The 59,559-nt window shown below is 43.7% G+C and overlaps 3 protein-coding genes across 3 annotated transcripts; all 3 read right to left on the bottom strand.

Moving 5' to 3' along the window:
• Positions 1-4,683: 4,683 nt before the first annotated feature.
• Positions 4,684-10,130, bottom strand: LOC100761350 (keratin, type I cytoskeletal 24-like). Its single transcript, XM_027427745.2, has 9 exons — positions 9,803-10,130; positions 9,447-9,748; positions 8,459-8,541; positions 7,231-7,387; positions 6,820-6,981; positions 6,598-6,723; positions 5,656-5,873; positions 5,375-5,457; positions 4,684-4,787 (listed from the first exon to the last, which is right to left on the bottom strand). Exons 1-9 carry the CDS (start codon positions 10,128-10,130, stop codon positions 4,684-4,686), a joined length of 1,563 nt encoding a protein of 520 aa, XP_027283546.1.
• An 18,228-nt stretch (positions 10,131-28,358) lies between these two features.
• LOC113836892 (keratin, type I cytoskeletal 25) lies at positions 28,359-34,706 on the bottom strand. Its single transcript, XM_027427744.2, has 8 exons — positions 34,290-34,706; positions 33,759-33,841; positions 32,922-33,078; positions 30,258-30,419; positions 30,052-30,177; positions 29,523-29,740; positions 28,797-28,864; positions 28,359-28,468 (listed from the first exon to the last, which is right to left on the bottom strand). The coding sequence occupies exons 1-8, from the start codon at positions 34,704-34,706 to the stop codon at positions 28,359-28,361; spliced, it is 1,341 nt and encodes a 446-aa protein (XP_027283545.1).
• Positions 34,707-46,142: 11,436 nt separating this feature from the next.
• Positions 46,143-54,208, bottom strand: LOC100766284 (keratin, type I cytoskeletal 26). Its single transcript, XM_027427743.1, has 8 exons — positions 53,771-54,208; positions 52,817-52,899; positions 51,735-51,891; positions 51,457-51,618; positions 51,255-51,380; positions 49,888-50,105; positions 47,558-47,616; positions 46,143-46,588 (listed from the first exon to the last, which is right to left on the bottom strand). Exons 1-8 carry the CDS (start codon positions 54,206-54,208, stop codon positions 46,437-46,439), a joined length of 1,395 nt encoding a protein of 464 aa, XP_027283544.1. The 3' UTR covers positions 46,143-46,436.
• Between the last annotated feature and the right edge of the window lie 5,351 nt (positions 54,209-59,559).

Raw genomic sequence — 59,559 nt, 5'->3', positions numbered from 1 at the left:
ATTAGAATAATCTTCCAGGAGAAACTTCTGTTCTGAATGGGAGATGAGAATAAGAGTCACCACCCAACTCATTAAAATTCCTTGATTTTTATATTGTCAAGATTGTGAGAGAAATGAAGAGCATCGATATCAGAACTTCGTGGAAAGTTCTGGGTGTGAAGTACCCGCTGGGGAAAGAAAAAATTACCTCATCTTGACAAGATGCAGCAAAACCCTCATTTGCATTAAAACCAACAGAAAGACTAAAACAAAACAAAACAAAGCAAAAATCTCAATCTTTCTCACATCTTCCCTCCTCCCATCTTTCTTCCCTTTCTTTCTTTTTCTCTCTCTCTCTCTCTCTCTCTCTCTCTCTCTCTCTCTCTCTCTCTCTCTCTCGCTTTCTTCCTATCTTCTTTTCTTTCTACCAGAGGGTTGTGAATCCAAGGCTGGCCGATGGGCCATCATGCCCAGTTCTATAGGATGGAGCCCAGTATTGTGCATGTGCTCTGCCAAGCCATACCCCCAACTCCCAGTTTTTTAAAATTATTATTATTTTATATTTTTATTCTTAGGCCAAGTAACAAAAAAATCATTTGGAGCAATTTATTTACAGATAGCTACAAGCAATGAAGCTTGCGGCACATGAGCTTTGGTAGTACGCTTAAGCCTTAGCACAGCCCAGCTGGAGCTGAGTGACATACATCCTGTGGCAGTTTTGCTATGAGCTTTCCATGCCTCCACACTGGAAAAATAACATTAGATCATACCCTCTGTCTACTACTTCCCCAACCTTGGAACATCCTCTAGGATGCCTTCTCCTATGCTATTAACTGCTATTTTTTTTTTTAAAACTAAGGTGATTGGGTCTGGAGATGGCTCAGCATTTGGGAGTGCTTGCGGCTCCTGAGGAGGACACAAGTTTGATTCCCAGCACCTACCTGGTGGCTCCAGGGGACCGAGTGCCTCTGACTACTTTAGCGCCTTCACTCAGTTGCACGAACCTGCCATGGACACCAACACATGTATGATAGAGAAAAACATTGAAACAACTTAAAAGGGTAGTCGGAGCACCCTTTTAGCATTTTCTTTAGTCTCCACCATTTCAGGTAAGGCTTGATGTTACAGATGAGTAAATTCCATTTTAGAAGGTTTTGACCTTTTGCTTTTTTTCTGTTCTTCAATGTCACATTGGACTTAGAGATAGTAATTCAAAGCGATTTCTTATTTGTGGCCTTTTGCTACTCTGGGAGGTGGCTTGGGCAACATTGCTTCAGCCACATTTCGGGTGGTTTATGTTCTTCCCTTTGTCTCCTCTTGTTTAAACTACCTGCTGATTCCATGAAGTCACCAGGCAGGTTTGGCCTTGTTCCTTAGTGCCTGGAGTGGTTTAGCACCCTTTCCAGCTGGCTGCCATGCACCTTGCCTGTAATCTCTGCGTCGACAGATGACACGTCCAAAAGTCTCGTCCTTTCTGCCCATCGCCTCTTAAGATCACAAAGATGTCAACAGCTCTGTGAATCTCTGCATCAGAAGTTGGCATTGGGCAGAAATCCATTTGCTGCTTGCTAGCCGAGGCTCTTCCTCCTGGGCAAATCCACCCAGAGGAAGCTCTACTCCTCTAAAAGCCATTGGAGAGCTGAACTGCCGAGTTCCCAGACAAACCCTTTCCTGCTGGGTAGCACTGGCATTTGGACAGGGAATAACGTGCAAATACTAAGTTCTTTTTTGTTTTTTTGAGACAGTGCAGTGCTAGCTATCCTGGACCTATCTCTGTAGAACAGCCCGGCCTTGAACTCACAGAGATCAGCCTCCCTCTGCCTCTGCCTCTGCCTATGCTGGGATTAAAGGCGTGCGCCACCACCGCCCGGCTCAAATATTAAGTTCTTAATGTTTTATTCAGCCCTCTAAATAAATTTCATGATCCAATAGGATTCAGTAGTTTATTACTAAGAACACCTCACACTCTAAAGCGACAGGTTCTATTGCAGCGCCGTCACTTGGTGCACACAGCTGGGCTTTTCCTTGTGTAACTAACCTTTTCATACTAATGCATTGTGCTAACACTGGCCAGGGCAGCAGGGCTCTCAGCTCCAGGGAATTTTCGGAGTAGGTTTATAGTTTGCTTTGATACAAGGGTTGAAGGGTGCTGGAGACCATACCTGGGCCACATCAGCCATGAACATAGGTCCAGATAGTCAGGGCCCACAGCTAGAAAAGCAGCTTTGGGAAGACTCCTGGCCAATGGCTGACTTGGGGTGGCTGGATGCTGCTGCACAGAACACACTCCCACTTCTGGAAATGTCAAGGCTTCATCATTTGGGTCATGCTTTTACTTTGGTCATTCTGAATCTTTAAGTAGAACTCTTCTGGTTTTTCATTACTGTATGGAGGTGATAAGAAACGCCTTTGCCTCTTACAACGCTGCTCTTCCTTCTCACGCCATGATCTTATGCTTAAGCTGTCTCACTGTGTTCTGGGGTGGGTGACGACTGGACAAGTTACAGGTACCCAGGTGTATTTATTTCTAAGCACAGAAAAATAGATTTATTAAAGAAAAGTGAAAAAGAAAAACTCACAAGAGTAGGAGGGACTCCAAAGGAGGAATCCACTGACATTCATTTTTAAGAAGATTAATTTTTTTTGTATTCTGATTATGTACATATGTGTGTGGGTGTCTGTATAGGAGTGTAAGGTACCTGTGGAGGGTGAAGGCATCAGATCCCATGGAGTTGGAGTTACAGCTGGTTGTGAGCCACCCGATATGGGTGCTAGAAAATGAACTCAGGTTTTCTGTGAGAATAGTACATGCTCTTAACATCTGAGCCACCTCTCCAGCCATGATGTTCGTTTTTTAATGCTTTCTTCAGTACGCTTACATTATGAAATCCTACAATTTCAGTTAGTTTGATGATTAAGGTTGATATTATCTAATCCTTATTGGTTTTATACTTGAAGTTATAGGTTTTGTGAATTAAGTTCCAGTTCTTTGGTGTGTGTGGGTGCAGGGTCTCTTCATTGGCTTGGAGATTGTTGGTAGTCCAAATTGGCTAGTCAGGGAGGGTCAAAGATCCATCTGCCTGTCTCAGCCTCCCTAGGGCTGGAATTACAAGTGCACACACCATGACTGGCTTTTAAAAATGTGAAACTCAGGTCACTTTGCCAGCTGACCTGTGGCTCCACCCCAGGATCATTGCTTTATAATTTTAAATTTGACTCACTGTATCACATTTTGTGATTTTTCCCCCCCTCGAAGACTGGCTTATGGAGTCAGTTCTCCAACTTGTGATGTGGTCAATAGGAAACTCTTTGTGTGAAGCACTGTTTCCTAGTCTGGCTAGATCTTCAGCCTGGTTCTTCCTGGGGCCTTAACCATCTAACCAGAACTCTTTGGCTTTTACAACCAAGACAGAGTTCTGCGCCTTTGGAGATATCTTGCAAATGAAGGAACAGGGCCTCGACTACCTGTGGGGCAACAGGTCTCCAGTGTGGACACTGAGGAAAAGCAATACCAGCCCTGCCAACTGGTAATTTTTGGTTAGAGTTCTGAATAAAATTGGCAAAGGAACAAGTTCCAAGCATTTCTTCTCTTTGGGACTTTTCAAGGGTTAACAAATGAGATCCCACATCTCATGTGTAGCCATCTTTCTCTATGGTCCTTATTTGGTCATTTCTTAATGTCTCCAAACACACAATGCCTCATTTCTCTGATGTGTTTGGCAAATACTGTGTAATCAAGTCCGACACTGATTCTTTTTCTTTTTTCTATTTTTCTTTCTTGAGACAGGGTCTCATGTAGCTCAGGCTAGCCTCAAACTTGCTGTGTAGCTGAGGATGACACTGAGTTCCTGATCTTCCTGTCTCTGCTTCCCAAGTGCTAGAATTTATAGGTGTATGCCACCACATTGGGCTGAAGTCCTTTACAAAGAGCAGTCCCTGCTATCTTCATGTTTAGTTTTCCTCCTCACTGACAATGTAAACTTTGTACTGTTGTTCAGACAGGGTCTCATTCTGTAGCCTTGGCTAGTCCGGAATTCAATGTGTAACCAAGGTTCACCTGGAGCTTCATTTTCTCCACTTCAGACTCCCAAGTGCTGAGATTACAGGTGTGAACAGGCACAGCCCACTGTCAGCCTGCTTAAGTACACGGCATAGCTTGTGTGTCTTTCTCTAAATGTATGAAATACTTGTTCAGTGACTGACATAAAGAAATAGGCATTGATGAATTAGACGTTGATCATTCTAATAATTTAACCCTTGTCTGATGAGCTAGACTGTTGGCTACAGTGTTAGGGACACTGAGGTCTGCTTTCAGCTATGGCACCATTTTTGTCTTGTGCGATGTTCATACCCACATGCTAAATGGCTGATAGCTTCACTTAATAAGGAAGTCATCACATAAACAATGTACTAAAGTTAATGACACAACAATGATCCACCAATCACAACTCCATCCCTGAGTAAAATATTACATTTCTTAGGAAAATAAATATCCAGGAATGACTTTGTTAGCTTGTAGAAGTAAGTTTATTGAAGCACAGGAACAGTCAGGGCCAATTTCTCCTTTCTACTTTTTAAAGAAAACAAGGGGATGCAGGAAATGGGCTGGTGAGCTAATTTTGGACGGCAGGTTGGTGCAGCTCTTCACTGGCTCACCTCTCGGTGGTTTCCTTTGACAGACGCCCCTGCTGATCTGGAAACTGCTTATTTTATTATCACTTCGGAAATGTTGCTGACTTGAGAGGAGACAACTTTGCCATCTACCACCTCCTCTATGATGGTCTTTGTCACTCTTGTCTTGCTGGGATCTGAAAATCATGGGACCAAGAGGTCAGTCTGAAAATGGTCACTGAGGTTCAGAGCAGGAGCAACTCAGTACTTGCTGGCTGTGCTCTCTCTGCACAGATGTTGTCAGCAGCTGTTACATTTTAACATTTATTTATTGTGTATGGATAGGTGGATGTATGTGTGCACATGAAAGTCAGAGGACAACCTCAGCTATGGTTTCTCAGGCAACGTCCACCTTGATTTTTTTTTTTTTTTTTTGAGTCAGGGTCTCTCACTAGCCTGGAACTTGCCAAATAAGCTGGCCAGTCCAAAAGCTCCAGCAATCTACCTGTCTTTACCTTCCCCAGCCTTGGGTTTACAGGTCCATAAGTCTGTGGCACCATGTTTGGCTGTCGTCCCCTCCCATCTCCCCAGGGGTTCTGAGGTTGAACTCAGGTCCTTTAATTTGTAAGGCAAGTTCTTCTGACTGAACCATTTCCCCGGCCCAACAGTAAGAAGATACGACATCTAAAGCCTGCTTTTCATTGTAAAATACTCTTCAACAACAGTCCACTATGAAAACACTTTTAGTTGGCAGCATTGTCATCAATATTAAGAACATGTCTACCTTTTCCTTGGCCAGAACAGCTCCCGGGTCTTGAGTCATTCAGTGCCACATGTCTGGATGCTAAGTTTCTATAATCACATTCACTGGAGGCAAGGAGAAAAAAACGGTATTTTCCTTTGCAGCTAAGGTGGGAGAAATCCTCCAGCGCCCCCCCAGGTCTGGGTGTGTTCTGATTGGGCTGTGTCTATTACCTTACTACTTTATAAGTCCATGTCTGACCCTGCCCACTCCATCTTTGATTTCAGAAGCCCACCTCATGCATCTCAGTGGCTTTTACTCACCCTCCCTCCCCATTGAGCAGGCGACGGTAGGTCTCGATCTCCTCCTCCAGGCGCGTCTTGATGTTCAGCAGGCATTCATACTCTGCATTCTGGCATTGGGTCTCACCGCGAATCTGGCTGAGCTGCTCCTCCAGGCTGCTGATCTGTGTCTGGATTCCAGACAGCTGAGCCATGTAGCTAGCTTCCGTGTCAGCCAGGGTCCCTTCCAGAGAACATTTCTAAGACAAAGAGAAAATAAACATTCATGTTGCAAATAAGTCAGGGGATGGTTTAGAAAAATTTTGTATGAGTTGGAGTATGTTTTCATCTGCTATGGGTACAATCTATACTGTCTTGTTTTTGCTTCTTTAACTTTGCTTGGCACGACTCAAATTCAATCTTTAATGGAACTAGAGAGAGTTGTGTGGTGCGTGTGTGCACGTGTGTGTGTGTGCACGTGTGTGTGTGTGTGTGTGTGTGCACGTGTGTGTGTGTGTGTGTGTGTGCACGTGTGTGTGTGTGTGTGTGTGTGTGTGTGTGTGTGTGTGTGTGTGTATGTGAACAAGTATATGTGGAGCCGGAAGTTGACATGCATATCTTCCTCTGTAGCCTTAGACATTTCAAGACAGGGTCTCTCACTGAAACTGGAACTCACCGATTTGGCTAGGTTAGTCAGGGATCCATCTGTTTCCAAGCACACCCCCCACCTCCAAGTTTTTACATGGGTGCTGGGGATCTGAACTCTGGTCCTCACACTTGCACAGCAAGTACTTTCCACATGGAGCGTCTCCCCAGCCCCAGGGAGCAGCATGCTTGACTCTTTATGCTCTGCAGCAAACTAAACAGTTTTCCTTTATCTGTGTTTATGGGCTGACTGGGCATCTTGGTGAAGAAGGACAACTCATTTGCTTAACACTTTGTTGGGGGGTTAAAACAAACTAACAACTGTCAGTACGTACATACCAGGGCCAGCTGGGATTGAAGCTCAATTTCCAGGGCTTGCACGGAGCGCCTCAGTTCCATTACCTCATTCTTGGCAGAGTTGGCTGCCCCTGCATCTGTAGAGATTTGGGCTTGCAGGGAAGCACTCTAAATGGAAATGAAGCACAGTTGTCATAGGCTGCAGCCGCAGAGGTGGTGGCTTAAGCAGGGCCACAGGTTGGGGTGCTTGGTGCAACACCGTACCCGCTCGTTGAACTGTCTCTCGGCTTCCTGGCGGTTCTGCTCAGCCAGCGCCTCATACTGTGCCCTCATGTCATTCAGTAGTTTGGTCAGGTCGGTTCCTGGGGCAGCGTTCATTTCCACTGTCACATCTCCTCCAGAGCTTCCCTGCATGCACGTCATTTCCTACATAAAGGGATTTAAAAAAGAAACAGGCACCACAGTGATGCCAACGGTAAACTGCCACTTTCTAAGGCATGTGTCATTGTACACATTTGAAACCATGGCACCCCGAGGGACTTCAAGATGCAGCATGCTCTCTGGCAATAGATGTGTAGGGAGTTCGTTTAGGAAAACTGAGTTTACTTTTGTAGACTAGATATCATGGAAAATACGGACGGCAGAGCTCTTCATGCGTTCAGAGCCCGTTCCTACCTCCTCGTGGTTCTTCCTCAGGAGGACCAGCTCCTCGGTGTAACACTCAATCTGCATCTCCAGGTCAGAGCGCGTCATGGTAAGGTCATCCAGCACCTTCCTCAGGCCGTTGATATCGGCCTCTATACACTCCCGGAGGCACAGTTCATGCTCATACCTGGAAGGGGTGGCAGGAAGGCAGGTGAGGGGACTCATCTCTAAGTTTATTTTATGTGCATTGGTGTTTTTGCCTGCACATGTGAGGGTGTCAGGAGCCCTGGCACTGCAGTTACAGACCGATGCGAGCTGCCATGTAGGTGTTGGGAACTGAACACAGTCCTCTAGAGGAGCAGCCAGGGCTCTTAACTGTTGAGCCATCTCTCCAGCCCCAGAGTAACCCTCTTTCACACCCCTGGAAACAGTTTTGACCCTGGAGCACTGTTTTTCATTTTTCCTTCTGTGTGGAGCCTTGGCCTTTGCAGGGAAATTCTCTGACTGTTGAACTACACACCCCCAGTCACCCCCTGACTATTTTTTTTTCAAGAAGGGTTTCTCTGTGTTACAGTTCTGGCTGTCCTGGAACTCACTCTGTAGACCAGGCTGGCCTCGAACTCACGGAGATCCGCCTGCCTCTGCCTCCCAAGTGCTGGGATTAAAGGTATGTGCCACCATTGCCTGGCTCACCCCCCCATTATGTTGATAAATAAAATCGGCTGAGGTTTCTTTGATGATTTTTTAATCTCATAAATAAAAATAATTTCTAATATTAATTCTAGTTATGTGCAATATTTTTCTAATGGTTTTCAACTTTAATTTCCTCTCTCCCTCTCCCCATTTCCTTCTTCCCTCCCACTCTATCTCCCCTCCCCTCCCCTCCCCTCCCCTGCCCTCTTCCAACAATGTCCTCCAAAGTTTATTCCTGTGAGCTATGGATGGGGGTGCATTCGTGTAACATAGCAGTCTGGAGCTGAGGCAGGAAGATAAAGAGTTCAAGGCCAGCCTCCATTCCACAGTGAATTTGACTCCATCCTGGGCTACACCAGTCTCTGTCTAAAAACAAAACAAAAGAAAACAAATACAACGAAGCCCCCTCCAAACCAAATAGTAAAACAGCAAAAAACAAAACAAAAACAAAAACAAAAAAACCAAAACCCCAAAACATTCAAGGTTTTTTTTTTTTTTTTCCCCTCAGCAGTTGTGCTGTTTTATTCCCTATGACACTTGTTTTCAAGTACTTCATGTTTCTTACTTCACCCTGAAGTCATCAGCAGCCAGTCTAGCATTGTCGAACTGCAGAGCCATCCTGGCATTTTCAATGGTGGCTGAAATGACCTAGGAAAGAGGGAAGACGGAATCCTAGCTGATATTTCTCTTACTTTTGACACCCACCTGTGAGGGTTGACATCTTTTATGTCATTGAAGTCAGGTTGGCCCGCAGACTTCCTTCACAGTGGCACACGCATGCTTAGCATCACATGCCTCTGTGACAGGAAACAGCTTGCATAGTTATTGGGGTAGACACAGGACACTGTTCTATAGAAAACTGTCCTTTGCCTATTTCTCCTGTTGGCGAGATCAATCAGCCATTTCCCCACCGACTGAAGAAACTAGTGTTAAACACATAATTTCACTTAAAAATACAAGACTCATACATCACCAGATTCTAAAGGAATAATAGTCCTAAAGATGAATCCGGAAAGACAAAAATGTACTAACCCGTCAGAATGAGTCATGAAGTAATTAGGTCACCCTAATTAACCATTTGGTACCATCACTCTTATATGCCTGTCAGGTGGGCTATCCATAATTGTAGGAATTCCATACTCAAATCTGAGATTCAGACAGAATACGATTGGTGTTTGTCATATGCAAGATTGCTATAATCAAGATACAGGACGACCCATTTTGCACACACAAATAATTCATTGACTTAGCATTTCATCATGGGCTCTTGAGATGGCTCAGTAGGTGAAGGCTCTTGCTGCCATGTCTGATGAGCTGAGTTTGATCCCCAGGACTCACATGGTAGAAGGAGAAAGCAACTCTTATAAGTTGTCCTCTGACTTCCACACTTGTGCAAAGATATACATGCCCCTTCTGTACATACAAGAACACACACACACACACACACACACACACACACACACACACACAAACACACAAATGTAAAAAGAAATTCATATTAGTATATGATCTGAGTGAAAGACGTGCTTAGGAACATAGCCATGGGGTCCCACCTGGTTCTTCAGATCTTCTATGATCGGCCAGTATTTGCTGTAGTCTCTTCCAGATTCACCTTTTCCAGACCCATGCTTGCCATACCATTCCTTGATTTTAGTCTCCAGGTCCGTGTTGGCTTCCTCCAGGGCTCGCACCTTGTCTAGGTAGGTGGCCAGACGGTCATTGAGGTTCTGCATGGTTTGCTTTTCACTTCCAGAGAGAAGGCCCCCCTCACTGCCACTGACACCACCAAGGCCACCTCCCATACCACCTCCATAGCTAGAGAAGCCTCCACTAGAGCTCCCACCAAATCCAGAACCTCCACCAAAGCCAAAGCCCCCACCAAAGCCAGAGCCCCCACCAAAGCCAGAGCCCCCACCAAAGCCAGAGCCTCCACCAAAGCCAGAACCTCCACCAAAGCCAGAGCCCCCACCAAAGCCAGAGGTTGCTCCAAATCCACCCTTTACTGAGCAGCCACCAAAGCCCCCTCCAATGCCACTTCCAAAGCCACCCTTAGACCACCCACTAGGGCCACAGCTGCTGCTACTTCCCTGGAAGCCCCAGGAAGACCCTCCCCCGAGCCCACAGCCGCTTCCACTGCTGAAGGTGCTTCCAGCAGAGCACACCCTGCTGCCCATGGCTCCAGAGGAAGAGGAGGAGACTCGGGAGGAGCAGGACCCTCTCTGAGCTGAGCAAAACATGTTGCTCCTGCCAGTGCTGAGCCGTCTCCAGAGACTGGGAAAGGTGGAGTGAATAGCCTGTTCTAGTCTGCCTTTTGGCCCTTATATCCACATCAGCAGGGTGTTCCTTTTCTCTGTCATTTCCTAATCCCTGTTACAGTTTTCTTAATCCCTAATTGGATAATTTCTTTTCCATGAACCTACTCTACTGGCTCTTTTTATGAGGCTGGGTCAGACAGAAAAAATAAGGTGGAGCCATTTTTTTTTTTTCTTTTCAGAATTACTGTCTCCTAAGCTTTGAGAGGTTTTGATGACTGGTAATTCCTTCAGAAAATATAATTCCATTCAATTTGCTCCATGATTTCCCAATGTCAGAGTGTATCCCAGACTAACAAATGTAATTAAAACCCTCGGAGAGATGAGAGGGAACATTTCTCAACATGTAGCTTTTTGTTTGTATTGTTATCAAAGTCAAAATTAGCGTTAGCGTCAGAATTGATTTTGCATTTAATGAGGCTCTCTCCTCTTTGATTTGGTTATTTCTCGGGTATTGAAGATGAACTGATGCTTTTTTTTTTTTTTCAGTTGATAAGAAGAGCTAATCATATACTTCCCCTAGAGGTTTGTAGGCTCTCAGAGACATGCTCATTCAGGCAGATATTGACCCAACAAGGTTTCAGATTCTTCTAGTATGGGACCAGGGTGAGGAGGCTACAAATACTTCATCCATGCCTTTCTGGTTGAACTCTGGTCCTCTTTGCCCCACTTCCCGCCTTGAGATAAGGTCTTGTATAGTCTAGGTTGACTGAGGAAGGACTTGTGTTTCTGACCCTCCTGCCTCTATCTCCGGAGGTCTGCAATTATAGGCATGTGTCACCATACTTAATTTCAAAATGGGCTGGGGACTGAACCGAGGGCTTTGTGGTCTCTAGGCAAGCATGCTACCAACTGAGAGATACCTCTAGCCCTCTGCTCTGATCTTACAGGGATGGCAAGATATCAAGTCTTCAGAAGCGGAGAGGAAGCGATGCTTACTGCTCCTGTCTCTGCTTTGAAGGACACTGGAAAAGAGGAATCTGAGACCACCGTTAAAGTACAAAGGAGCTACTTACACATGGGAAATCTGGAATTGTTCCAATCTGTCCAGTCTTTGCTTAGGCAAAGACTAAGGGGTATTTGTCTAAGGGATATTTAGAAAAGAGGACCTTAATTTCTGATAACTCATGCTCTGGTTAAGATCATCATGTCTTAGGAGCTTTAGTTCTGGGACCTTCCCCGTTCATGTTTTGCTTTGTGTTGTTCCATCATTTTGTGGTATAGATATTTCCGTTTATGTTGGCTACTAGTTCCTCTGGTTTAAAAGTGTCACTTTAAAAGACTAGCAACTCTGGGCAGTGGTGGCACAAGCCTTTAAGGATAGCCCTTGGGAGGCAGGTGGATCTCTGTGAATTTGAGGCCAGCTTGGTCTTCAGATCAAGTTCCAGGACAGTTGGGGCTATGCAGAGAAACCCTACCTAGAAAAACCCCAAAGACAAAAAACCAAAGACTAGCAATGGGGCTGGTGAGATGGCTCAGCAGATAAGGGTGCTTGCTGCCAAGTCTGATACCTCAAATTTTTTCCTTGGACCCAAGTGGAAGGAAAGAGTTGATTGCTGCAAGTTGTCATCTGACCTTCAGAATTCACTGTAGGATGTGAGCACTGGAGGGCACACACACACACACAAAATCAACATGTGTAAATTGAAAAATGTAAAAGATCACAAATGTTTGACTCCACTTAAATTCCTAGAGGAGTTAAACTCATAGACATAGACAGCAGAGTGGTGGTGCCAGGGGCCGGGGGTGTGGTGGGGGAGTGCCACAGCAGCTGTTGAGTTGGTAGAGAGTGTGAGCCTTGCAATGTGGCAGGGCTTCAGTAGGTTAGTTGCACAGACAATGGGAGTGTGCTCAACACTGTTGAACTGTGTATGTCAAGTGATTATGATGGTAAGTTTGATGTGCGTATGTTATCACAATTTGAAAAAGGTGTTGTCAGGTGGTGCATGCCTTCAATCCCAGAACTCAGGAGGCAGAGGCAGGCAGATCTCTGTGAGTTCGAGGCCAGCCTGGTCTACAGCATAAGTTTCAGGACAACCTCCAAAGCCACAGAGAAACTGTCTCAACCCTCCCCCCCCAACAAAAAGGTGTCGTTTGTAAAGGTATAAATGCTTATGAATCTTCCTTAGCTTTATATGCAAATGACTGAGTTTTCATATTTGAAATGTTCTCCCTTAGCAGTGTTTTAAATCTTGGGTATGCTTTGATCATTATCCAACCTTCTTCCTTCATTAACTTTTCCTTAAGTTGATTTTATTGTATGTTCATTATTAAATTAGGTGATAATTACCTTTATTATTTGTGTGTGTGTGTGTGTGTGTGTGTGTGTGTGTGTGTGTGTGTGTCTCGCATGCGTGCGTGCATGGGCAAGACTGGCTGGTTAAAAAGCCTCAGGGATCTGCCTGCCTCTATCTCCCCGTGCATACCGTTTTTTACAGTTTCTGGGAATCACATGCAGGGCCTGGCAAGTGAGCGAGGTTTTCTTCCTTTGTAGACTATGAAGTGGAGTCTTTCCACTCTGGTAAATTGGACTAAGGAGGTTTTATTACGAAAGGAACAAAGTGAACTGCAAGAAATCTGATGGAACTTAGAAACCGAAGAGCCTGGGGCAGAGAAAGAACAGGGAGAGACAGCGCTGAAAGGCGTTGAATTTCTCTGTGTTCATGGCGGTTTCTGTAGCTGTCATCTATGCAAGAGGTTTATGATGGTTTCATTTATGATGTGTTTTGTGATACCTGAACTTTCAGTTCTTAACGGAGGAAGTATGGGATGGTGGAGGTGTTCTTTTTAATTTGTGTTAGTTTTTCTCTTGATATGATTTTATAATGCTGGTAACTTTTCTCCCCCTCTGCCCCTCCCTCCCCTTCCCTTCCTCCATCTCTCCTTCTCTCCCTCCCTCATTTCTTACTTTCATTTTTGCTTTGCTTTTTTGCAATGCCGGGGCTCCGACCCAGGGACCCAGGGACCCAGGGAGACCCAGGGACCCAGGGAGACCCAGAGACCCAGGGACCCAGGGACCCAGGGACCCAGGGACCCAGGGACCCAGGGAGGGACCCAGGGACCCAGGACCCAGGGACCCAGGGACCAGGGACCCAGGGACCCAGGGACCCAGGGACCCACACATGCTGGCAGTGTTCCACCAATGATCAACATCCCTAATTCTTTTTGCCTTTTAAATTGACATTCAAAATTAAGTCGCGTGTGTGTGTGTGTGTGTGTGTGTGTGTGTGTGTGTGTGTGTGTGTGTGTGCAATCAGCTGTGCAGAAGAGTGTAGAGGTTAGAGGTTACCTCAGAAAGTGTTTTTCATTCATTTCTCTACATCATCATCATCAAGACAGAGACTCTAACTGAACCAGGAATTCACCATTTCATTGGCACCAGCTGCTCTATGAGCCCCTGGACTCCACCTGTCTCTGTCCCTTCAGTGCTAGGTCACAAGCCTGCACAGGTATGCCTGGCTTTTATGTGGGTTTAGGGGATCTGAACTAAAGTCCTCATGTGTGTAGCAAGCTCTTTATCCATGGAGCCATATCCTCATCTCTGAAATTAAGTTCGTAGGAGACACTTCCCTGGATCTTTTCAGAATGGACCATAGGGGCAGGCGTTTACAGATTAGAAAGAACAGCCATGGCTACTTCCAGTGCTTTGGATAATGAGTCAGTGTAGAAATGAACACACAGACAATCTGCAGGATTTCCCTCTCTTTGTTAGTCTCCCTTAATGCATTTCACACTTTCTTTCAGTTGTATCTGTGTGGCTTTCTTCTACCTATAGAATCTATTCAGGAGACTAACCTAGACTGATTTGTAAACTGTCTAGTGTATTTAGTGGATTAAAGGCTTTTAAATCACACATTTAAATACAACTCTGTTCTGGACTGAGGTGTTAGGATTTGTTAGTAAACATTACTCCCCATTGTTTCCAGACACCCTCACTTGGAACACTCACTGTATTTGCAATAAGGACCTGCCAAAGATAACAAATTAGTTCTTGGCATTTCCTTCGTCTCTAATCAGGAGCATCAGGAACCTAGTGAGTTTTCAGTGGACTAGAACATTCAGAAGTGACAGTCTGGGTGTCTAGCAGCTAGCCAGGGGTTGTCTGATCCCTAAGAGCTCAAAATAAAGAACCAAACTGCAAATGCTGGGGCTGTCAACCCAGTGCTCTACCTACCTCATGTGCTATTTAACCAGTAAAGACTTGTATAAACGACACTTCTATTGGGTATGCTCTTCACAGAATGACTTGCAAGTAGTAATTTTTTTGTAGTTGTTGGCAAATAGATGCTGAGTAATTTTTTAAAAAGATTTTATTTATTTATTATTTATTTATTATGTATACAACATTCTGCTTCCATGTATATCTGCAAACCAGAAGAGAGCACCAGATCTCATAAGGGATGGTTGTGAGCCACCATGTCGTTGCTGGGAGTTGAACTCAGAACCTCTAGAAGAACAGCCGGTGCTCTTAACCTCTGAGCCATCTCTCCAGCCCCCATGCTGAGTATTTTTAGTTTTTAATTTCAGAAGTCTATGTTGCACAGTTTTTGAGTCAATGAGAGTCTCACCTTCGGATGGGCATAGCTTATTGCTCCTGATGAATCTTTGCATAGTTGAGAATGGAGCTCAACTTATATGTCCTGCCTATCCCAGAGAATATTTGAGTGTGTGTTTCTTATACAAGGCATATGGCCAAGGTAGATAAGGGGAGTACCTAAGTTCAGAGCATTTATTGACTGTTGCTAGAGCTTTTGGTGGCACATGGTACAGGGTGGGAAGGTACAAATGGGACAGGAGGGGATGAGCACGGTCATTGGACCACACCTATGCAGTCACTGTTTAAAATAGCTTTTTTGGTGGTGTCTCCAGGTTCAACTAATGTTTTGCCACAATATATGTGCTTAGAAGTCACTCAGTGGACCTAGCAGTGTCCACCAGTTGGTTTCAGTCCAGTGCTACTGTGGGACACCAGAGAAGTTACAAACTACCAATAGAAGGAAAGCAAATTGGAGTCAGTGAGAGGGCTCAGTAGTTAAAGAGCACTGACTGCTCTTCCAGAGCTCCCAGGTTCAACTCCCGGCCTCTACAGGATGGCTCACTTCATCTGTAACTCCAGTACCAAGGGATCTGGTGCCCTCTTCTGGCCTGTGTGGGCAGTGCATGCCTGTGGTGTACAGATGTGCATGGAGACAAAACACTAATACACACAAAATAAAAATGTATAAACCTTGTGACTGTTTCTCCTCCTTCACTTCTTTGCTTTCTTACATTCTTTATTCCGTCTTTCTCTTTACTTGTATCTTCTTTAACTTTTCTTAGTTTAGCTATATATTTGTGATTTTATCCTTCAAGAAATGGACTGTTACTTTACAGCTAATATTCGCTTATAAGTGAGTACACACCATTTTTGTCTTGCTGGGTCTGGGTTACCTCACTCAGGATGATTTTTTTCAAGTTTATCCATTTACTTGCAAATTTCCTGATGTCATTGTTTTAACAGCTGAATAATGCTCTATTGGGTAAATATCCATTTTTAGATTGAGGGGCATCTAGGTGGTTTCCAGTTTTCTGGCCATTATGAATAAAGCTGCTATGCATATAGTTGTGTAAGTATTCTTGTGGTAGACTAGAGTGTCCTTTGCTGTAGGGGATAGTTGGGTCCTGAGGTAGATCAATTCCTAATTTTCTGAGAAACCACCATATAGATATCCGAAGTGGCTGTACAAGTTTGCACTCCCAGATAGCTGATCCTGGCTGCAGAGTGTTCTGGGACCAGAACCCAGAAGAATCCTCATCAAAGAGACCAGAGAGACTTCATCCAACAACTGATGGTAACAACTGCAGAGTAAAAAAAGTCAAACATTAGGCAGAGATTGGGGAGTCCTGGGGAGGAGGGAGAGGAAGGACAGGAGAAGCCAAAAGGGGACAGGCACACCACCACAACACAGCCCACAGAGTCAATTGACCGGGACTCATGGGGTTTGCAGAGATCAGGGAGCCCGTAGGGATCTGACCTAGGTCCTCTGCATAGATGCAATGGCTGAATAGCTTGGGGTTCTTGTGGGCTTCCTAACAGTGGGAGCAGGGGAAGTTGCTGACTCTTTTGCCAATTTATGGGATGCTTTCCTCCTACTGGTTTGCTTTGTCCAGCCTTGGTATGAGGGTATGTGTCTGGTCTTATAGCAGCATATTATGCCATGTTTAGGCAATGTCCCTGGGAGGCCTGCTCTTTTGTTTGGAGAGACAGAGGGAAGGTGGATCTGAGGGAGATGGGAGGTGGGGAGAAAGACTGGAGGGAGGGAAAACTGCCTTTGAAATGTAATATATGAGAGAAGAATAAAAAAGAAATGGAGTTGTTAATTTCATTCATCTTTTAAAAATTTAGTCGATTAACTTTTTTTAAAAATAAGGTCTCATGTAGCCTAGGTTGACCTTGAATTTTTGTTTGTTTGTTTGTTTTTCGAGACAGGGTTTCTCTGTGGCTTTGGAGGCTGTCCTGGAACTGGCTTTTGTAGACCACGCTGGTCTCAAACTCACAGAGATCCATCTGCCTCTGCCTCCTGAGTGCTGGGATTAAAGGTGTGACCACCACTGCCCGGCGGCCTTGAATTTATAATATAGCCACAGATGACCTTGGACTTCTGATTCTCCTGCTTATACCTCCCAAGTGTTGGGATTACCGGGACAGTCCCGGTTTGCTGCAGCTCTGAGGCTCTAAGCCAGGGCTTTGTACAAACTTGACCAACACTGTGCTAATGGAGCCCCATCCAGCTCTTGTTAATCGTGTCTACGGTTTTCTAGTCTCTACTTTATCTTTGTTATTTATGTCTTCTGCTAACTTTGAACATAGTTTGTTCTTATTTTACTAGTATCTTAATCTGTGATTGATCTTAGGTTCCATATTTGAGATATTTTTTCCAATTTTTAAATCAATTGATGACTGAGTACATGCAGGTTTGTGTATGCTTGAACATCCCTTTGTCACAGTGTGTGTGTGTGTGTGTGTGTGTAGGTCAGAGGACAACTTGTAGGAGTTTGGGCCACGGAGCTCATGCCATCAGGCTTGGTGGCCCTTACCTACTGATCCTCTTTTGAGACAAATTCTCATAGGATAGCTCAGGTTGGCCTGGGACTTATTATGTAGCACAGGCTGGCCTCAAAATTGGCATGCCAACCAGACCTCTGCTTATGTAGTTGCGCGTGTCATTGTAAACTTTGCTGTATTTATACCTTTGCTGTATCTCTAAGATTTTTGTTTGTTCTAAGAAATGTTTAATTTCCCTTCCTAAATTTGTTGCCAATCCATTGGTTTAGGAACATAGTTTATTTTCATATATTTGTAATATTTTTTCTTTTTTGGCAAGACAGGGGTTTTCTGTGTAGCTTTGGCTGCCCTGGAACTAACTCACTCTGTAGAACACACTGGCCTCAAGCTCAGAGATCCCCTTGCCTCTGCCTCTAAGTGTTGGAATTAACTTCGTGTACAACCACCGGCTGGCTATATAGCTGTACATTTTCTAAAGTTCCTCTTGTTGGTTTTTAGTTTTACACCATTGCGATTAGAAAAGTGTTTGATACAGTTTCAGTCTTCCTGAATTTGTTGATCCAATGACTGACTCTCCTGTGACCGGAAGCAGTTGGTATTCACCCCTCTGTGCTGCTGTGATGGTGAATACTGTCAACTTGCTAGGGTCTGTGATCTCCAGGGACCAGCCCCTGGGCATACCTGGGAGGGATCATCTTGACTAGGTTAATGGTGGTGCCAAGACTCACCCTAACTGGGTGGTGCCCATTCTTTGAGTTGGGGTCCTGGACTGAGGAAAATGGAGAAGTCTAGCTGAGTGGCAGTGTCCGCTGCTCTCTGCTCTGGACTGTAGATTTGATACCAGCAGACACCTTAAGCCCTTACCACAGTGACTTCCCCGTCATGATGGACTGAACCCTCAAGTGTGAGCCATGATAAACGCTTCTGCTCTTAGGTTTTTTTTTTTTTTTTTTTTTTTTTTTTTTTTTTTATCACAGTGACAGGAAAAGCAGTGAACATAGCTGCATTGTCTGCGTTTGGGGAAAGATGACTCAGGTTACATTAAACTGTCCTCTTTACTCATTTCAATTCATCTTTTGCAATTAGTAATATAATGAGGTGGTTCTCACATAGTATTTGTGTGGATAGTTCTTCAAATTGACGGGGGCTGGAGAGATGGCTCAGCAGTTAGCACCGGCTGCTCTTTCAGAAGTTCCAGTTCAATTCCTAGCACCCACGTAGCAGCTCATAACTATCTGTAAGTCCAGTTACAGGGGATCCGATACCTTCTTCTGGCTTCCATGGGCACAAGGCATGACACACAGATGGAGAGGTAGGAAAAGCACCTTCTCCCCCCACTCTGAGGATGATTTCTAGAGGGGCCCAGTCCATTTATCTGCCTTCTCCTTCTCTTCTTTTTCTCTTCTCCTCCTCCTCTTCTTAATAGTGTGTGTGTGTGTGTGTGTGTGTGTGTGTGTGTGTGTGTGTGTGTGCACGTGTGTGCACGTGTGTGCGTAAATGCATGTGGAGGTCAGAGGACATCTCAGTGTAATTGGTTCTCGCCTACCATCTTTACATGCTGTGTTAGCTAGTTTATGTCAACTTGACATGAAGCAAAGTCATCTGAGAGGAGAGAGCCTCAATTGAGAAAATACCTCCATACAGGCAAGCCTGTAGAGCATTTTCTTAATTAGTGATTGATGGGGGAGGGACTAGGTTACTGTGAGTGGTACTGTAGTGGCATCTTGTTTTGCTAGTGGACTTGCAGTGGTGGCTGAATCCTAGGGGCGTGGTTTCTGGAGTTCCGACTACCACCCAAGACGGAAAGCCAACCTTCCTCTTCCTTATAAGGGGTCATGTCTGCACACCTGAAGCCATGCCCCTAGGATGTGGCCACCACCACAAGTCCACTGTCGAAACAAGATGCTACTACATCTGGACTGGTGGTCCTGGGTTATATAAGACAGCAGGCTGCGAAAGCCATAGGGAGCGAATCAGTAAGCAGCACTCCTCCATGGCTTTTGAATCAGCTTCTGCCTCCAGGTTTCTTCCCTGTTTGAATACCTGACTTTCTTCAATGATGAACATTGATGTGTAGGTATAAGCCAAATATAGCATTTCCTCCCAAAGTTGCTTTGGTCAGTCATGGCATTTCATCATAGCAGTAAGAAACCCTAACTAAGACAAGTTGACAGGCCTGACCATGATTTTGAGAGGATTGTGGAAGGACTTTGGAACTTGGGGCTAGAAAAGCCATAGAGTGTTGAGAGCTTAGTGAGCTGCTCTGTAGGAGCTTGGAAGACAAGAATATTGGGAGCAGTGTGCAGAGGATGGAGGCCTGCCTTGTGAAGTTTCAGAGGAAAGTTTAAAGACTCTATCAGGGCTGGGCAGTGGTGGCGGCACATGCCTTTATTCCTAGCACTTGGGAGGCAGAGGCAGGAGAATCTCTGTGAGTTCCAGGCCCGCCTGGTCTACAGAGTGAGTTCCAGGACAGCCAAGGCTACACTGAGAAACCTTGTCTGGAACTTCCCCTCCCCCCCAAAAAAAGACTCTATCAGGGCCACTTGCTATTTTGAATTAAGAGTCTGTCATTCTGGTCAGCTGGGGCCGAAGAATCAGCTATGAATGAACTTGGCATCCTCAGTGGCTGCACAATGGTCCTGAGATCGCGTTTGACTGTTGTGCTTACTCTTGGCCGACAGATATTATATCGTGGCTCAGGTCTCAGTATGATCAAGGAGCTGGGAAGAATAGACAACAATTAATAATTGATTGTGTAAGGACAGATTCCTAGAAGGGGAATTGTTGGCGCTAAGGAACCAGGTGGAGCCTGTCGCTGTGTTGTTTTATGATGATGCTGCCAGCTCACCCTCCACCAGGCACGGTGTTGGTGTCTTTTCCATACTTTCTTGATAAAATGGGTTGTAGTGGCTTCTTGCTTTGCCAGTGGATTTGTGGCGGTAGCCACATCCTAGGGGCATGGGTTCAGGTGCAAGGATGTGACCCCTTATAAGATAGAGGAGGGGCTGGCTCACTCTCTTGGGTTCTGATGAGAACATTGGAAGGGCAGAGACTGCGTCTTCTGGAGCAAGAAGACCGCTTTGGTTATTTACTATTATTTGTGTAAGTGCTTCCCTAATAAATACTTAATTATCATTTATCTTGGGTCTGGTGGACTCATTTAAACTCTGCCTTTGATGGGTGTTTACTGTTATTAAACAAATAGGGATTGTTTGATATTGAAAATGACATCTCTTATTTTAATTTGCCTTGCTTTGGCTCCTGCCCATGCTGGGTGTGGCACGAAATGCAATGTTGCATGACCAGTCCTAGCCCATGAATTGTTCGTGCACATTGTGGGTTCATGTCTTACCGATCCTGTTACCGCTTGCATATAGATCTGTTCTCAAGTTCACATATTGGGAGTTCAGCCTGTCTATTGGCCACATATGACAAGAATAATGAGAAGCCTTCATGTCTTGTAGTGAATTTGGACCCAAGGCAGTAGTTTCTTGGCTTCCATTCTGCACTCAGCCTTGGAGATGACCGGTTAATATAATTATATATTTTTTTCAGACAGCAGGTGGGGCCAAATGGTAGCTAAGACAAACTTTTTAAAAATTAATGTCTACTAATCACTCAAAAAAGTGAATTTCATGATGGTATTTCCATGCATATATATGTATATAAACTAATATATATTAGTTTACCACCGCCCGGCCATCCACCTTATTTTTTAAGACAGAGTCTCACATGGAACCTGGTGCTCGCTTGGTGGTCAGCAAGGCCCAGGGCCTCCTGTCTCTGTCGCCCCAGCACTGGGATTGCAACCATGCTGCCATGCCCAGTCTTTTATGTGGGCCCAGCAGATCTGAATCCAGTCTTTGTACATGTGGTTCAAACACTTTACTGACAGAGCCATCTTCCCAGTCCCTGTACAAACATTCTCTTTTTTAAAAAATTGAGGTATTCGAACGTTTGCTTTCTCACTTTTCTGTAGTCTCTGTGTGACTTATTTTGGTTTGTGAGTGACAGGAAATGGCATTCAATTCCCTCTTCAGCCCGCCTCCTTTTTAGTCCCTGTTAGGTAACCTTCCTGGAGTGATCTTTCTCACAAGTGGCATGAAGGGAAACTATCTAAATATGATTGTTGCTAGGGCTGGGTACAGGAGTGTGTGCAGCCTCGAGCAGGTGGGAGTCAGGCTTTCGTGGGTACCAGACACATTGTTTGGTGATCGGGCAGATGAAGGAACCAGGCTGCCTAACCCTAAACCAAGCAAGTGCTCAGAGCACTAAGCTGTCTTCATGCTTGCCCGCCTCAGAGCTTCCCCCCCCCAACAGGTGCGTGTGTGTTTTTTGTAGTGTTTTAAACAGTCACAGGCAGACTTCTTATTTGTATTTGCACAATATTGAGAAAGTGTCAGAAAAGTAATCCACTCCCTCCCCCACATAAGGAAAGGTGACTCACAGAGCGTTGACCTAGATGTTGTCTCTTGGCTGCAGATGGCCAATTTGCTGTCTCCTCTTGCTGACTGACCACCAGCTGCCCTAGTTAGAGACCCAGTTTCCTCAGGGCTGGCCCCAGAGGCTCCCCTTGCCACTGCACTTTCTAACTCCACACCTGCTGTCACACACATCCCCTGACCTAGCAGTAAGTCACAGATCCCCACTGCCAAGCTTCCTGCTAGTCTCCTGCTCCTAAGACCCCCTTTGTCACTTGCTGTGAATGACTGTTGTCCCCCCTTCAACCACTGAAATTCCATTCACTACCAACTGCTGAGACCAGCATGGGGAATGACGAGGAGGAGGAGGAGGATGTGTAGGTTTGCATCCTTGTCTCTGCGTGCTCCAAACTGGTCTAGAGAGCTAAGGCCTAAGTGGGGAGTCTGTTCTGTGGTAAACTCAACAAACATCACCCAAAAGCACTTCTGAGATAGGTACTGAGTTGGGGGCATGAACAGCATTTCCATGGCTCTATAGAATTTCAGTTCAGCACCATGTGGTTTGAGTAGACTGATATGGAACTTTATAACTTTATATAACTGTGTCCATGGGTAATATCTTCAGCTTCCAAAAGGTGAGCATGGTTCATGACCCCTGAAAATCCTGGAGTTGTATTTTTGCTTTTCTATTTCCTAACTTATTCAGCTTTTGACTAGCTTTGTGACCTCGAGAAAGTGTCTTAATGTCTCTGGACTTTCGCACCCCATCTGTAAAACAAAGACACCAGTCCCAGCTTTGGAGGGCTACCACAAGGCATCCATACATTTTATTTGTAAGGACAGGAGCAATGGCTGACATACAGTAAGTGTGAAGTGTGGAAAATAAAAACATTTACAGGTTAAGGTACGGTGCTGTATGCCTTTTATCCCAACTCTCAGGAGGCAAAGGAATTAGAGGCTAGCCTTGTCTACATAAAGAGTTCCAGGCCAGCCAGAGCTACATAGCGAGATCCCACCTCAAAAAATTATTACTATTATTTTACAAATTACTCTTGGAGTATGACTCTCATTTAAAACTGAGGACTGTTTTAAAACCTGTGTGTGTGTGTGTGTGTGTGTGTGTGTGTGTGTGTGTGTGTGTGCAGGTGTGCATCCCATATAGCTCGTGTGGAAGTTAGAGGACAACTTTGCAGAGTGGTTTCTGGGATTAAACTTGGGTCACCAGGCTTAGCAGCAAGCACCCTCACAAGCTGAGCCATCTTGCCCTGCCTGTGCCTTTGTTTTAATGATGTGCTGAAGATATAAAAACTGTTCTGTCCTTTCCCACTTAACAATAACTAGGAGTTTAACCACCAGTGGTATTTACCTTTAAAATAAAATAAGAAGGGTTGTAGTTTTTAACTCTATGAAAGTCATCGTCTCTGGACTTCCCTGGACAGTCACAGAAGGAGGGACTCAAGTTGAGTGAGAGCCGCTGAAGTCAGCACTGTGTGAGAATGAGGGAAACTGCTTCCAGTCTTTCCAACATCTCAGTGTTAATCTTAAAGCATGAATAAAGCTGTAGATCCTTTTGTAGACTGTTGGTCCCATATGATACTTTTGATAGTTAAGCTCTATTTTCTAATACTTAACAAGTATATGTATTGCGTGCTTGAAGATGATCCGTAGTCCATAAGGCGAAGATTTCTTTATTCAGATAAACACCAGCCAAAAGCAAGCCAGAGTGTGCCCAGAGGCAGCAAGCTAGCGAGGCCAGAGAGAAGGGGCTCTCCACGTGTAGGCCCCTTAAGAATTGCTCCCGAGTCATCCTCGACCTCCCCTGACTATGCCCTCATGGGCGTGGCCAGGCACACCTGTAGGGGCTCCTAGGAGGCGGGGCTACAGTTTCTCCCTACAATTCCCCTTTTAGTCTAAAAGAGGATTAAAACTTAATAGTGTAAAACATCCAAAATTAACAATCATAAAGGTGAAATACAAGAAGATATAATAATCTGCTATTGTACATCCTAACTATGTCTATTCTGGCTAAGCCCTAAAGTCATGTGGAAAGGGTGTCTAACTTGAACACCTCCTTCCAATCCCAACTCTAAACAATAAGAAAGTTATTCCTAACTAGGCTTACAGTACCCTAATAAACAATAATGGGGAACGGGGGCGTAGCATCTTCTAAGATACTTCCTGCTGAAACGGGACGTGGCCAGACACACCTGTAGGGCTCCTAGGAGGCGGGGCTACAGTGTCTCCCTACATATATGCAGTTATATCTTTATGAAAAATAATTAAGCATGACAGTGTGCATGCCTGGGTCATGCTCTCACTGTTCTATGTGGCGCTGGCTGCCTGCACACTGTGTTCTGGAACACCACACTCTTCAGCAACACAGTGAGTTCTGAAATTTGTGAACAGTTTTTACTGCCTTGTTAAGTTTTTGGCCTCGACCGTTGTTTCTCTTCAATGGTTTAGCCCCCAAATACTACTAATAAAAAGTTTAATACATTTTCAGACACCTTTTGCCTTTGATCACAAACTTACATTTGGAAATTGCAAACATCACACAGCCCTAATGCTGCTCTTCTGTAACAACACAGCATGACCTCCCCATTCACCACTGCCTCCTGATTGGTTGGTTCGTGGGTTGGTTTTACTAAGATCCTTTTGGAGACAGGGTCTCTCTGTGTAACCCAAATCAGCCTTGAAGTCTTGGTCCTCCCGCCTCAGCCTTGGGAACACTGGACCTCCAGTCCTGAGTCTCCACATCCAGCTGCCACCGTCATTTCTTACTGATGATAGCAGGCTCTCCAGCTCTCTGAGCTGAATCTTGCTCCCTGACTGTTCTCAGCCACATTTGCTACTTGTCCCTGTCCCCTCTCTGTGCCTTGCTTTCATCTCCTCAGGTAGTTTTGAGGCATCCGAGCGTCTCCCCGTTACTTAGGGCCCTTGATGGCTTTGAAGACCACAGTATACTCTGTGGCCACACATTTGCATTTGACACACATGTGGCTGTCTCTCTAAAACAGCTGGATGTCTAAAAACTTCAGTCCCCGGAGTGATGTCCCTGGGCTTTGACAAGGAGAAGTTTTGCCAAAACAATTAGCGTTACACACACACACACACACACACACACACACACACACACACACACACACACACAACTATTTTTTAGTTCTAGTCCTCATAGACTTTGTGGTGGAATAATGTCCACTTTATCTGGCATTCATTTATCTGTTCATTCATAATGGCAACTTGGGTTGTTTTCAACTCTCAGTTATTGTGAATTGTCCTGACCTCCATAGCGATCAAAAGCAGCTTGCTGCCTTCCAGGGCTGAGGTGTGCGTTAGGGACTAGAGTGTGAACTGATGGATGGTAGAGGTTTTCCCTCATGGTGAAGAAAATAGTTTGAAACTAGGTTGCAAAGTTGGTCACAAAATGCTGTGATTGTATTCAGTGACAGTGAAGTGTGCATTTAAATGAAGTTTCATGTTGTTTTTGAAATATTTATCATTTTATGTGTTTGGGTGTTTTGACTGCATGGAGGTGCCCTCGGAGGCAGAAGTGGGAGTTGGGATTCCTTGGACTGGAGTTACAGGCAGTTAGGCGTCACAAAGTAGGTGTGGAGGATTGAACCCCAGTCCTGGAAGAACAACCAGTGTCCCTAACCACTGAGAAATCTCTCTAGTCCAAGGAAACAGCCAATAAACATTAAGTCATGATGTGCCACACAGCATACACGATCCACTAAGAGATTGCAAGCACAGAAAAAAAATGCTACTCTAAATTATTTTAAATTATATTTTTCATTTTTACTTTGTGTGCATGCACAAGCATATGTGTGTGTGTGTGTGTGTGTGTGTGTGTGTGTGTGTGTGTGTGTGTGTGTATGCGTGCATGTATGTGTGTGCCTTCATGTGCTACAGCCCGCATGTGGAGGTTTAACTTGGTTCTCTCCTTCCATGTAGGTCTCAGGGATTGAACTCAGGTCATTAGGCTTGGTTGCAAGCACCTTTATTCACTGAACCATCTTGCTGACCCTGTAGCAAGCATGCCTTTTTATAAAGCCAACCAGATAAAACCCATCCTACGGTGTTCTCAAGATAAGCAATCACTAATTGTCAAAAAAGAAGACCTAAAAGATGTTTAAGGTTTGTGTCATGCGCAGTAGAAACCTACTGGAGGGTGTAAGAAGGCTGAGATTTGTGTACACATGTGTGTTCAAAGGAGACAGAAGTCCTATTTTGTAGTGTTTGCCAATTTCTTTGGTGTAAATACTTTGCAAGGGCTGATATTAAGCTGGAGATCAGTGGCACAAAGGAGTTGGGAAGAGATATTCTGAAATCTCTCAGGAGATGTTAAGCATTTTCAGCATTTCTCCCTTTAGGTACATAGGTTTGTGACAATACATTTATAGTTGTATACAGATTTACATCTGGGAGCATCAGTGTAGCTAAAGATGGAGGATTGGATGGAGGACAGAGAAGAGGGACATGGTTTGCTTTCAGCATTTTCTGACAATTACGAGGTAGTTTTTGAAGTGAAATTTTCTCTGAGATCATAATGTTCTCTTTTTCATCTAACCTGGTATTCCAGCTTTAGACCTATGGCTAAGATTGTATCAGATGACCACAAAAGCAATTTAGGGGTAATTACAGTGTGCTTAAGTGATGTCATCATCTTTTCTGTTTGATGTTTTCACATAGAGCTCCAAGCTAAAATTTCCCAAATGGATTACTATGTAGATAATTCATCCACAGAGATACAAGGCTCATCTAAGTATAAGAGACTGCATTTGACACAAGGAAATTTATGTTTACAGTTCATCTAACAGGCATGTCCAACCTGTGGCCCATGGGCCATGTGTTATGAATACAGCCCAAAACATTGGTAGATGACAACATTGTGTTGCAATGTCAAAACAGTCAACACCCCTGACTAATATATTTCTCTTTATTGGGGGTAAAGAGTTTTAAGCATTTGCTATATGGCCTTAAGAGACAAATGGATGAGAGGCCCCATCTATCTCTGAGGAGTTTAAGCAGTTAATGGTTGCTGGGTGATGGGGAGGCATTTTCTTCAGTTTTGTATCCATTGATATGATACCTACTTACCTATAAGCAACCTTAATGATGAAACTCATTGGGACACACACACACACACACACACACACACAAATAGAAGGAGGATTCAATGGAAAGAGGAAGGGATCAGCAGGAGTGGAGGAGACAAGAGAGTATACTGGGGAGTGAATATGATCAAAATACACTATATACAAGTATATATACAATACACAAGATGCACTATATGAAAATGTCATAGTTCAACACATGATTATGTAATATTGATTTAAGCTAATAAAGAAGAACAACAAAACCACAAATGGATGGCTCTATTAGTATGCTTTGGATTCTAAGCCAACCTTTGCTGTAATCTTTCTTATATTTGGAATATTGTTTTAATATAATACATAAGAACAGTGATTTTGAAAATTTAAAAAAATTATTTATTTTTTTATTTTAGAGGCACTCATATTTACATATCCACCCCCCCAATTCCCTTGCCCTCCCATCCTCCCATGCTCCCTACCAACCCTCCCGACCCATCCCCCAACTCCTCCCCAGGGATAGTGAGGCCCCCCACGGGGGACCTTCAAAGTCCTTCATATCATTTGGGGGAGATCCTAGGTCCTCCTTGCTGTATCTGGGCTGCAATAGTATCCCTTCATAGGGAATGGGCTCCCAGAGTCTATTTGTGCTCTAGGGATAAAGACTGGCTCCACTGTTAGAGGTCCTATAGGCTGTCTTGGCCTCCCAGCTGGCACCCACATTCTGAGGGCTTGGTTCGGTCCAATGCTGTTTCCCCAGCTTTGTGACTAGGGTCTCCATGCTCTCACTAGGTCAGGCCCACTGTTTCTGCATGTTTCTCCAGCACCGTCTTGGCTTCTTTGCTCATCCCTCCTCCCTCTCTGCAACTGGTTCAGTGCTTAGCTGTGGCTACCTGTTTCTGCTTTGAGCAGCTACTGGATGAAGGCTCTCAGGCAGTAGGCAGAGGGCCGATTTTGAAAATTTATTTACTATAAGTATTGAAATTGAACTGAAGTTAGCACTTATTGAAAGTCTATCTCACTCTAAAGTACACTTCACAGAGATTTGTTTCATCTTTACAATAATTTGAAACAAATGCTTTCTTCATTCCTAGTTACAGACGAAGAATGCGCCATGTATACCTTTACCTATTATGTCAGGAAATAGGCTTCCTGTGTCCAAGTGTGGCTGATTCATGTGTCAGAGGAAGTACTTTTATTCTCTCTGACTTTGTCAAGAAAGCCTTGTGAGAACCTAGGGGGAAGACCTCTTAATTCATTTATAAACTTTCCACATAAATCCAAAGCTGCTGTGCCAAGAACCTTTCAAAGATGAGACAATGCCAGCCACCAGAGATCAGTTGCTCAAGGAAGGTTTATTGACAGTAAAGAGCCGCTAGCAGACGGCTGTGGGGTAATCGGGTGAGCCCTCACGTTTGCACGTGACGTCTCTCCAGATGGATGGGGAGTTCTGCTGCTGACGGCTCAGAAAGAGAAAGGAACAGAAGGCAACAGGACAGACATTCTTCGTAGGCTTCATCATTTCCCAGACGCATTTCATGCCTTGTCTTCTCTGAGGTTTTGAATTTTTTTCTTTTGCTTATGATCTTTGTTAATTGCTTTGAGATTTCTCTTCCAGGGAGTGGAGCCTAGTGGTAAGTATTTTGCTGCGCTGGTCCACCTCCTCTAGAACTTTCTTAACCACTATGGCTTTGGCTGAATCTGCAAATTCCAAGTTAAAAGAAGATTTTAGAGAGCTAGGAGGAAACGAATAAGAAATTACATAAAGGAATAATAAGATTTTTTCCCCCAAATGTAGTTTGGAGTAGGTAGAAAGCACAATCATGACTCATTTTTGGTGAATTTTGATTACTTGGTTAGGCCAAATCATGCTGACGTTTGACTTTATTTAAAATAAGCACACAGGTCTAAAGTTAGACACTTAGTATGCAGAGATATCTACTCTAAGTCCTACTGTAGCAGGAGAACAACGATCTGTGTACTGGCCGTGAGGTAGGCTGGCATAACAATGGGATTTTATTTTCATTACCTTTGATTTGATTTCCGGCACTTCCAGATCCATAATCTTTAGACTTGTAACTCGAAGACTTACAAGCCCTGCGAAAACACCACAGAAGAGTGACATGAAGGGATCTGTTCTGTTCCAGACCCAGTATTAGAATTTATTTTGCTATTTGGAGAACATACTCAGTGGGTTACAGTGGAAAACGCTCTCCTTTAACATGAAGAAGTGATATTTTAATCTTCATTCCTTGTGTTTGATTTCTTGCCAAATGCTGCTGAGTCATTTTTGGCAATGGAGTGTGATGTTTAACCCTGGCACCCATGGCAACAGATACAGCCACATTTGTTCATGGTTACAGTCTCATCACAGATCTAATTGTGAAGTGCATTTCTGGATAGTCATCCCTCAGCATCAGGGAGATAGGTTCTATGGCTGCAATGGATTCAGAGTCAAAGGATGTTCATACATCGTCACAAGGATGGCATAGTCCTTACATAGAACTTGCACACATTCTCCTCTACCTTGCCTGTCTGGGTCACTTACTCGTAGACTCTAGTGCAAATGCTGTGCAAGTAGCTGCTGTTGAGGTTTAGGGCATGATCAAGAGGGAGCCTGTGCATGTCCAGCACCAATGTAATGTTTTCTTTGTGGTATTTTCCTGCGGTGGGTGTTGGAATCCACTGCCTTGGAAGAAATGGACACGGAGGGTGGGATGCATATGGCATTTTGCATGTAAATCCCTTCACCTACCCTTCATCTCCCCCTATGAGGAGGCAGTAGGTCTCGATCTCCTTCTCCAGGTGGGCCTTGACGTTCAGCAGCTGCTCATACTCCAGCTTCTGGCCCTCCGTCTCAGTCCTGACCTGGTGCAGCTGCTCCTCCAGGGCGCTGATCTGAGCCTGGATCTGAGCCAGCTGTGTGCAGTAGTTGCCCTCGGTCTCAGTCAGGGAGCACTCCAGCGAGTGTTTCTGTCAGGAAGAATACAGAGCAGATGAAAAGGATGTACAGACGTGTCTGTCATTCAGGTGTGGTGGTGCACACCTTTAACGCCAACAGGCAGGCAGCAGAGGCAGGTGGATCTCTTGAGTTCCAGGCTAACCTGGTCTAAATACTGAGTTTCAGACCAGCCAGAGCCACATACGAAATTCAGTCTCAAAAAAAAAAAAAAAAAACAAAAGTATATGTGGATATCTTTTTGGCAACAAGTGGGGCTTTTAAACCAGCCGGTGGAAATTTAAAACAAACTTAGGGAGCAATAATATACTCCTTTCATGCATACCGTGGCTAAGAGAGACTGAAGTTCAATTTCCAAGGTTTGCAGTGTGCGCTTCATTTCGGTCAGCTCGTTCCTGGCTGAGGTGGTGGCACCCACATCCTCGGTGATCTGCTGCTGCAGCGAAGCGCTCTGAAATGGCAAATGACAACCGAGATCTTAGCTTGGGAACAGCACTGAAACACACAGGGACGGTGTCAGGGGAGAGTTACCTTTTCCTGGAACCAGGCCTCGGCGTCCCTGCGGTTCTGCTCAGCCAGAGCCTCGTACTCGGCTCGCATGTTGTTCAGCAGGACTGTGAGGTCCACGCCAGGGGCTGCGTTCATCTCCACGTTCACGTTGCCTCCAGCGGCGCACTGCAGAGCCTGCATTTCCTGGAGGCACAGAGGTGTTGAGCTGAAGTCCAGTGGGGCTTTCAGGGAGTCGGGAAGCTTAACTTTGGTGGCGTTCTCATCCTGGTTTCCCCACCTTGGCTTTGCAGTGACCATCTTTCCACCTTTTATTGCTCCCATCCATTTGGCTTATCTCTCAAGGCCGAGGAAGACACTATATCATCAATAGCCTGCTTCATTTGGGAGGAAATCTTACAGGCTCCAGAGTGCTTTATTATGGTCCCTGTAACCCTGCTTCTGGGTCAGTTTTGCTCTGCTATCCAGAATAAGTCTTGATTCCTTCACAAATACAAGTCCTTAAACCACTTAAAAGAACTGTCCTCTGACACTTATTTGGGTTGTTTAAATATGCACCCTTTTCGGGTCTGTCGTCTTCAAGCAGGTGGAGACTATCTTGAATGTTCTCTCCACCCAGCTACTTCCTGAATACAGCCTGATCATAGTCAAAAGGTTGAGTTCTGATAATTAATGATAAATAGATAAATAAGTGTGTGTGTGTGTGTGTGTGTGTGTGTGTGTGTGTGTGTGTGTGCATGTTTATGCAGAGAAGGAAGGATCCAGCTGTTAAGTTTACACAATGGTTACAGTGCCCTTTTGGATTTTGGAGTCACACAGATCTCTGTATGATTTCTGGTTCTGGTCAGTTGTAGCTGTGTTCATTTGGGAAAGTTATGACTAATCTGAAAATTGAAGCTAATTTAAAAAAAATCCTTCTCTGGGTGGTGTTAAAGGCAGTGGAAGGGTTAGTAATAACACAGAGGCTTTGCGATACAGTGTGCCCTGTGGATGCTGGTTATGATGGTTCCTGTCTTTGTGGTAGCAGGAATCTGTGCTGCTGCCAAAGACGACCCAGTATTCTGACCGAGTTGCCTGGGTCTGTTCTAAGTATGTGGACAGCAGGTGTCCCTGCCAAGCCTGTGCAACCTGATGCAGCACAGGTCGATTGTCTGCTGCCAAGACCTTCCTCCCCACTCCTGAATCAGGGCAGCTTTCTTTCCTCCATCATATCAGTCCTCAGGAGCTCCTTACAGCAGTTCCTTCCTGGTACACACTATATCATCTGTCTCTGCATGTGGCTTTAAAGACCACAGGGTTGAATGAAAACTTGCCCAGTTGAAGCAAGAAAAAAAAAGAAAAAGATAAAACAATAACAACAACAACAACAAAACCCCATATATCAGTGGGTCCATTCATAAGCAAAGTATTTTAAAAACCAATTGCTCCTAATTAATCAACAGTTTATTGAGTAACTGTCACGGATTATAACCACACATGAACTCGCAGCACCAAATGGATGCTGTAATTCAAGCAGTTTAATTTACAAGCTAGCCTCATGACTAACCAAGTAGACCAACAGTTAGCTTTTGCTCCAGATTTAAGCATCCATCTTAACTGTGGATATCTGTGACCATTTAAAGAAATACCAAAGACATTTGAAAGACATCACCCCCTCCCCTTTTTAGGACAGAAAATAGGGACTGAAAACAATGGCTTCGTGATCAAGTGAGCACTTGAGAAGGATACTATGTGCTAGGAAGTATAAATTCTAGTGTAAGAGTTTAGTTGTAGTTTCTCGTCTTTCACTGTGTCTATTAAGAATATATTCTAGGGGGCTGGAGAGATGGTTCATCGGTTAAGAACACTGACTGCTCTTCCAGAGGACCCTGGTTCAATTCCCAGCACCCACATGGCAGCTAACAACAGTCTGTAACTTCAAAATCTGACACCCTCACACAGACATACATGCAGGCCAAACACCAGCGCAAAACAAAACAAAACAATCCAAGCATGGAGCAGGAGAATTGGGCACAAAATCCCACCCCCAGTGGAGGCGCTATTGGCCTTTGATAACTTCTGGGAGGGGGAGGGTCAATTTTATCTAATGATGTGACCCCTGGAAGTGACCACATTCCAGAGTGGGCGCCATTCCCAAGAGTAGTTAAGCAACACAAACTTGGTGTGGGTAGGGCTGGGTAGGGAGGTGAGGGGTGGAGAAGATGGCTGTGGGAGGCCTTGGGGGAGAAAGGGTGAATGTGATCAACATCTGTTGCTTGAAATTCTCAAAGAGTTAATACAATATTATTAGAAAAAGAATGGCTTAATATTAAGACTATCTACTGAATGTCTGAAGGTAACGTGCACTGCTGTTGTGAAGAAATTAAGATCCAGTTTTCTTAGAATGGCTTTTAAAGCACATTCATTTTGTCTAATTAGGCATGATTGTCTAAGTAGACCACTTAACAGCTATAATGAGAACCAGCGACTGATCTTAGAAGTGGCCTGGAAAGTAGGGTTCTTTCCCCCCAGCCATGGGAAAATGAGCACAAGAATAAGAGTGACTATAGACAATTCAACTCCGCAAAGCCAAGCTGGCCTCTTGTGTGTCTGACAATGGGTGTTCAGACCAATTATGAGTTGGGGTGTTATCTGCAGAGAGGTGGACAGTGTGTAGAAACAGAGCAGAGCCAGTCTGCCGGCCCTTACCTCTTTGTGGTTCTTCTTGAGGTAAGTCAGCTCCTCACTCAGGGTTTCATACTGAATCTCCAGGTCAGTCCTGCACAGGGTTATCTCATCCAGAACTCTTCGAAGCCCGTTGACGTCAGCTTCTACGCTCTGGTGGAGAGCCAGCTCATTTTCGTACCTTTAAAAGTAGCAGTGATTTTTCCAGTTTGTTACATGGTTGGAGAGTCACCCATCGTGGATATACTCCAAACTCAGGACTTCTGAAGTGGCAAATTTGGCCACTTTGGTGTTTTCTTCCAAGTTTATTATACACTTACCATTTAAAAAAATGTGAGAGGTATTTGACAAAAAAAGAAGTGGGTTATTGGGAGCTAGTTTTATAAATAATCACTGAAGCAAGCCAATGTATAGAAAAACAATAGCATTCTGTTTCTTTTCTTTTCTAAAAGAATTTAAGACGTGTCTTGATCACACCCATCCCTAGCTTCCGAACTCCCTACTCCCATCCCCCCTGGGACGCCCCCAACATGGCCACGCCATTTTTCAGGTCCTTTTTTTTATAACCTAGAGTTTAATCAGTGCTGCCTGCTGGGATGCTGTCTGATCTCATTGGCTTGACTTTACGTAACCTTAGCTTCAAGGAGGATGTGAATGCAACGTCTCTGCCACGCCCAGAGCATTTCACAGTCCCCCTCCCATCTCTCCCCACTCCCTCTGTGTTCATCCTGCTTGTTTGAAATCCAAGTGCTTTCTAATGTTGAGGTGAGAGTAACTAGCATCTGATGGAGAGATGAAAAAAGGAGTTTGAATTAATGCTGCATGAATCATCTCGGATCCCCTCACTCTGTGAGGACTTACTTGAGTCTGAAGTCATCAGCTGTCAACCTGGCATTGTCAATCTGCAGAACAGCATTGGCGTTGCTGGTGGTCGAAGTGATGATCTGGAAACCAGGAGTGTGACTTTTTAAAAGGCCACATTTCACAATTAAAAAGGCAAAGTTTTTTTTTTTATGCTAGAAAATGCCAATGATAAAAATTAAGGAGGGAGCACATGCCTTTAATCCCAGCACTGGGGAGGCAGAGGCAGGTGGATCTCTGTGAGTTTGAGACCAGCCTAGTCTACAGAGAGAGTTCCAGGACAACTAGAGCTGTTACACAGAGAAACCCTGTCTTGAAAACCAAAAACAGAAACAAAAACAAAACAAACAAAAAATCTAGGCTATCATCAAAGGCAATTTAAACATGATGTTAAACATTTGAATCTACTTCATGATTATTTCTAATGTTAAAGTGACATGCCATTAAAATTGCCACAAATAAAGATGTAGCATGTCTTTTTCAGTAAAGAGAAATTTTGATACATGTGACAGCAAAAATATTATTTCTTACCTGGTTTTTAAGATCATCGATGATTGGGAAATACCTGCTGTAGTCATGATCGAGACCCCGGCAGGAGCCTGGTCCAAACTTTTCATACCAGCCCTTGATCTTCTGCTCCAGGTCAGCATTGGCCTCTTGTAGCGCTTGTACATTATCCAGGTAGGAGGCCAGGCGGTCATTGAGGTTCTGCATGGTCACCTTCTCGTTGCCGGAGAGAAGGCCCCCCTCATTCACAGTGAAGCCAGCACAGGAGTTGGCCACCCCTGTGTTTCCTCCTGTTGAGCTGCTCCCAAAGGCGCAGGAGAAGCCACTTCCAATGCCTGGTATGCCACAGGCATTCCCAGTGCCGAAGCTGGCTCCCCTGAGTGATCCTGTGCTGGGACGTGCATAGGACCTCCTGGACCCACTGGAAAAGCGAAGAGACATGATCCTGGGGCAAGTGTGTCGCAGAGCTGTGTTCTTCAAAGTCAGAACGGGGTGCCTTCTGACCCTGATGGTTTTGTTGACCTTTTTATAGACAATTCTCAAGGGTGTTCTGTGAAATTCTGCCTACATAGAGTAAAGCCAGGCTTGCCAGCCTCAGCAAGTTAGCATAATTGGGTGATTTTTTCTAATTAGTAACTAACTTTGTTGGGTTCCTTTCTGTAGAAGGGCAGTTGCCCCTAGGTTGGTGTTTATCTGAGAAATGGATCCGGGTGGAGCAATGTCAGGCTCATTATTACAATTTAAAATTACCGGTGAGTCATAGTTCACTTCTAGCCTAAGCAGATAATGCTTGGGGCTCCGTCACAGAACAGGAATTTGGCATAGGGGGTGGGTTGGGTTATCACGCCAAGGTGGGTTTTGAAGTTTCTGAGATTCAACTTTGTTGTTGCAGTTCTTCCCACGTTGCTTGAGAAGAGCAGTGGCCATGATTCCCCTCCCTGCGCATTCAGCCCCTAGGTTGTGGTTCATCCATTTGTTCTGAATTCCTCTTGTCATGGTTTCTGATGGGAAATTAGCTTCCATTCTGCTGACATATGCAACATACTTTGTTGACACTTAGGACTGAGCACAGTTGTCTTCTCCACTCATCCATTTTGGTAATTAGGAACACACCTCTAATTGCTGTTATTTTTTGTGGGAGTTTGGAAGGACATCAATTTATTTCCTGACCCCACAAAATTTGAAGCCAACTTGGAAGTAACAGGTTTGTCTTTATATGGTTTATGTAGCTCAGACAAAAGTCATGGGATGGTAACTGTTCATTGGGTGTGGGTTCATATATATTAACTGAAAACCCTAAATATGAGAAGCCCACATTTAAATGGCAATTTGAATTACATGTATCTAGGCACATATATGTATGGGATATGACGTTTTGTTACACACACACACACACACACACACACACACACACACACACACTGGAATGACTAAGTCCAGCTAATTAACATATTCACCCTCTCACATATTTTGGCAGTGAGAACATTTAGAACACACTCAGCAATTTTCAAGCAAAACATGTGTTGTACAATGCGTCTCCTGAACTTAAATTCTCCTAACTGAAATTTTCTGCCCCCTGACCACCATTTCTCCCTGGTACTACCATGTGGTTAGTGAGGTTGAATATCTTTTCAAAGACCCACTGGCAGTGTCTCTAAAGGAACGGGTTCTAAATCATGTTGCTTTCGTGTTATTGAGTCAAGTTCTTTATCTACTTTGGATACTAACAATCTTACTAGATACCAGGTTCACAGTATTTCCCACAGTGTGACAGTCAGTTCTTCACTCCGTTCCTTTGCTCGGAGGAAGCTTTCTAGTGTTTTGTGGTTCCATCATGTTTATAATTTTGCATTTGTTGACTGTATTTTTAATTTTTTTCCTTTTTTTGGAGCATTTGCCATATTTCCAGAGCACTTAAATTTGGTTCCCAGTACCCATGTCAGGCAGCTCACAACTTCTTGCAACCCCAGCTTCAGAGGATCTGATGCCTCTTCTGGCCTCCATAGGCACTCACGCACACATTTGTGGCACACACGAATACAGATACACACACACACACACACACACACACACACACACACACACACACACACACTGAAAGATAAAATAAATCTTAAAAAAGTTTATCCAGGCCAGGCGGTGGTGATGCACGCCTTTAATCCCAGCACTTGGGAGGCAGAGGCAGGTGGATCTCTGTGAGTTCTAGACCAGCTTGGTCTACAAGAGCTAGTTCCAGGACAGCCTCCAAAGCCACAGAGAAACCCTGTCTGGAAAAAAAAAAACCAACTCCCCCCCCCAAAAAAAAAAGAAAAGAAAAAGAAAGAAAGAAAAGAAAAGTTTATCCTGACATGTCAGGAAGTGTTTTTCTTAGGTTTTCTCCAGTAGTCTTCATTTTCAGGCAGTATTGAATCCATTTCAAGTTGATTTTTGTGTGTAGGATAAGGTAAGGACCTAAAGTCTTCATTTTCTCTCCAGTTTCCCCCGAATTATCAGTTGATGAGACTGCCCATTGTGGGATCTTGGAATCATAAAAAAATTGATTGTAAATGTGTGGGTTTATTTCTGGGCTCTTTAGTTCCTCTGCCTCGTTATTGCTGGGCTTTTATATTAGTGCATGCTATTTTAAATGACTGGCTTTACTAGTAAGTTTTGAGGTCAAGTGACGTGCTCTCTGCAACCTCATTCTTTCTTCTAACTGTTGAAGGCTGTCTGTGGTTCCACTTGAACTTTAAGGTTGTTTTTCTGTCTCTGTGAATAGGTGTACTGTGGTTTCTAGTAGAGGTTTCATTGAACCTGTATATGAACATTTTAATAATTTCAGTTCTTCTTATCCATGAACATGAGATACATTTCTATTTATTAATGTCTTATTCAATTTATTCAGTAATGTTTAAAATATTTTTATTTATTATTTTGGGAATTTCAAATAATGTATTTTGATATTTATCCCTGAAACTCCTCCAAGATTGACCCCACACCCTACCTTCCCAATTTTGTATCCTCTATAGAAAATAACCCTTTGGCTATGATTTGTGCTGCCTATATACTCCTGGATGTGGAGCCAGGAGCATGTCTATGAAGAGACTGCCCATCTTATAACCTGCCAGGAGCCACACCCTTAAAAGAAAATGAATTCCTCCTCCAAGGGTCTGCAGTCACTCCCCTTATTAAAGTAAAGATCCTTTGGCTCCTGAGTTGCACTGTTTCCTTAGTTGCTTCTGTTCTATGGTGGGGCGATTGATTGCTTTGCTCTGTGATGATTTGTGATTACTGAGTAAAGATGCCGCTGATTGCCACATGTGGATATTGTTTCTGCAACTTTAATGAATTCATTTATTGGTTCCAACAATTTTGATAAGGCATTATAGGACTGTGTTTGTGTGTGTGTGTGTGTGTGTGTGTGTGTGTGTGTGTGTGTGTGTGTACATGCCAGAGGTCAACTTCTTCTATTGTTCTCTACTTGTGTCTTTACAAAATGTTATTATTATTGTCTGTACATGTGCATTTATTATATTTATGATGCGTGTGCATTCCACAGTATGTATGCGAGTCAGGGGACAACTTTGTAGAGTTGCTTCTCTCCTTCTACCTTTATTTAGAGTCTAGGGATTGAGCTTGGGTCCTCAGGCTGGCATAGCAGGTGCTTTAACCATCGAGCTGTCTTGCCCACCCACCTCTACATTGTTTTTGAGATAGGATCACTCACTGTACCTGGAGTTCACCGTTTTATCTAGACTGACTATTCAGCAAGCCTTTAGGATCTCCTGTCTCTGTACCCTTAGCACAATCCTCATGTTTGTACAGCAAACCCTTCACCCACTGAGCCCTCTCCCTAACCCTATTTAGGAATTAAAAATGAATAGCAGTAATGGGCTGATGCAATGGCTTAGTGGTTAAGAACATGTACTTCTCAGTTCCCAGCACTCACAATGGGTGTTTCACAGGGTTTACAGCTAAGTAAGATTACTGATTATTGTTGTTATTATTGCTATTTTTTTTTGTCCCAGAAGATGGCATAACATTTTTCAGTACTATGAGAGCTTGCCAGGAGGGAGGAAACTTTCTGAGAAATCACTACTGTGAGTTCTCCATGCCATATAGCCAATGTGTGTGTTGTCTTCAGTAACAGGCTCTTATCATCAAGTTCTTGGGCAACCAAGAGTGACGGCAATAGTCTGTATTGTTGGGAGGTGAGGTGGTTTGAAAGAATACGTCCCTCGAAGGGAATGGCACTACTGGGAGTTGTGGCTTTGTTGGAGTAGGTATGGCCTTGTTGGAGGACCTGTGTCACCGTGGGGGGGGGGCCTTGAGGTCTCTTTTGCTTAAGCTTCTCTCAGTGTCATAGTCGACTTCCTGTTGCCTGTAAGATGTAGGACTCTCATCTTCCCCAGCACTATGTCTGTCTGCACACCACCATGCTTCCCGCCATAATGATAATGAACTGAACCTCTGAAACTGTAAGGAAGTCACCATAATTAAATGTTTTCCTTATAAGAGTTGCTGTGGTCATAATGTCTCTTCACAGCAATAAAAACCCAAGACAGGAGGGGTTTTCCAGGATACCCTTGACCAACAACTTGAGGGGAGATATTGCATGAAGCATATAAAATAGTTGGTTTCATATGGCATTTTTAAATACCCTTAGTTTTAGTTATCCTTCCTTTCACCCTCTCCTCTGCACTACTCTCCTACCTGTCTCCCCACCTAAACCGCCTTTCCCATTATTCCCCTTTCTCCTTTATATAGCCTATCTTTCATTTATATTTAAATTGTTTTTTAAGCTAACCTCCTCCTCTTTCTCTTCTTCCTTTTTTCCTTCCTCCTCCTCCTCCTCCTCTTCACCCTCTCCTACCTCCCTCCTCTGTTGAGAACCAGGCTGATCCAAAGGTTTCTCAGAGCCCTGATGGAAGTACAAAGGGAACATTCATTCTGTGTCCTTTCCCAATAGCAGACTTGGCAAGGTTAGTCTGGGGCTAGGGCCAAGGCCTTGAAGGAGTTAAATTTCTGTTCCTGGCTTTTCCCAAGAAAGAGACTGGAGTCATCAGTCCTAATGCCGCTGTGTGTTTGTCTATAATGTTCTTGAGATACCCTGTGCTCTCCTTGTAAACATTGCTTGATTAGCCTCATACTGACTGTTCCATTGTGTGATATTTTCTACCGACTCTGTCCCATTTCTCCCATGGAAATAATACTTCTTAATAAGTTTGCCTGGAATAACACACAGCAGGCCTCTCAATTCCAAACTTTTCCATCACCTTATCTTCTGATCCCTTGGTCCTTTCTCTCAGGATGCTGTCACTGAAAAAATGACCTGCCTGTCCAGGCCATTCCTCCTCCTTTTCATCCTCATTAGTCTTCTCCTTAGATAGGGTTTCATAGCCTAGGCTGGCCCAGAATTTGCTGTTAGTGCAGGCTAGTTAGCTTTATACTCACAATTCTCCTGCCTTGGCTTTTTGAATGCTGGGATTAAAGGCATGTGCTACCATACCCAGATTCATTTTCCTTTATTTTGTTTCTCTGGTTGACTAATTTCATATATTTTATGTAAGGAACATTTATCAATCATTGTTCATAGTGTTCCCAAAGCAGAAACAATTTGGCAGTAACATGAAGAATTTTTGACAGATACTCTAAAACTGTTTTCAGTCTGTTAGGGCTGCAATAGTGTCTCATGCAGCATAAATTAAAGTTTTTTTAAAAAATTAATGGTGTGGTTGAACCCCTTTAATAAATTTATTTGTAATTTTGAATTTTTAGCACATTGAAGACATCGTTGCTGAGAAGTTGTTAAGCATTCTTACTATTATTCACTTGAAGGGATTAAAAAAAAAACTGTTATCACGTTTTTAAGACCCATCTTTCATTTTTATTTATTTTTCATACAGGGTCTCACTGAGTATCTCTGGGTGGCTTGGAATTAGACCAGACTGGCCTTGAACTCAAGAGATTGTCTGCCTCTGCCTCCAGAGAACTGGGATTGAAGACCTGTGTCACCAGCCCTGTCCCCCACCTTTTTTTTTTTTTTCTACATCGTGGCCTTACTTTGATTTGTCTGTTGTGTATTCACTGGTATGTTGTTGTTAGCTCAATATTAAGGATGTCTAATTAGGTAGGGAGTGGGGGGAGATCTGGGAGTTGGGGAAAGAATATGACAAAATTGTATGTATGAAATTCTCAAACAATAAATAATAGAATTACAAAAGGGCAAAAGAATGTCCAGTGAAGGAATCTAAAATGGCTGAAAGACACATAAGAAAGTGCTCAACATCCTTAGCCATCAGGGAAATGCAAATCAAAACAACTCTGAGATTCCATCTTACTCATGTCAGAATGGCTAAAATCAAAAATACCAATGATAGCTTATGCTGGAGAGGATGTGGAGAAAGGGGAGCACTCCTCCACTGCTGGTGGGAGTGCCAACTGGTGCAGCCACTTTGGAAATCAGTATGATAGTTCCTCAGGAAAATGGGAATGAGTCTACCACAAGATCCAGCAATTCCACTCTTAGGCATATACCCAAAAGGTACACATTCATACAACAAGGGCATCTGCTCAACCATGTTCATAGCAGCATTATTTGTAGTAGCCAGAACCTGGGAGCAATCTAGATGCCCCTTAACTGAAGAATGGACAGACAAAATGTGGTACATTTACACAATGGAGTACTACTCACCAAAAAAAAAAAAAAAAAAAAAAAAATGGAATCTTGAAATTCTCAGGCAAATGGATAGAACTAGAAGAAACCATCCTGAGTGAGGTAACCCAGTCACAAAAAGACAAAAATGGTATGTACTCACTCATATATGGATTTTAGACATAGAGCAAAGGAGTACCAGCCTACAATCCACACCGCCAGAGAAGCTAGGAAACAAGGAGGTCCCTAAGAGAGACCATACATGGTCCCCTGGAGAAAGGGAAAGGGACAAGATCTCCTGAGCTAATTGGAAGCCCGAGGGGAGGGGAGAGGGAGCTAGAAGAAAGAGGTGAGAGGAGGACATGAGAGAGCAGGAAGATTTAGTCAGGGGAAGAATTAGGAGAGCAAGAAAAGAGATACCACAATAGAGGGAGCCATTATAGGTTTAAAGAGAATTCTGGCACTAGGGAAATGTCCAGAGATCTATGAGTTTGACCCCAACTAACAATCTAAACAATAGTTGAGAGGCTATCTTAAATGCCCTTCTCCAATAATGAGATTGATGACTACCTTATATGCCATCCTAGAGCCTTCATCTAGTAGCTGATGGAAGCAGAAGCAGACACCCACAGCTAAACACTGAGCTGAACTCTGGAATCCAGTTGCAGAGATGGAGGAGTGATGAGCAAAGGGGTCAGAACCAGACTGGAGAAACCTACAGGGACAGCTGACCTGAACAAGGGGACCCTAGACTGATAGCTAGGAAACCAGCATAGGACTGTTCCATACTCTCTGAGCAAGGATATCAGTTTGGAGGTCTGGGCAATCTGGTGGTGGATCAGTATTTATCCCTAGTATACGAATGGATGTTGGGAGCCCTCTCCACATGGAGGGATACTCTCTCAGCCTAGACACACAGGGGAGGGTCTAGGCCCTGCTCCAAATGATATGACAGACTTTGAAGATCCCCCATTAAAGGCCTCACCCTCCCTTGGGAGCAGAAAGGAGTTGGGTGGAGGGGCCGGGGAGGAGGGGGGGAGAGGGAACTGGGATCGACATGTAAATCAAGCTTGTTTCTAATAAAAGAAAAGAAAAGAAAAAAAGTAATGTCTAATGAAAATTTTGTATTGGTGAGACTTTTACTTTTTTTTTGTAAATATCAGTCTATCATAGAGGTGAGTCTATCTGTTTACTTAAGAAGGAAAATGTAAACACAAAAAAGTAGTAATTAGCTTGTTCTTGGAAAGAAATGAACTCTACTGAGAATCAGGTGGCATCATAAGATTCCTGGTAGTCATAAGAGGGTCTACTGCTGTGATTCCTAAATAGTAAGTTTGCCATGTGTTTCGAAAGAACTGAGTATGTGTCTCTACTCTTCAGATTTCTATGACCTAGCCTCAATGTGACCCTAACAGTCAGAATGAGAGTAATGAAGTATAATGAGGAAAACAGTAGCCCCAGAGGGGGCAGACATCCAATGATAAGACTTGATGGGGGGTACATGGGAGGAACTGGAGGGAGGCAAGCAGAGGAGAGTGTGGGTAGAGGGTAGCCCCACTCTGCTAGTAGCCACACTCTTCATTGGATCATTGGTGAATATGCATGGAAGAACTTGCCTGTTTGTGGTGTGTCCTTGGTCAGAAGAATCTCACTGAGGAAACAGAATGTAAAATTCCTATGCTGATTCTATTTTGCACATTAGTACTGTGAGAGTTAATCTTAGCTTGTCAACTCAATTGGACCTGCCTCTGAATGAGTTCTCAATGGATTACTTGAGAGGGGAAATCCCTCCTGTAGAATGGGTGGCTCATTCTGGCAGTTGTAGATGGACGTTTCTGTCTGCCTGGTCCCACAGCTGTTTAGTCTCAAATAAACACACAGAGGCTTACAAACTGTTTGGCTGATGGCTCAGGCTACTCATTGGCTAGCTCTCTCTTATTAACACATTTCTATTAATCCGTGTATCTCCATATGGTCTTAGCTTACTGATGATGCCCAAGCCTCTTTCTTCCTCAGCAGCTACATGGTGTCTCTCTGGCGATGTCCCTCTCTGTGTTCCTCTCCCCAGTATTCTCGTAGCCCTGCCTATATGTCTTGCCTGGCTACATCCTGCCTGTCCATCATCCTTTGCTGATATCAGAACCCAGTTCCTTTGGCCTTCCAACATAAACTGAAGGCCAGTGGCTCTCCAGGAGTCCTCCAGTCTGGGAGGGACTGCTGGGACATCTAGACTCTTGGACTAAAGTTTTTACCCTCTTCAGCGTGAAGACTGCCATAGTTAGACTACCCCAACTGTATTACATAAGATGATAATAAATTCTCTTTGAATATATACTTATTCTATCAGTTCTGCCCCTCTAGGGATAAATGCAAGGCCTCTGATGGGTGAGAAGGAGATTTGGATTTGAACCTAGGTCCCACTATATATCAGCTGCTCAGCCTTTGGGGAATTCATTAATATCTTTGAACACACACACATACATACATACACACACAACACACACACACACACACACACACACACACACACACACACACACTCTCTCTCTCTCTCTCATATAAACTAAAAATAAAACATGGAACTTATAATCTTTAAAGAAGATTAAATTAGTTAATTAGTTTAAAGTCTATTTGATCACACTTGATAAATATAAGCTATTGCCACGGTAGCTCTGCCCTCAGTAACACTTCTAACCTGACTTAGTCTAACTTACTCTGAAACTGTAGCTTTGAACATCACAATTGGGGTCATTCATGACAACAGACCCTGCCAAGGGAACAATCAGTTATGTCAACATCTTAAGAAGCTGTCTATGAATTGGAGTCAATTATATCATATGGCAGTTGGAAAAAACTGCAATCATGACAGAGATGCACCCCTAGAGGAGCGAGCACTTCTGTTCTGAATTCCATGCTGTCTATACTCCAGTTTGTTAAAGCCCTTCAGTGATGCCTGTCATGCATGTTGGAGAGGCAGGTTATTGCGTTGCTGTCTACCTTATTTGGCCACAAGTGGAAACACTTCTTTAACTGAATGTTCTGGTGTTTTCCAACCCTGGCTGCACTTCCGAAGAAGAAGAAGAAGAAGGAAGAAGAAGAAGAAGAAGAAGAAGGAAGAAGAAGAAGAAGAAGAAGAAGAAGAAGAAGGAAGAAGAAGAAGAAGAAGAAGAAGAAGGAAGAAGAAGAAGAAGAAGAAGAAGAAGAAGAAGAAGAAGAAGAAGAAGAAGAAGGTTGTGCCAAATTTTCAGGCACAACATTATTTTTATTACTATTTTCATTACTTTTAATTCTTTGCGAATTTATTATGTGCACGGACTGCATTTTGATCATATCCACCCCTTCTTCTTCTTCCCATAACTCCCAAGATCCACGTTCCAAGCCCTCTCTTAACTTCATGCCCCACCCCATTTTTATAACCCATTGAATTCAATTTGTGCTTCTCATTTATATATGGTTGTGTAGCCACCCACTAGAGAATGGTCCACCTTATGGGGTCACACCCCCAAAAGAAAATTGACTCTCCCACTCCTGGAAGCCATCAACTGTGAGTAGTGACTCAGCGAGGGGTGGGGGCTTGTGAGCCCTCGTTTCATTCATGTTTGTTGACTGGCCCGTTGTTGTGCTCATCTTGTGCAGGCAACCATAGCTGCCGTGTGTTTGTGAGTACAGTGGTCCTGTCATGTCCAAAAGGCACTGTTTCAGTCTGGTCCTCCATGACTTTTGGCTCTTAGAGTCTTTTCCCCTTTTCTGAGATGTTCCCTGAACTTTGAGGCAGGGGATGTGATAAAGATGTTTCATTAATGGTTGAGCACTACATAGCATGGACGTTTATTCTCTGCCCTTTGCTGAGTTGTGAGTTTTTTTATTAATGGTTATCCATTGCACAATATCAGGCATGGTCTTGTACTCAGAGGATGTCAGTAAGATTTAGAAGCTCTGTCCTGCTTGAGTGGGGCAGTTCTAGTCATCACCATGGGGTGGGGAAAAGATTCATGTATTACCAAGTGGAAAAACAGCTAGCCAGGTTCAGACTCGAAAATATCCCCTGATCATTCATGTAAGCATAAGAAGAGTGAATGGACCCTAATGAACAATGGATATATTATTTTCTACACCCACAGAAGACCTAATATTCATTGAACAGTTAACTGGGATTTAGGATCGAGGTAAGGGCTAGTATCCTTTCCTCTTTCTACTGTCATTGAGGCAAATGTGACTGTGAGATAAAGCACGGTGTTTTCTTAGTTCACACTTGGTATCGTCACATGGGAAGCAGCTGTGGGAATTGAAAAGAAGCAGATATATAAAAATAACTTGCTTTGGGTGGTGGTGGCACACACCTTTAATCCCAGCATTCAAGGAGGTATAAGCCATGGGATCTCTGTGAGTTTGAGGCCAGCCTGGTCTACAGAGTGAGTTCCAGGACAGCCAAGGCTACACAGAGAAATCCTGTCTCCAGAAACAAACAAACAAAGAAACAAACAAACAAAATTTGCAACAGAAGAACTCTTCATGAGATGGCCACAGGTTCACAAAATAAAAACAAAAACTACCAAGATTGTCTCATTTCCAAAGCACTGGGACAGGGTAGACAGATAGGAGCATTATGGTCACATGGAAGAAAAGAATGAAAAAAAAAATAAGCCTTTGTTCCCAGAGTATGACCCACTGTTTCTCCCGAGAAAGGCAGGGAACTTCAGAAATACCTGGTGAAGCCCAAATGGCCAGAAAGGCAGTACATGACTTTCCCCAAAGTCGCCTTGCCAAGCTAAACTACACTTATTTAGGACCAGCATGATGTATTATCACCTTCACTCTCTTCTCACTCCTAAATCTAACCATCCCCATCAATCCATCTTCCAACCTTGTTTATAGAAGGAAGCTTTTAAGTTTTAACCTTGTTATAAGACATACCCTTTGGGCAACGTCAAAGGAACCAGAGGGGAGTTTCTTGTAACCTTTAGGGATACAACTTGAGAGGCACCAAAAGCCTATATATACACATGTGATAAAGACACCTAAGTGTTTGTTGGGTGGTGATGTTACACACCTTTGATCCCAGCACTTGGGAGGGGAGGCAGAGGCAGGCAGATCTCTTTGAGTTCAAGGCCAGCTTGGTCTACAAAGTTCTAGGACAGCCAGAGCTGTTACACAGAGAAACTCTAAAAAAACCTAAACAACAACAAAAATCAAAAGTGACTCTCCTGGGAGAAGCCCACACTGATGCTTGGGTACACCTCATCTCTTTCCTGAATACCTCTCTATAGATCTGTGCTTCAGATCCAAGTTACAAATGTCTTTTAATAAATCCCCAACTCTGCTTCATATCTGCTCTCCACGGATTTCTTTTCTCTGTCAAAGAAGGGTCCCAGAGCCTCCACCTGTGTTGCCCATGACAGTGTAAGAAGAGGAAGAAAAGGAAACCTGAGTCTAGTCCTTTTGAGTTTTAAAAACAGGCATGGATAATTTTCTTGGGTTACTTGGCCAATGGAATTTTGCAGAGGCAGCTTTTTGTGTTATGAATCATCTTCCTGCCATCATGGGGCTTTGGAGGGCACCCGCTGCTCCATGGTGATGTTGCTGATTTTAGAAGACTTTTCTTCTACGGAGTGCACTCTCAGGGAAAGGAGGCTGCCAAGTTGATCTAGCTCTTCAGCCACCGTTCTCGCAAACGTCTCTTCTGTTGAGTCTACAATGAAGACAGGGAAAGGTCAGTGGTCAGTCTTAAAAGGGGAAAGGTACTTAGTCGTGGCAAGTCTGTTTTTAAAAACTGGTTTTTGCAAGTTTGAAGCCAAGTGAGCTACAATGCTATGTATAAAGTCAGTGCTTGACAAGACCCAGGATTGATTGAACTCTATCTCCTTCTTTCTCTCTGCAAATGGTACTTGAAAGCACATGTGAAGTATGTGTTAAAACAATTAAAATATCAGTTCTGTCTAAGCAGGGCAGTGGTGGTACAAACCTTTAATACCAGCACCCTGGAGGCAGAGGCAGGCAGATCTCTGTGAGTTCTAGGCCAGTGTGGTCTACAAAGTGAGTTCCAGACAGACTCCAAAGCTAGACAGAGAAACCCTGTCTCGAAAAAACCAAAATGAAAACCAACCAACCAACTAGCCAGCCAGCCAGCCAACCAACCAACCAACCAACCAAAACATCTCCCCCTTTTCCCACAGATCTGTGATCCTAGCATGTGATAGACCAGGCAAAACAAAACAAAACAACCTCCTTCCCCCCAAAAAAGAACCAACTATTAGTTCCAGGCCAGTTTGAGCTACATAGCAAAACTTTTGGAACTGAAGGGCTGACACTTAAAGGTCCTCTGACCTTACACATGTGCATGGCACCTGCATACCCTCTCCCTTGCAGATTTGAGTGTGCGCACATATATGCTCGTACACACAACTAGGTAGATCTGAAAACTACAGTAAAATATAATAATGGAAGTCCAGCTGATGGGTTGAAGAACAGGCGAGGCACAATGGAGAAGAAAGCCAGCTGAAGGAGAGCTAGGGTATTATTCTACTTAAGCACATGTATAAAAGCACAGGTTTCATTATGACATTTACACACACACACACACACACACACACACACACACACAGCAGCCCACCCCCACCCCACACTCAGAGACAGAATTACACTAAAATCCCTTCCATACCATTGGCTTCATTCCCAGGCTTGCCATCCTTTGGTTTGTAACCCGTGGACTCGCTTCTTCTGTGAAGAGAAGAGTAGATCATTATCTTTTTCTTTCAATTAGAAGCTCATAAATGACTGGGAATTTAATAGTTTTTTAAAAATTATTTTTAGTTACATTTCTGTGCATGTGTGTCTGTGTCCACATATATGCTGGCGCCTGTGGAGGCCAGAAGAGGGCATTAGATCCCTTGGATCTGGTGTTAATGGTGATTGTGAGCTATCTGATACGAGTGCTAGGAATTAAAGTCGCTGTCCCTTGATTGCTGAGCCATCTCTCCAGCACAAGAGGTAATAATTTTGGAGTTCTAGTTTTAGTAAGTTTTAAATTGTTCTATTTTAAAGGGACATTAATAAGCTTTTGGTGACTTCAGCATAGTGAATTTAAATGGCTGTTTATGGACAGACATCATCTCTTCCATCTAGCAACATGGGTCCCACTAGCTCTCCTCCTGACTTTCCACTCAACAGTTCAGTGCCTGCTTATAGAAGGAGCTGGACTAGGTGCTGTAGGAAACAGAGACCTAGCCAGGCATAGTGGCACATGCCTTTAATCCTAGCACTCCAGAGGCAGAGGCAGGGGCAGGCAGAGCTCTGTGAGTTCGAGGCCAGCCTGGTCTACAGAGTTAGTTCCAGGACAGCCAAGGATCTGTTACACAGAGAATCCCTGTCTTGAAAAACTAAAAAAGAAAAGAAAATAGAGACCTAAGAAACACAGTAGTTTGTAAAGTTAGAAAGACAAGACATTCATGTAAAAAGTTATGTTTTATTTTTACTTTTTTAAAGACATGCTTTCTTTGTGTAGCCCTACCTGTCCTGTGACTCACTCTGTAGACTAGCTGGCCTCAAACTTAGATATGAGGGTTTGTGCCTGGTCTTATTATATCTTATTATGCTGTGTTTGGTGGATATCTCTGAGAGGCCTGTTCTTTTCTGCAGGGAAGCCGAGGAGGAGGAGGAGGAGGAGGAGGAGAAGGAGGAGGAGGAGGAGGAGGAGGAGCAGATCTTTGGGAGAGGGGAGGTACCGGGGTGCTGGGAGGAGTGGAGGAAGGGGAAACTGAGGTCACGAAGTATTGAAAACAAAAACCACCACCAACAAAAAACAAAGAATGGTCTGAGGGGGCTCCCCCTGGCTTTCGAGACTGCAGAAGGCAGGTTATTCTGTGTGAAATGTGTGGGCGTTTAGCAACAGCCACTGATGACCAAGTAGACTTTGAGAGTCAGCCTCTGTTAAGGCACTTCAGCTTCACGGTGAGGGGCTGTAGCTGACAACAGCGGTTTCCCTGTACTCACAAGTTTACCAAAAAGGTAACTGTGGTTCAAAGAGGTTTACCCATGTGCTCAAATTCACTCAGGATGTATGTCACATCCAGGACTACAATTCTGGGGCTTTTGGGGTCTTGGCTAACAAACTTTAACAATGTCTTCTCAGGAGGTGACTGTGCTCCCCACTAAATACCAATGCAGTGAAATCTTAATCATCATTCAACTAGGACTGAGTGTGTGTGTGGGGTGGCTAGTGAAGTAATATAACAGGTTGAGTTATAAAAAGTGTATTTAACTATAAACATAAGAAAGCAAAGTTTTCCTTGGACCAGAATACTGGAATGACTAAGGATTTTTTTTTTGTTGTTGTTGTTTTTGTTTTGTTTTTCAAGACAGGGTTTCTCTGTGTGGCTTTGAACCTATCCTGGCACTCGCTCTGGAGACCAGGCTGGCCTCGAACTCACAGATGTCCTCCTGCCTCGGCCTCTCGAGTGCTGGGATTAAAGATGTGTGCCACCAAAGTCCGACTGACCAAGGATTTTGTATTTAATAGTGCTTCATATGCTTATGCATGTAAATGTTTTCCATACTTAGATTTTTGATTTCTAGGCTACGTGCGTGACCCTAATACTCAGGAGGCTGAGGCAGGAAGGTCACAGAGTTCAGGGTCTAGATTACGTAATGAGATCCCGTCTCAAAAAAATCATCATCATCAATTTTCTTCTCATCAGCAACACTCAAGCCGAAAGAACCCGCTAAGTTTTGATTTCAGATTTCTGTCTGATTTCATTTCATTTGCATCTGACTGGATGCAAAATGTACATAATTGAAAATATATAATATATACACACACATGATTTTAAGAAGTTCTAAGATGCAATATTTTATATATTATAAAATAAATGGAACATATACTAAATGGGTAACACATGCGGTATATGTTAAGCACTATGTAATATGTAGTGCATGTATAGTAAACATATAAAACCCAGTTATTCGGCAATTGTTTCACACATTAGCACTCACCGTTCCTCCCCATCTAGTAAGTTGCAGTACATGTCAATTTCCTTCTCTAGATAAGTTTTGATGCCCAGCAGCTGCTCGTGCTCCAGCTTCTGGCCTTCCGTCTCTGTTCGGATCTGCTGCAGCTGCTCCTCCCGAACCCTGATCTGCTCCTGGATTTGCTGGAGTTGGGAATAGTAATTCCCTTCGGTCTCAGCCAGTGAACTTTCATAGGACTGTTTCTGAAAGAAAGGCAGAGGAGTGAGTGAGAGAGGGTGACGTGTCCTCACCGAAACGGTCCTAAGGGAGAAGGAAGTTTTTGTACAAGGTGTACATATTTTCAACTGGAAATCAAAACTGGTGGGATTCATTCAGGAAAGAATTGTTGACCTTTGGGAGTGGTGTGCCAGAAGTAATGTTTATGGATGGGATTCCTGTTACTTAATATATTGCAGTCATTTAACTATGGAATTCATGCTGGGAGTTGGTGGTGCACGCCTTCAATCCCATCAGTCAGGAGGCAGAGGCAGGTGGATCTCTGTGAGTTCGAGGCCAGCCTGGTCTGCAGAGCGAGTGCCAGGATAGGCTCCAAAGTTACACAGAGAAACCCTGTCTCGAAAAACCAAAACAAAACAAAAATTATGGAATTCACATTACTTAAGATAGCATATTGTGCTCATTTAGTGTTATAAACATTCGTTTTGTAGGGGCTGGAGAGATGCTCACCAGCTGAGAACACTTGTTCTCTCAGAGGACCTGGGTTCCCAACACCTCCCTGAAGGCTCTCAACCATCTCCAGCTCCAGGGAATCTGACATCCCCTTCTGACTCCACAGGCACCACACACTTATGCAGACAAAACTCTCATAGGCATAAAATAAAATATTAAAAATATCCATTGCATATATGTATTTACTTACCTATGTAATATAATGTTAGGTTTTTGGGATGTAGTTTGAGTATGTCCCCTCAAGGATTTATCTACCAGAAGCTTGGTCCCAGTATGGTTATATTAAGATATGTGGGGACCTTTAAGAGGTGGGGGGTGGGGTTAAGCCACCAAGGGCACTGCTCTGAGAGTAAGGTGATTTAGTTCTAGTCAGACACGGTGAGTACTTCAGAGAGAGTTACTTTAAAACAGTTGAGTGTGGTCCCTCCCTGTGCTCTAGCTTTGTGCCTTACTGTGCTCAAACTTCTGTCACGATGATGCCACTCGCCATGATGTGATGTCGCTGGCCATGCTACTTGGGTTTGCAGCTTCCACAACGATGAGTAAATAAACTCTCTTTCTTTACAAACTATTGTGCTTGGGGCGTTTTGTTGCAGTAGTGGAAAGTGGGCAGACGCACGCCTCCAGCTCCGTTCTTACGTACCAGCTCCGTTCTTACGTACCATGGCTGAGATGGATTGAAGTTCTATTTCCAGAGTCTGCAGGGTGCGTTTCAGTTCCATCAGCTCATTTCTGGCAGCCGTGGCTGCTCCTGCATCATCGGAAATCTGTTGCTGCAGTGTTGCACTCTGAAGAGGAATAGTCACAAGGGTTAGTAACCGGCTTGACTGCTTATTGATCCCGTGTCACCTGCTGCAGATGTACCTTCTCTTTAAAGCAGGCCTCTGCATCCTTTCGGTTCTGTTCAGCCAGATCTTCATATTCAGCCCTCATGTTGTTCAACATGGCGGTTAGATCCACGCCGGGGGCCGCATTCATCTCCACATTGATGGTCCCCCCTGATGCGTTCTGCAGGACTCCCATTTCCTGGAAAGGGGTAATTGTTAATACTCAGGGGAGGATTTTGATTGACGTCCACACCCTGGTATGGACTTGAAGAAAGAAATGGTGTGCGAGGCTGTTTGTTCTGCAGGCGCGCTTACCTCCTCATGGTTCTTTTGGAGGTACATCAGCTCGTCGCTCAGAGCCTCACGCTGTATTTCCAAGTCGGTTGTAGAAAGCGTCAGCTCCTCCAACACTCTGCGAAGACCGTTGGTGTCAGCCTCAACACTCTGGTGCAGTGCGAGCTCATTTTCATACCTTAAAGGGTGCAAAGGTGTTTTAGAATTGAGATTACCAGTGAGTACAATCTGTAAAGACATGTTGTACGTGGAGGGGTAGGGTGTTCTGATTCTGCTTGTATTTCTGAGGCTTCTTGCCATGGCAAACTATTAAGACAGTTTGAGATATCTTTTAGTTTGTAAGTACTATTTATTTTTGTGTGTTTGTACATGTGCATGCATGTGGAGGTCAGAGGTCAATATTGGGTGTCTTTCTCAATAACTCTTTTTTTTTTTTTGAGACAGGGTCTGTCATTGAACCTGTAGCTCACCAATTTGCCCAAACTGGCTAGCCAGCAAGCCCCTCCTGTCTCCATGGCACCAGCCTTGGGATTACACATGTTTGTTGCTGTTCTCTTCTTTTTTTATGTGGATGCTGGGGGTAGACCCTCATGATTTTGTGGCAAACCCTTTATTGACATCCCAGCCCCTATAAATAAATTATTTTAGAGGTGTTATTTCTTTACAGTTGCTCGTGGCCATCCAATAACATGTCAGAATAAAACAGTATCAGATTTTTTAAAAATATGATAGATTTTTTTTTAAGGATGTATTAAACGCCACTTCTTTGTTGATTCAGAGCGGCTTCACTAAAATAGTTGTTTTTGAGGGCTGGAGAGAAGGCTCAGTGGTTAAGAGCACTGACTGCTTTTCCAGGGGAGGGACCCACATCTGATTCCCAGCACCCACATGGCCGCTCACAACTGTCTGTAACTCTGGTTTCAGTGGATCCAGTGCTCTCTTCTGGCCTCCAAAGGTACCAGGCACACAAGTCATGCACAGACATGCATGCAAGGCACCCATATACGTAAAGTAAAACACACACAATTTAAAAGCAAGAGACACCCTCTTCCGTGCAGCTGTAGTCTTTAGCCATTACCAATAATCACCCCACTGTCACCTACTTCATCTTGAAGTCATCCGCTGTGAGTCTAGCATTGTCATTCTGAAGAATAAGGTTCGCATTGCAGGTGGTCATAGAAACAATCTGAATGGGACAGATCAAAGGACATTCCAGAATAAATGTGACTCCATCACAAATGTTTATATTGGTATCTTCATTTGGATATTCAAAGAAATTTGGTTTTGGGGTATAACTCAGTAGTAGAGCTCTTGCCTAGCATATTAGACAATAACAAAAACAAAACAACCATGGGTAAAATTCAGATAATAAAGAGCCCCACAGAAAATTTCATTGTTGTTCATCAAAAAGTATGAATTAAATATCAAAATAAAAAAATAGTGCAGCATCCTCATAATTCTACATGGTGGGTGAATACTCCGTTACTGAACTACATCCCTAGCTCTCCTTTTAGTTTTTATTTTGAGAAGAATCTCGTTGAATTACCCAGGCTGGCTTCAAACTTGTGATCCTCTGGCTTCAGCCTTTGGTGTGGCTAAGATTATAGGACTGTATCACCAGGCCTGGCTCAATTTTAGTGATTTTGAAGCTATTCCTCTTTCACTATTTGATTCTACATTTGCTTAAATTATTAGGCACCCCCTTAATTCTAGGAACAAAGAGTGAGCAAATTCGACACCCTATACACTTGGTGAATACATTTGAAATGAATGAATGAATGAAGCTTATTTATGGTACTGGAGGTTGAGCTAAGAGTCATAGGCAGGCCGGACAAAGCTCTACTATTACAGTTCTAGATTAAAAAAAAATTGAGATAGGGTCTCCAAGTTCCCAGGCCAGCCTCAGCCTTGTGATCCTCTGTCACAGCCTCTTCAGTAGCTACAGTGACAGGCGTGTGCCACCACACCCCACTGCCAACTACTTCCTAGGTGTCCTTTGCTTTCAGTTACGGCTGGCCCATGCCTATAGCCACAGTATGGGACTCTGCGTTTCTTACCTGTCTTTTCAGATCCTCGATGACTGAGAAATACTTGCTGTAGTCATAGTTGAGTCCACGGCTACTGCCAGGCCCGTATTTCTCATACCAGCCCTCAATCTTCTTCTCCAGGTCAGTGTTGGCTTCCTCCAGGGCACTCACATGGTTCAGGTACAATGCCAGACGGTCATTGAGGTTCTGCATGGTCACCTTCTCATTCCCAGAGAGGAGTCCGGGCTCGTTGTTAAGGAAACCAGTGCTGTTAGTTCTTCCTGACACCTCATTGCCATTGCCAAAGCTTCCTCCAGAAGAGATGCCTCCAAGGGTGCAAGAAAAGCTGCTTTCTGCTCCAGGTCCCACACACACGTTCCCAGCCACAAAGCCTGTCCCTCCCCTGGACAGCCTGACAGACCCAGCTCGAGAACAGACCCGGGATCCCCCAGAAAATCGAAACGACATGGCGACAGCACAGCACAGCGACCTTCTTCCCCAGAGAGGCACAAAGCCAGTCTATCTTTCACGGGGGGTGACAACCCCACTGGCTTTTATAGGACTCAATCTCAGCTATGCTGATCTTTAATAAAACATTGGTGGCATCCTAATTGCTGTTTTTCATAATTGGGTGATTTTTAATAGTGTCCAGTAGGTGGCAAAGTGCCCTAAGGATATTTTTTATGAATGAAAAAGGTGCCAGGGACAGTGATCCTAATTCATAGCCTTGAAGTCTTAGTAACATTAAATCATAGCCCCATAAATCACAGAGAGGAAACCATCATTTATGTAACCAAGATGAGAGTTTACATCGTTTTGAGCCCTGGAAAAGAGCAGAGACCTTCTCCTCCACCATGTAACAACGAATTCACATTAGACCTATTTGCCCCCCATGGTGTAGAAATGCACTAGAATATCTCAATTGTCCCACCTTACTGAGATGGAAGCTCTCCATATTTAGTGACCTCTTGCCAGTAAGAATTCTTGAATTAATTAATCTATTTTTGTAAGTGTATGGATATGCACATACATGGTGTTTGCGTGTGCTGAGGCACATGTGTGTGCATATAGGTGCACACAGGTGTGGAGGCAAGTCTGTCATGCACCTCGCTTGTTTTTGAGATGGGGATCTCATTGGTTTGGAACCTGTGAAGTAGGCTAGGCTTGCTGGCCAGGAAGCCCCAGGGTCTGCATGTCTTTGACTCCCCAGTGCTGGGATCGTAAGCAGAAGCCCAAGCCCCTGGCTTTTTGACACAGCCACTGGGGACTAAACTCATGTCCTCACACTTGCACGGTAGATACTTTATTTATTGGGCTCTCTCTCCAGCCCCTTGCACTTGTCTGTAGTAAGTTGAAAATGAGGTATGAGCTCTATAGTAACTTTTGGGACGGGTCTCACTGAGCCAAGGCTTTCTTTGAACTCCAATTCTCCTCTCTTAGCTACCTGAGTGCTGGTATTGCAGACACATGCCACTGAGCCTGGTGAGACTTTTTTATTTGGTCTAGGAGCAGAACATCAATTCAACTAACTACCAAGATTCCAAATTGTTTGCCTTTTATCCTTAAAAAAATCATTTTTTGAGACAGAGTCTCGCTATATAGCCTTGGTTGGCCTGGAGCTTACTATATAGAGCAAACTAACCTTGAAATTGTCTGATCCTCTTGATGCCTCTTCCTCCCAAATGCTGAGGTTACAGGCATGCACCACCCCACCCTATCATGGTTCTCTAGTTTTCATCTGTGTACATAAAGCATGTGACTTTAAGACACAAGCTTCACGTTGATCAGTGGGAAATAAAATACATGAAAGTAAGGGCTGTGTCCTTTCACTCCCTAGGAAATCCACAATCTGGTACCTAGGTGACTGGTTGTCATGGGGAAACAGATGCTTTCTTCTTTTCGGTGAAGCCCTTGGGAAATTAACCCGTCTCTTCTTGCTTCACTTCTCTAGGAAGAAATGAATATAATCACATCCGACGGTGCCAGTCAAAGGCTTCAATGAGCAGCCCCAATAATAAATGACTATAAGACAGTATGAAGGGCACAGACACTTCATAAATGTTAATTATTTGTATTATTATAATAAGGTGGACACATCAGACAGGGCCAGTTTGCTGTCACTTATGATGGGGACAAATTGATCGGTCGACTGATTACAGGTTTAGTTTTGAAAACGTGAATTCTTTCCCCAATGAGATTTTTCAATGTTGTAGATACTGAATTTTGAGAAGCAGCAGATGTTTGTCACTCCAAGACAAGAGCTATTCAGTGGACTAGAGTGTGTGAATTAAAAAAGCACAAATATTGAAAAGTAATTGATACAAAATTGTAATTCAGATCTTATCAATGTACTATAAGATTTCTAAATTATATTCAGTGATTTGCAGTGATCTGGCTAAAGTTTTACATTTTTTTGTTAATGTTTCCCACGAATGAAAGAACCAAAACAGAGTGTTGGGAGAGTAATAGTTTGTAAGACTTGATTTTTTTTTTTTTTTTTTTTTAGATAACAGGTCTAGTGAAAATGCAGAGTATTATTAACACAATCTATTTATCTCCGGGTAGCTTATAAATACTAATTAACTTATCTTTTGTAGAACACATTAAGCATATGTTATTAGAACCACTTTGGAGATGAGTTGGCTCTGGAAATAACACGGCCACACGGATCACAGACATCTCCATCAAAGCAGGACGGATGATGCTTAACTTCCGGAAACACAGTTTTTGCACAGGTGTTTATGCATAGGATGTCTCTTTACAGATTTCCTGTAAACTAATGCTTTTTAAAGTTTATCATTTTTTGTGTCTATGAATGTTTTGTCTGCATGTACGTCTGTGCACACCGTTTAAATGCCTGGTTCTGGTGGAGGCCAGAAGAGGGTGTTGGGGCCCCTGGAACTAGAGTCACAGATGGTTGTGAGCTGTCCTGTGGGTGCTGGGAATTGAATCCAGGTCCTCTTCAAGAGCAACCAGTGGTCTAAACTGCTGAGCCATCTCACCAGCCCTCTAAACTACAACTTTAAAAGTGTGACTGGGCTTTAGTCCTTTCTGGAAGTAGAAGATGACTTGAGCAAATTCCCCAGGTCTCTTCTATGGTTGTCGTGGTTTCCTCAGATCATGTACTCATGGTCAGAAAGCAGTGCATAGCGTCATATCATTCATCATTTCTCACGAATCTGCTAGGTATGAAAGTGTGACATTCTATGCATGTTTCTGGTATCCAAAGAAATTGAACTGAATTGAACTTTAACTTTTATGCTGTTTCCATGTCTCCTTTCAGCATGAAGTTTTCAACGCTGTCTTACTTTAATGATCTTACACCAACCTCAATGTACATACATGTATTATTTAGTTTCAAATACTCCATTGTTTAAAATGTAAATTCTGGGGGTAGGTGAGATGGCTGAGTAAGTAAAGTCACTTGAGGCCAAGCTCGAGGACCTGAGTTCGATTCCAGGACTCACGTGGTGGAAGCAGAGGACTTACAGAACAAGCTGTTCTCTCACTTTTGCATGTGTGTCATGGTATGTTATATCCACACACTCACATCTACACCCACACAAAATAAATTAAAAACAACTTAAAAACTTTACATATGGGCATTTTATATTCTTCTTGGCTATTTTAGAGAGCATTTCTATTAAAAAATATTTTATGTATGTATGTTTGTATATGTATTTATGTGTGTACTTACAATATGCATGTGGAGATCACAGGGTAACTCCCAGGTGTCAGTTTTCTCCTTCTACCATGTAGACCCTGGGGACCCAACTCAAACCTTTACCCACTGCCACCTTGCTTGCCCAGAAAAAACACTTTCCTTGGACATGCATGAGGTTTGTTTTGTCACTAGATTCCTCGTGTTTCTTCTGTTTCTTCTGGTTCATGTTCGAGTCTCCCCAGATGGCTTCTCTGGGAAAGAGATGATGAAGACTAGAGATAGCACCCCTTGTCACTAGAAGGAGGGTGGAGCCACAGAGTTCCTGGTTCTCACCAGCAGGGCATTAGTTGCGGCTAAGCACAGACCCTGAGTCAGTCTGTCTGGACTCCAGCACCTCCGGTTATTAGTTGTATGACTTTGAGAAAACGACTCCACTACTCTGACTCAGTTTCCTTACTCATAAAATGATGATGAGCACTGTATACCTTATAGGGTGGTTGTGGGGACCAAGTGGTTTTTAGCCAGGTGCTTACACACAGGTGCTGGTTATCTGTTATCACTGAGGTTATAGTTTGAACGTCACAAATATACCCAACTATTCTCTCAGCCTGGCTCCAGTAGAAAGAGTTTATTCCTTGAGTTTGGACGATTTGGTGATCAGATACCCAAAACACTGAAGAATTCTGAGCTAACGATTTAGTTGCTTTTATAAAAGGCTATAAAAAGTTTTTAAGAGTGGTTTTTAACTCACAACAAAAAATCAGAGGAAACAAAGGTTTCCGAATACTCCCCACCATCACATTGCTTCCCTGCTTATCAGCTCCCATTGGTCCACCTGAACAGTCCTCTCTGGAGCAGAGTGTTTGTTCCACAGATCACTGGTGTGCCATACTCACCAGAGTCCATGGTTCATGTTGGAGTTCACTCTTGGTGAACCCTGTTGGTTGGACAATTGTATATTGTCCCATGCCTGCACTCATGGTAGCATGTAGAGTATTTTAATTGTCCTATGAATCCTTCTGCTCCCCATTTATCCTTTCTCTCAGTCCTTGGCAACCACTGATCAACATACTGCTTCCATAGTTTTGTGTTTCCCAGGATGTCAGAGAGTTGGTCTCCTACACTACGTAGTCTCTCTAGATTGGCTATTTTCACTTAGTAATACATATTGAAGTTTTCTCTGTCTTTTCATGGCTTGATAGCTCTGGTTAATTTTCCGTCGTCTGGATCTGCCATCATTTATTTGGTCCCTGGAAGAGCAGCAAGTACTCTTAAACACTGAGACATCTCTCCAGCCCCTCCAGTGCAGGTTTTTGTGTGGCAATGTTTTCGCTTCCTTTGGATACAAGAGTAAGGACCCAGTGGTTTCCAGTAATTGCTGGACTGAATGGTCAGAGCGTATTCAGCTTTGTAAGAACCTGGTGAACGGTCTTCCACAGTGGCTAAATATTTTTCACTGTAGAACTATATGGTAAGAGTTTCCCCCCAAATCCCCCACCCCTGCTCCAGTTTTGAAATAAGGGTATACAATATAAAAGCCAGTTATTCAGAAATTTAAGTGTGTTTGTTTGTTTTAGGTTTACCTGGGTATGTTATCATATTTATATTTTTGAAGCTAGGGCTCATGTAGTCCAGGCTGGCTTCTCCATGTAGCTAAGAATGACCTTGAGCTTCTGGTCCTCCTACACCCACCTCCCAGAATGTGGATACAGAGGTGTGCCACCACACTCAGGGTTTATATAGCCCTGGGATAGAAATGAGTGTTTTGTGCATGCTCGGCTAGGACTCTACAAACTAAGCTACACACAACCCCTATTTTCAATTAATTAATGGATTTTGATTTTTCTTTCTTTTTAAAAAAGATTTATTTATTATGTATACAGTGTTCTGCCTGCATGTATGCCTACAGGCCAGAAAGAGGGCACTAGATCTCATTACAGAAGGTTGTGAACCACCATGTGGTTGCTGGGAATTGAACTCAGAACTCTGGAAGAACAGCTAGTGTTCTTAACCTCTGAGCCAGCTCTCCAACCCCCTTAATTTTTCTTTATTCTTGAGAACTTCATATAGGTAGATAATGAAATATGGCCATATTTTCTCCTCCCAATTATTTGAAGGAAAAATGTTCCCTATAGTCTTGAACACTATATATAGT

The sequence above is a fragment of the Cricetulus griseus genome, chromosome 7, assembly GCF_003668045.3.
Source record: "Cricetulus griseus strain 17A/GY chromosome 7, alternate assembly CriGri-PICRH-1.0, whole genome shotgun sequence".
Taxonomy (NCBI): Eukaryota; Metazoa; Chordata; class Mammalia; order Rodentia; family Cricetidae; genus Cricetulus; species Cricetulus griseus.
Note: the sequence above shows the minus strand (reverse complement) of the source record. Positions and strands in the feature narration are given on the sequence as shown.

Bases quoted from the DNA above. Each gene is read 5' to 3' on its own strand.
- LOC100761350 (XM_027427745.2), bottom strand. From the start codon at position 10,130: ATGTTTTGCTCAGCTCAGAGAGGGTCCTGCTCCTCCCGAGTCTCCTCC. The intron at 5,458-5,655 runs GTGAGTAAAAGC...CCTTGCCTCCAG, and splicing joins CTGCTCAATGGGGAGGGAGG to TGAATGTGATTATAGAAACT. The intron at 4,788-5,374 runs GTAGACATGTTC...CATGATTTTCAG, and splicing joins CTGTTCTGGCCAAGGAAAAG to ATCCCAGCAAGACAAGAGTG.
- LOC113836892 (XM_027427744.2), bottom strand. From the start codon at position 34,706: ATGTCTCTTCGCTTTTCCAGTGGGTCCAGGAGGTCCTATGCACGTCCC. The intron at 30,420-32,921 runs GTAAGGGCCGGC...CTGTGCCTCCAG, and splicing joins TCAAGAAGAACCACAAAGAG to GAAATGCAGGCTCTGCAGTG. The intron at 30,178-30,257 runs GTAACTCTCCCC...TTGCCATTTCAG, and splicing joins AGGCCTGGTTCCAGGAAAAG to AGCGCTTCGCTGCAGCAGCA.
- LOC100766284 (XM_027427743.1), bottom strand. From the start codon at position 54,208: ATGTCGTTTCGATTTTCTGGGGGATCCCGGGTCTGTTCTCGAGCTGGG. The intron at 51,892-52,816 runs GTAGGTGACAGT...GCACCCTTTAAG, and splicing joins GCGGATGACTTCAAGATGAA to GTATGAAAATGAGCTCGCAC. The intron at 47,617-49,887 runs GTGAGTGCTAAT...TTCTCTTCACAG, and splicing joins TTACTAGATGGGGAGGAACG to AAGAAGCGAGTCCACGGGTT.